The 72,089-nt window shown below is 36.1% G+C and overlaps 1 protein-coding gene across 1 annotated transcript; it reads right to left on the bottom strand.

The window, feature by feature from the left end:
• Window positions 1–26,948: 26,948 nt before the first annotated feature.
• On the bottom strand, window positions 26,949–27,359 carry LOC117026373 (cytochrome c-like). Its single transcript, XM_033113132.1, has one exon. It carries the CDS (start codon window positions 27,343–27,345, stop codon window positions 27,028–27,030), a length of 318 nt encoding a protein of 105 aa, XP_032969023.1. The 5' UTR covers window positions 27,346–27,359; the 3' UTR covers window positions 26,949–27,027.
• Window positions 27,360–72,089: the final 44,730 nt, after the last annotated feature.

Here is a 72,089-nt window from a genome sequence, read left to right on the forward strand (position 1 = left end):
GCTGCCATTCTAAGAACTGCAAATACTCTGTCCTTTTGATCTGACACTGCAACCATTCTGTTTCTAGCACTGGGTAGGTGGTGGGGGGCAAGCTCTGGGAGGATGGGAGGGATCGCCTAGGCTTCATGCCTAAGTCTTCTGTCCTCTGCTTGGCAGTGAGGGCTTAAATTGCCATTTTCACCTGTCTTCCCTCAGTCTGTGCTCCGATATCTCTGCCGTGAGCGTTGGGTTCAGCTGTGTCATATGCAGATCGCTCAGGTGGGACTATGGGGCATAAGAGAAATAGTAGTCTGAGTTCTTCCCTCTCCTGTGACTGCCATAGATCTGCAATGCAGGGAGCTTGGAGCTCCAAGCTCCGTTCTGTGTCCTGCACCCGAGAGGCCCTCGTCTCCCGCACTTCCTTCTTCCCTCCTCCCCCACTCGCCCAATTTGCCCACCTTCAGATGATTTCAGTGGTGTGTCTCTTAGTGTTGCATGTCTGCTGTGCAGGGAGTCCTTTGTGGAATTATAGTTGTTCAATTTGTTGTAAATTCCAGGGAAGATTTCAAGAGGCTCACCTCACGCCACCATTTCTATGACATCGTGTGACCACTTCTTTAAAAAGCATGTTTCACAAGACTAAGTACTTCCATAGCAGGAAACAGTGGAAGAAGCTAGTGTGACACAGGACAGAAAATGCCAGTTCTGAGGAGATAGTGAAGAAGCGTGTCACCGGGCTGAGACCACCTTCAGAGTAACATTGGATTACTAGAAGTGTTGGACCAAAGCAAAAATCGAAATTAAGAAGTCTGATATCTATAAAAGAAAATGGTAGTGGGACTGTCACCATTTCAAATAAATAAACTTTTCCAGTAGTCGCAAATGTCTTAAATGATATTCTCTGAGAGCATAAACAATGTACTGAGATAGATGTTCTCTCCCATATAAAGTCAATGCATAATTCCAAAATTAATCTCTGTGGCAAATTTCTCCTCATTGTTTTGAGCTTCATTGGTCATGAACTCTTATAAACTGGCATCCTGGCATCCTGGCTTGCTGGCATGATGTAAAGTTTAAACCAAATTATATGTGTAGCCATTTGTCTCTTGCATCAGATACCAGTCTCAGCTATTGTGAATCTTTATTCTTCATAAAAGGCAGTACATTAGAGTTGGCAATACAAGTTCTGAGGCCCTGGAGGACCTACATTCATTTAATTTAGGGAATTCCAAAGTCCCATTCTGTTTTTACCTCCTTGTGAAGCAAGTATGCTTCCAAAAAACAAGCTTTCTATCCCACTACACTATGCCCTAAAAGTAAAGAGGCCTTCCCCAGCAGGGAAACTAAATTTATATAAACCATATTCTGCAGCTTATTCAGTAAAAGGGACTGTATTTTCATTTCTTTCTTTTTTACTCCTTGCCTATCTGTTAATTGAGTTTAAAATTTGGGCAGAGAGATAGTTGTTACATTTAGAAACTCTCTTAAAACACAATAGGGAAATTCGGTTGGAATTTGATAGTTAAAATATGAAATAGTTAATAACTCAAGGAACATAAAACATTCCCTCATATTATTAATTCATAAAGGGCACATAAATACTCTTTTTTAATGTTACATTCATAATGTTTCTAAAGAGATTTTGAGGTACTAAGCAATATTAAGATGTTTATTTGAAATGGCACTGAATTAGAAGTAAAAAATTCTGGCTTTTATTTCCACAGCTGTCACTAATTGGCTTGGGTAAGTCAGCTAACTTCCACAGGCTTGGATTTCTATAACTTTGAAATGAGGGTTTTAGATTAAATGATTCCCATGACTTCTCCATAACAGTAACTCATAACAGCCTAAAATTAGAACTTACACAAATGTCCATTAACAGTAGAAAAGATAAATAAGTATCTGTGCATGTCTTTTCGTGAACATAGGATGTATTTCTGTTGGGTGTATATTTTGGAGTTAAATTTCTAAATCATAGTGTGTGTGTGTATACATATATCCATCTTAGTAGATGTTGTCAAAAGTGTTTTAAGGTGCTTGACTATAACAATGCATTCTCTTACCAGAAGTAGTAGATTAGGATATCAGTTATTCATATCCTTGACAACACTTGGTGTCGTCTGTGTTTTTCATTTTTAAATATTCAGGTGGCATTTAGTGGCATGTCATTGTGGTATAGACTTGCATTTCTCTGATGAATAGTAAAGTTGAGTACTTTTTAAATATGTTCATTGGCCATGAACCCTTGTTTTCAAAACTTCATTTTTTGACTTATGATTCTAGCATAGCAAACTCAGCTAATGAAAAACATTCTCAAGTACAAATACTTAGGTATTCTCAATAGAACAAAATAGGTTGTTTTTTTTTTTTAAAATCCACTGAAATATGTAGCTGAGGCCAAAAGGAGGTAAGGGAAATCATCAGGTGCTAGAAACAAAGAGAAAAATTAGAACCTGAAGGGTAATCTTATAAACTTGCAATAGTGGAATGGAGCTAGGCATTGACCTGAGCAATCAAACTCAGAGATTCTAAAATTAAAGCCTTGGGTTTTACATCATGCATGGACAGAAAATTAAGTCTTAACTCATGAGGTGAGAGATTGGATCTGATACCACAGAATAAAACTAAATCTTGAAGACTTGAACTCTCAGTGAAAGGGGGACGAGAAAAATTATTTTCACTGGCTCAGGGAGAATTCAAAAATGTGTGCATTACCTAATATTCTGAGTGGGAAAATGTACTATGATCTGAGAAACTAAAAGAACAAATACAAGCTACCCACAGGGTTAGAGACTGAATTTACCTTATCTCAGGGTTAGGGAATCATCAACATTATAAAATTATATATATATATATATATATATATATATATATATATATATATATATATATATATATATATATATATATATATATCTCCCAGGCCAAAGGTACTCTTAGTACATGTCGAAGAAGCAACACTCAATTCCTAAATTCCTATAAGATTTCTACAAGAAAATAATTCCTCCTGAAGATGAGCTCAAAACAAACAAATAAGAAATTACAAACCATGACTCCTCTGGGAGAGTCAACAGTCCCCAAAAAAGGAGGATAAACACAAAAACACAAGGTATAAATAAATCTGAAAGAAACTATAGAAGTCTATTTTTAATAATTAAATATTTCTAAATAATAGAAACCACAGGGAAAAAGGAAACATCATAGAAGAAGAACAGATTTGAAAAAAAAAAAAGTACTAAATAGAACTTTTAACAATGAAACTCAGTGGGCAGGCTAAAGAGCAGACTAGACAAAGTTGAATAGTGAATTATTGAACAAGCAGGTAGATAATGAACCTATGCAGAATGTGTCATGGAGAGATAAAAATATGGAAAATATGAAAGAGGTTTTCGAAATATGGAGCGTGGATTGGGAAACTATGACATATCTGCTAGCTCCAGGAGAAATGGATGGAAGATAAGAAGGGGTTTATCTCAGTTAAGTAGTTCTGAAATTTATATATTATTTTGGAGAAACTTAAAGGCATGACTTAACTTTAAATATTTTTAGGTAAAATATGAACATTAAAATTTTATAATTAATCACAAAAATATTCAGAATTTTATTAATCACTATACGAACATAGAAGGGGAAAGAGCCTGAATGAAGCTTTATCAATTCAACACCAATCATGGAGGAGAAAAAAATACAATAAATATAATAGCTTAAAAAATAGAAAGGACAAAATCATATAGTAAAGATAAATAAAAATGTATTAATGAATACATATAAATGGATTTCTATAGGCAGATAGAAGGTAGAGATCATCAGATGGGTAAAGAAATGATATCCAGCTCTAATCTTTTTATAAAAGACATGCTTAAACCTTATGGACATGGAAAAATTGAACATACAGGGACTGGAAAAGACATATCAGGTATAAACCATAAATTGAATCTGACATAGCTATCTTAATATCAAATAAAACAGACCTTATAGAAAAATCATTATTAGTGATAAAGAGGATTATTATATAATGATAAATTGATACAAAGATATAATAGTTCTGAACTTATATGCATCCAATGTCATAGCTTCAAAATACACATATCTGAGAAAGCTGTCAGGAGAAATGAACAAATCTGCTACCATAATGAAATATTCTAGCACTCTTCGTTCAGTAATTGACTGATCAAGTAGTTAAAAATATATTGTATCTACCAAATTTTATCCTCACCTTTAAAGAATTTGATCTAATGAATATACATAGACTCTTGTATCCAAATTTAAGGGAATATGTGTTATTTTTAAACATATTTGGAGCTTTTATAAATATTGACCACATATTTGGCCACAAACTAAGTCTCAATAAATAATGAGTATCTTGTATTTTGTGATCATAATGCATGAACATTCAAAAGCAAACAAAAAATACTATCAAATTACTGCTACCAATTTAAAAAAAAAAGTACTTCTAAATAATTAATGGATCAAAGAAGATACCATGAGAGATTAGGAAAAAAAATGTAGTTTTAGAAAACTAAAAATAATACATATAAAAATTTGTAGGAACTATAATTTTACTTAGAAGGGAATGGATAACCTTAAATGCATGCAATAGAAAGTAAATTTTAAAATTATTGAGTTAATCACTCACTTGGAGAATTTAGATAATAGCAGCAAGATAAACTGAAAGAAAAAGGAACTAAGGAAGTATGTGATAAAAAAGAACAGACATACATAAGTGAATAATGAAATTTAAAAAGCAAAGAAATAATAGAGAGAATAAAGCAAAACTCTATACATTTGAAAGTAGTAATAAAGGAGACAAACCTTTAAAAATATTTATCAATAAAGAAAAAAAGAGAAGTCACTAATGACCAATGTAAAAATAAATAAGGGACACAGATATAGGTGAACGGTACATGTTTAAAAATAATAAGAGAATACTCTGAGAACTGTTTGCCATATGTTTGAAAATACACATGAAATGTACAAATTTATAAAATAATATACATACACATATATGTACACAGTGTGATCAAACAATATGGTGAATGTTTAAGTAAAAAATTGTTACAGTACAAGACACAATGCTATTAATTCCCCTCAAAATACTCCCCCTTACTTCGAACACACTTATCCCGTCATTCTTGCCACTTTCTGAAGCAATTCTAGAAGTCCTCTTTCTTTAGTGTCTTTAGTTGTGCTTTCCTGGCTGCCTCGATGTCCTGAATAATTTTGACTTAGCAGAAGAGCCATAAGTTGCACTGTTCCAGATCCACTGAATATCGTGGATAAGGACACTCTGTAATGTTTTTATTTGGCAGAAATTGCCATATACCAGAAGTGATGTGTGACACCCAGCATTGTCATGATGGAGGATGATTTAAGGCATACTTGAAAACACACCTTCTATTTGTGGGAATGCAGATTGGTGCAGCTGCTGTGGAAGGCGGTGTGGAGGTCCCTAAAAAAAATTAAGAATAGAATTACCATATGACCCAGCAATCCCTCTCCTGGGGATCTACCCAAAAAATCTGAAAACATTTATCCATAAAGATATATGTGCTCTAATGTTCATTGCAGCTTTATTTATGGTGGCGAAGACATGGAAACAACCACAGTGTCCTTCTATAGATGATTGGATGAAGAAGTTGTGGTACACACACAATGTAATACTATTCTGCCATAAGAAAAGATGAAATAGTACCATTTGCAACAACATGGATGAATCTTGAGATTATAATTCTAAGCAGAATAAGTCAGACACAAAAAGTAGAGAAGTGTATGATTTCACTGACATGTGGCATATAAAACTGAAAACAACAAAAGAACAAGAGAAACAAATGAAGAAATGAAAACTCATAGACACAGACAATAGTTTAGTGGTTACCAGAAGGTAATGGGGGAGGGTGGTGGTAGATGAGAGTAAATGGGATCGAATATATGGTGATGGAAAGAGAACTGTGTCTGGGGAGTGAACACACAATGTGAGATATATATATATATATATATATATATATATATATATATATATAACAGAATTGTACACCTGAAATCTATGTGACTTTACTAACAATTGTCATCCCAATAAACTTTAATTAAAAAAAAGAAAGAAAACACACCTCTCAACCATAGCTCACACCTGACTGACTGCACCGAACAAATTGAAATTTGTCACACATTGTTACTAAGGATCGACACACTTCTTATATTAAAGATCCCTGCCTTTCCATTGGATGACACTCAGCAGCAGCACTCATCTTATTGTTTGATCACAATGGAAAGGCTTTGTGTCACACATTGCTTCTGGTACGGCAGTTTCTGTCAAATAAAAAACATTAAGTGATGTCCTCATCCACCTTATTCAGATCTGGCACCATGCCACTTCTGGCTCTTCCTCAAAATCAAAATGGCAATGAAAGGTAAACATTTTGAATTGATTCAGGACATTGAAGCACCCATGACAGTGCAACTAAAGACACTCACGAAAGAGGAATTCCAGTACTGCTTCAGAAAGTGACAAGAGTGATGGGATAAGTGTGTTCGAAGTGAGGGGGAGTATTTTGAGGGGAATTAATGACCGTGTCTTTAAGTATAATAAATTTTTATTTATTCAATCATTCGATGTGTTTTTTTAATCACACCTCGTGTGTGTTTGTGTGTGTGTGTGTGTGTGTATTTGAAAATAATCAAGAAACAAATAGCAACTAGATGAACCCATGAAGGGATCATCAGAAACTACCCAAACAAAATCCTCAAGGTGCACCAAATTTTCAAAGAACATATAATTCTAACTTCTATACATAGTTCTAAAGAATATAAAAGAGAAGGAATACTTTGCAACTCATTTAGGAAACTATTATAACCTAGAAATAAATACCAAAAGGAAGATGAAAAAAAAATTGGTAGACCAATCTAATTCATGAAAATAGATGCAAAAATCCTAATATAATATTACAAATCCAGTTCTATTAATATATTTAAAAATGCATCCCGGCCAAGTTGGGTTTAACCTCAGAATATAGAAATTGTTAAATATTAAAATAAATGTTATCGCATGTCATCTATCAATATGATACATGAAGAGATATAAAATTATTTTGTGAGTACGTGGCTAGCTTGGTAGGAAAGAAAAACAAATCTTTGGAAACTAGAAAAAAAGAGAAAATGTGAATTTGGAGTGGAAAGGAAGCACTGGAGCAAGTATTTGTCTTTGGAGCCTCTGATTTCTGGAAACAGAATGTAGGTTAAAAAGAATTCCATACAGATTCACAAAAACTTTTATCTGTTGAAATTAACACATATAGAATACATAATACACATTACTATTTTTAAAGAAATAAAAGAAGGTATTAAAAGTATAACTAAGGAGTGAGTATAAAAATGACCAGGCACATTCAAAGAACAAAATAGAACTCCAGAAATATGTCCACATATACATGTATACATGAAATGATATATTCAATGAATAAGATAAATACCTGGTTAGGCACAGAAAGAATAAGACAGCTACAAAATAAATATGAACATGAAAAGATAATATAGTGGATAAAAAGTGATAGAAATTAAGAAAGAGAGATTAAAGGACAAAAAGTTAGAGAAAAATAAAAAATAAATCTAATTTGAGAAGCAAATGAAGATACTGGAGAAACTGAAAAATGACAGTCTTTGGAAGATAATTGACAGTTTCTCAGAATTGATGAGAGATATGAATCTTCAGTTTAAAGTTTCAAGAAGACTAATGGATTTCAAGAAGGATAAAAAGAAATCCATGGTTTACCATTTTAGAGTGAAAAATTTTAGAACACCAAATACAACAATAAAGCAGACAAGAAAAAAAGAAAGATTAGCTTTAAAAGAGGGCAATTAGGTTGTCAGCTGACATCTCAACAGCAGCAATGGAAGCCAGAGATAAGTGAAATAATATTTCAGAAGTAAAGGAAGATTACGTCATAAAAATGGCTGCATGAGGTGAGCCTCTTGAAATCTTCCCTGGAATTTAGAACAAATTGAACAACTATAATTCCACAAAGGACTCCCTGCACCACAGACATGCAACACTAAGAGATGTGCAACTGAAATCATCTAAATGTGGACAAACTGGGCGAATAGGGGAGGAGAGAAGCAGGAAATGCTGAGACATGGACCACATGGGTGCAGGAGTAGACCTAAGCTCAGAGCTCCCAGTTGCCTGCATTCCAGACCTACCACAGTTTTGGGAGAGGGACGACCTCAGACTGCTAGTGTTCCATTTATGACCCACAGTCCCGCCTGAGGGATCGGCATATAACACAGCTGAAACCAAGGCTCACGGCAAAGACCTTGGAGCAAAGACTAGGGGAAGAAGGGTGAAAATAGCAGTTTAAGCCTTCACTGACAAGCGAAGGACGGAAGGTTTATGCACGAATGAACCTAGCCAGCCCCTCCCACCCACCCAGAGCTCGTCCCACTCCCACCTGCCTAGTGCTAGAAGAGGAACAGTAGCAGTGTCAGAACAGAAGAACAGAATATTTTCAGTTCTGAGAACTGAGGTCCACAACCATGGACTCACAGCCCAACTAGGTCCTGTGAAGGGGAGGGAGCCTTGGGTGCAGTACTGGCTACGGTGGTGGTTGCAACCATTGCTCATAGCCACCTCTCACAACGCACCATGCCCCTGACCCTACCTATCTGGGCAGATCCCTGCAGGAGTAAACAGAGCCTCTGAAACACACAGGCTCTGAAACTGGTGCAGGAAGAACTTTGGAACTTCAGAAGCTTTCCACACAGCCCCCAGGGAGATAGTGCCCTGTGACTCAAGCACTTATTCAAAGAGGAGAAGACTGCCATCCAGGGAATGCCCCACTGAATGAGAAGCCAGAACAGTGAAGATAAACTATAACACTATAGTGTGAGAGAGAATAAAAGGCTGCAGTCAGATAGAAAATAAAACATTCTACCAACACCTACTGGAAAACAAAAGAAAAACCTCTTCCTATCAACATGTTACAAAACCACTCCTATAAATGCTGAGGAAGAGAACTAATCATTCATTAATTGCCATGAATAACCAAGGTAACAGACATCTCAAAAAGAAAATGAAACTCTCCAGAAAATGAACGTAAAGACATGGAAAAATGACTTAAATGAAAGAAAATTAAAGATTGCAGTTCTTAAAAAATTCAACAAGATGTAAGAAAACACAGACAGAAAGTTTAATGAACTCAGAAACACAATCAAACAACAAAATGAACATTTTACCGAACAGATTGAAAATTTAAAAAAGAACCAAATAGAATTTCTGGAGATTAGGAATTCAATAAACAAAACAAAGAATGAAATAGACAGCTTTGATAATAGAGTTGACCAGATGGAGGAGAGAATCAGGGACATCGAAGATAGAAATCTGGAAATGACACAGATGGAAGAAGAGAGAGACTTGAGACTTAAAAGAAATAGAGAACTCTACAAGAACTTTCTGATTCCATCAGAAAGAACAATATAAGAATAATGGGCATACCAGAAGGACAAGAATGAAGAAGGGAACACAGAGTATATTCAAACAAATAGTAGACAAGAACTTCCCAAACTTGTGGAAAAAACTGGATCATACAATCCAAGAAGCAAATAGAACACCTAATTGCCTCAACCAAACAGGCCTTCTCCAAGGCACATTGTACTGAAGCTGTCAAAAATTAACAACAAAGATAGAATCCTAAACGCAGCCAGGTAAAAGGGAATGGTAACCTACTAGGGAAAGCCCATTAGATTATCATCAGATGTTTCAGCAGATACTCTACAAACCAGGAGGGAGTGGAAACAAATATTCAAATTATTGAAAGAGAGCAATTATGAGCCAAGAATAATATATCCAGCAAAGATATCCTTTAGATATGAAGGAGCAATAAAGACCTTTCCAGACATACAGTAGCTAAGGGAATTTTCTAACATACGTCTTGCACTACAAGAAATACTGAAGGAGGCTATTCGACCTGAAACAGAAAAGCAAAAGAATACAAAACCATGAATAGTATCATGAACAGACAGAAGCAGAAATTGGCAACAACTACAACAAATAACAGACTATACACTTAACCATAACATACAGGGTAAAGAAGGAAAAAAAAAAAAACTTAAAAAAAGAGGAAATAACAACTTGCAACTGAAGTGCAGAAATAAACTCACAGTGTAAATTGGGATAAATTGTGACAACAAAAACATAAAACGGGACAGAGTAAAGGTCTGAACTGGAACAAGGGAATGGAGAAAGTAAGCATGCTGAAGAAAGTGGGATACTCGAAATATCAAACTTCATTTCACATAAATTAAATTGTAACCACTCAAAAAAAAAATCCAGAATTGAAATATGTAACATAGAAAATGAAGAAATATTGGGGAAAATCATAGAATACTACCACACAGAAATAATAGACAACAAATAGGCAAAGAAACAATAGAGACACCATCCTACCAGAAAACCAGAGATAAAATGATAGGAAATTCTCATCTATCAATAATCACCCTAAATGTAAATAGACTAAACTCACCAGAAAAAAGGCAGAGTAGCAGATTGGATTAAAAAACTAAAGCCAACTACATGCTGCCTCCAAGAGACAGATCTCAGCTACAAGGACAAATATAGACTCAAAGTGAAAGGGTGGAAATTGACACTCAAGCAAATGGTATCCAGAGAAATGCATGTGTAATCAAACTGATATCAGATGAAAGAGACTTCAGGATAAAAAAGGTAACAAGAGACAAAGATGGAAATTTCATAATGATAAGGGGACTATCCCACAAGAAGACATAAAAGTCATCAATATTTATGCCCCCAATCATGGATTACCAAAATATGCAAAGCAACTACTAACAGAACTAAAGGGAGAAATTCACCAAACACAATTATAGTAGGGGAACTAAACACATCATTGACAGCTATGGATAGATCATCCAAACAGAAAATTAATAAAGGAATAGCAGACCTAAATGACACATTGACACAATTGACATTTACAGAGCACTTCATCGTAGAACATCAGACTATACATTCTTTATTAGTGTACATGGAACATAATCAAGGATAGACCATATATTGGGACATAACACTAGCCTCAGCAAAGTTAAGAAGATTGATATCATCCCAAGCATATTTTCTGATCACAAGGCTTTGAAATTGGATATCAACTGAAAAACGAAAGCAGGAAAAACCACATATATGTGGAGATTAAACAACATAATTTTAACAAACGACTGGGTTAAAAAAGAAATAAGAGAAGGGATCAAAAGATATATAGGAAAAATGAGAATGAAAATTCATCCTACCAAAAACTTTGGAATGCAGCGAATGCAGTTTTAAGAGGGAAATTTATATCTTTACAGGCCTATCTCATGAAAGCAGAAAACTCCCAGATAAATAACCTCACGTTACACTTTAAAGAACTAGAAAAAGAAGAACAAATGAAACCCAAAGTCAGCAGAAGGAAGGAAATAATAAAAATCAGAGCAGAACTAAATGAAATAGAGAACAAAAAAAACAATAGAAAAAATTAATGCAACAAAGAGCATGCTCTTTGAAATGATTAATAAAATTGAAAAACCCTTGTCTAGACTCACTAACAAAGAAGAAGACTCAAGTAAACAAAATCCAAAATGAAAGAGGGGAAGTTACCACGATGCCACAGCAATACAAAGGATCATCCAAGAATACTATGAAGGACTATGTGCCACCAAATTCAGTAACCTGGAAAACATGGACAACTTCTTAGAAACATATAGCCTTTCTAGACTCAATCACAAAGAATTGTAAAATCTAAATAGACCGATCACAAGTAAGGAAATTGAATCAGTCTACGGAAACCTTCCTAAACTTTTCCTAAAAGCAAAAGTCCCAGACCAGATGGCTTCAAGTGAATTCTACCAAACATTCAAAGAGGATCTAATACCTGTCTTACTCAAAGTCTTCCCCAAAAATTGAAGAGACAATACTCCCTAACTCATTTTGTGAGGCCAACATTATCCTTCTACCAAAACCTGGTATGGGTAACATACAAAATAGAAAAGTACAGAACAATCTCTCTGATGAATACACGTGGAAAAATCCTAAACAAAATTCTAGTAAAACCAAATGCAACAAAGCATCAAAAAGATTATACATCACGACCGTGTGGGTTTCATCCCAGGGGAATAAGGATGTTCAACATACACAAATCGATCAATGTGATACACCACATAAACAAAATAAAGGACACAAATTATATGGTTATATCAATAGATGTAGAAAAAGCATTGGAGTAGATACAACATCCAGTTATGACTAAAACACTTAATAAAATGGGTATAGAAGGAAATTACCTCAACATAACAAAGGTCATATATGACAAACCCTCAGCTACTATCATAATTTACATTGAAAAACTGAAGCCCTTTGCTCTACATTCAGGAACACAACAAGGTTGTCCCATATCACCTCTGTTTTCAACTTAGTATTGGAAGTCCTTGCCAGAGCAATCAGGCAAGAGAAAGAGAAAAAGGCATCCAAATTGGGAATAAAGAAGTTAAAATGTCATTCTTTGCGGATGACATGATGCTATTTATGGAAAACCCTAAAGAATCAACCAAAACGCTATTAGAAACAATAAACGAATACAGTAAAATTGCCCACTACAAAATCAATGTACAAAAGTCCACTGCATTCCTGTATACTAACAATGAAATCTCGGAAATAGAAATTAAAAAAAAAAAAGTGTACTTTTGTGATTGCAACAAAAAGAATAAAATACCTAGGAATAAACTTATCTAAGGATGTGAATGCTTACATACTGAAAACTATAAGACATTTTTAAAAGAAATTGAGGAAGTCACAAAGAAATGGAAAGACAATCTGTGTACATGATTTGGAAGAATAAACATAGTTAAAATAGCCCTATTACCCAAAGCATTATAGAGATTTAATGCAATCCCCATCAACATCCCAATTACATGTTTTGCAGAAATAGAACCAAAAAAATGAAATATGTATGGAACCAAAAAAGACGTTGACTAGCCAAGGCAATATTAAGAAAAAAGAAAAATGCTGGAAGTATCACACTCCCTGACTTCAATTTCTACTAAAGGGCTACAATAATCAAATCAGTATGGTATTTGCAGAAAAACAGACACATACCTAGCAGTGGAATAGAATTGAGAACCCAGAAATAAACCCACATAAATGTGGACAGATAATTTTTGACAAAGAATCCAAAAGCATACAATGGAGAAAAGACAGCCTCTTCAATAAATGGTGCTGGGATAATTCGAAAACCATGTTCAAAAGAATGAAACTAGACTGCTATCTGTCACCATGTACCAAAATTAACTCAAAATGGACTAAAGACCTAAACATAAGATCTGAAACAATAAAATGCATAAAGAAAATGTAGGTACTAAACTTATGGACCTTGCGTCCAAAGAGAGTTTTCTGAATTTGTCCCCAAAGGCAAGGGAAATAAAGCTAAAATAAATGAATGGGATTATATCAAACTGAAAATCTTTTGCACAGCAAAAGAAACAATCTACAAAATAAAGAGGCAACCAACCAAATGGGAGAAGATTTTTGCAAACAACACCTCAGATAAGTGGCTAATATCCAAAATATATAAGGAACTCATACAACTGAACAACTACAACAACAACAACAACAAAAATCCACTTAAAAAATGGGCAGTGGACCTGAATAGGCATTTCTCCAAAGAAGACATACAAATGGCCAATAGACATATGAAAAAATGCTCAACATCACTACTCATCAGAGAAATGCATTAAAAAACACAATGAAATATTACTTCATACCAGTTAGAATGATTATCATTAACAAGACAAATAACAACAAATGTTGGAGAAGCTGTGGAGAAAAAGGAACCCTCATACAATGTTTGTGGGAATGGAGATTGGTGCAGCGTTATGGAAGACAGTGTGGTGTTTCCTCCAATAACTAAGAATAGAATTACCATATTACCCAGCAATCCCTCTCCTGGATATCTACCCAAAAATCTGAAAACATTTATTCAGACAGATATATGTGCTCAAATGTTCGTTGTAGCTTTATTTATGATGGTGAAGACATGGAAACAACCACAGTGTCTTTCTACAGATGAATGGATAAAGAAGTTGTGGTATATATACACAATGGTATACTATTCTGGCATAAGAGAAGATGAAATAGTACCATGTGCAACAACACGGATGGATCTTGAGATTATTAAGATGAGTGAAATAGGTCAGACTGAAAAAGTTGAGAACCATATGATTTCACTGACATGTGGTATATTAAACTGAAAACAACAAAAGAACAAGACAAACAAATGAAGAAAGAAAATCTCATAGACACAGACAATAGTTTAGTGGTTACCAGAGGGTAAGCGGGGAGAGGGGTGGTAGATGAGGGTAAAGAGGATCCAATATATGGTGATGGATAGCGAACTGACTGTGGGTGGTGAACTCACAATGTGATACATAGAATTGTATTAACGAATTGTTCACCTGAAATCTATGTAACTTTTCATCTGATAAACTTTAATTAAAAAAAAAAGAAGTAAAGAAAATACTTAGAGTCGTATACCTAAGCAAAGCACTCTTTCAAAAATTACAGACAAGGGGCGGCCAGATGGCTCAGTTGGTTAGAGCGTGAGCTCTCAACAAAATTACTGGTTCAATTCCTGCATGGGATGGTTGGCTGCACCCCCTGCAACTAAAGATTGAAAACAACAACTGGACTTGGAGCTGAGCTGTGCCCTCCACAACTATATTTAAGGACAAGGACTTGGAGTTGATGGGCCCTGGAGAAGTACACTGTTCCCCAATATTCCCCAATAAAATTAAAATAATAAAATAAAATAAATAAAATAAAATCTATTCTCACCCCGCCCCCCAAAAATTACAGCAGAATAATGATTTATTCAGACAAACAAACTGAAGTTTATTACCAACCATTTCTCACTAAAGGAACTTCTAAAGGTAGTTCTTCAGGAAATAAGAAAAGTAATCTCCGAGGAAGGTTGGGGATATAAGAAATGATTGTAAGAGATTATTAACATAGGGGTAAAACTAAACACAGTATGACCAATTAAACAATAGTAAGCAAGTGTATTCATGAGCATTTTCTGGGGTTAAATACAACTCTAAAATCACAGTGGCTTACAGCACAAAATATGTATTTCTCTTTTACCAGGTCTTTGAGTTGTTTGCAGCTATATTCCATGTGTCTTTTTGTTCTAGAATTCCAGCTGAAACAATGTCTCCCATCTTGAACATGCTAGTTTCGTGTTGAAGGTTTAGAGGAATGAGGAAAAACAATGCGATAGAAAAGATCTGCTTGCTATTGGCACACAGTCACTCCTGCTTAAATCCTCTTGGCCACAGAAAGTGACAAGGTGAAGCCTGAAAATAAGACAGACAAGAATATATATATGCTATTGTAGGTACTTTTACACGTTTTAATCAATATATATATATATATATTTGTTGTTGTTGTTTGTTTGTTTGTTTGTTTTGTTTTGTTTATGGATTTTGCTGCGTGCTAAGATTGCCAGAATGGAGTCATGAATTGAGAATGGAGGTCAGGAAGGCTGACTTATTTTCTCAGCATTATTATGTAATTATAGTTAAGTGTTTTAATCTTTCTGTATCTGAAAACAGTTGCTCTTCTTGACATCACTCAAGTAAGATGCTTGTCATCAAAGAAAAATAGGGGGGTCTTCTATGGTCTCCAGATTTATCAAACAAATGAACAAACAGTTCAAACAGTCAAATAAACAAGTAAAGAAAGATTACCAGCCATTATAAATATTACTTGACCAAATGCTCAGAATGTAACCAGAAACATTTACTAGAGGGTCAACAAGGATTACTAGTAGAATACACAGGAGATAAACAATTTCTTAATAAATCTCTTCTTGTAAGATATTTTACACGTTGTTGACATGTTAACAGAAATTTTACACTTCATTGAAAAGTCATTAAGACAATTACCAGGTCATTAGTGTACACTTTCAGTCTCAGCTTTGAAACCCTATTCTCTAAAGAATTCTTTTTGACAGATACTTTAGCTCTTAGCATATGCTGAGTCAAGATGAAATCTGCTCTATATTTTCTACTCACCTAGCAGCCAGCCTTCTGGGACTGCTGAGGGTGTATTTCTAGGGATTGTTCAGGAAATCCAAGGAAATTTGTTTAACTATTTAAGGCCTTCAGGTTCATTCAAATTGCTTAAAGTGAAATCCACATAATCTGGTACACCAGATTTAGGGACCAGTGGGACTATTGAATGACATTAATGCCTTTGAAAATATAAATTATTAATATTTCATAAATGTGTAGAATTATAACGAAAACTTGTTTATAATTTAATTGCCCATATAACTCATGTTAATATTTTTAAAACAATACAAACAAATGGTTACAAAATTTAATCAGGTGTGTGTGTATAATGTTTTTAATCTTTTTAAAAAACTATATATCATTTTACAGACTGTTTTGCACATTGCTCAGATGTCATAAATATCTTGGAAATTGTTCCATACTAATCTATACAGATCCTTGTTTTTATTATTATTATTATTATTATTATTATTATTATTATTAGTTTCAGGTGTACAAAACAATTCACTAGTTAGACATTTACACCCCTCACAAAGTGACAATGCCCCTCCCCCAATCCACCACCCTTCCGACACTGCACATAGCCACCAAAGTTCCACTGACCCAATTCCCTGCACTGCACTCCACAACCCATGGCACATTAAACCATAGTCGACACCCATCACTATTCAGCTTTAGCTTCAGGTGCACACTGCAGCAGTCAGGCACCTACACTGTCCATGAAGTGGTCTCCCCCATAAGAAAAGTGTCCATCAGATACCCTACAAAATTTTTACAACATTACTGATTATAATCTCCAAAATGTCCTTCGTATCCCCATGGCAATTTTGTGGTTACAGATAATGCCTTCTAAACCCCTCACCCTCTCCCCCATCCTCACACCCCTCACATCTAGCAACCCTCAGTTTTTTCTCTATATCTCTGAGACTGTTTTTGATTAGTCTGTTCATTTATTCTATTCTTTAGATTCCACATATAAATGATCATATGGTATTTGTCTTTCTTCGTGTGACTTATTTCACTTAGCATAGTGTTCTCTTGGCCCATCCATATTGTTGCAAATGGTTAAGATTTCATTCTTCTTTATGGCTGAGTAATACTCCATAAATGTACCACGGTTTCTTAATCCAGTCATCTACTAATAGGCATTTCAGTTGTTTCCATGTCTTGGCTATTGTTACTAGTGCTGCAATAAACATAGGGGTGCAAAAATTTTTTCGAATTAGTATTTTGCTTTTCTCTGGATAGACACCTAAGCGTGGAATTGCTGGGTCATAAGGTAGTTCCATTTCCAGTTTTTTGAGATACCTCCATACTGATCTCCATAGTGGCTGCACCAATCTGCAATCCCACCAGCAGTGCATGTGGGATTCCTTTTCTCCACATGCTCTCCAGCACTTACTGTTTGTTGATTTATTGATGATAGCCATTCTGAATGGGGTGAGGTGGTATCTTATTGTGGTTTCTATTTGCATTTCTCTAATGATTAGTGAGGTTGAGCATGTAAAAAGACCTGTACTCAGAAAATTATAAGACACTGAAGAGAGAAATTAAAGAAGGTACAAATAGATGGAAACATATACTGTGCTCCTGGATAGAAAGAATTAATATAGTTAAAATGTCCATGCTGCCTAAGACAATGTACAGATTCAACACAATTCGTATCAAACTACCAAGGGCATTTTCCACACAAATAGAACATATAATACCTAAAATTTATATGGAACCATAAAAGACCACAGTGATGGCAATCTTAAGAAATAAGAACAAAGTGGAAGGTATCACGATACCTGACATCAAATTATACTACAAGGCTATAGTAATCAAAACTGGCATAAAAATAGACACATAGATCAACGGAACAGAATAGAAAGCCCAGAAATAAATCCATGCCTATATGGTCATTTAATCTATGACAATGGAAGCTAGAATTTACATTAGGGTAAAGACAGTCTATTCAATAAATGGTGCTGGGGAACCTAGACAGACATATGCAAAAAAATGAAGCTGGACCACCTCCTTACACCATATACAAGAATACATTCAGAATGGATTAAAGACTTAAATGTAAGATCTGAAACCATAAAACTCCTAGAAGAAAATGCAGGAAGAAAATTTGTAGACATTACCCTTAGTAATATTTTAATTGATATATTCCCTCAGGCAAGAGAAGTAAGAGAAAAAATAAACATGGGATTACGTAAAACTAAAAAGTTTTTTCACAGCAAAGGAAACCATCAATAAAACAAAAAGGCATCCCACTGAATAGGTAAAGATATTTGTCAATGATACATCTAATAAGGGGTTAATATCCAAAATTTATTAAAAAAATTCATTCAACTCAACACCCAAAAAACAAACACCCAATTCTAAACAGATACTTGTTTTTAATAGCTGCTTATTATTGTACTTTATGACTGAATAATACCATAATTTACTTAATGATTTTACTGCTCATGAATCTTTGTATTACTTCTGTTCTTTGTAAAATATTTTTATTAAAATATAGCTAACATACAAATATTAGTTTCAAGTGTACACCATAGTAATCCAACATTCATATTCCTAAAGAAGTGATCACCATGATAAGTCCAGCAACCATCTTACACTGTACTACGCTATCACAATATTATAGGCTATATTCCACATGCTGTACATTACATCCCCATGAGTTATTTGTTCTATACCTGGAAAATTTTAACCTCTTATTCCCCTTCACATTTACCCCTTTTTTAATTTTTCAATTACACTTGATATTTAATATTATTTTATATTAATTCCAGGTATACAGCATAGTGGTTCGACATTTATATAACTTAAGAAGTCATCCCGCTGACTAGACTAGTTAGTACCCATCTGACACTATACAGTTATTACAATATTATTGACTGTATTCCCATTGCTTTACTTTACAACCCCATGACTGTTTTGTAACTATGAACTTGTACTTCTTAATCCCTTCACCTTTTTCACAATGCCCCCAAACGCCCCTCCCATCTTTCACCCCAATAAATCTAGTACCCATGTGATACCACACATAATTATTACAATGTTATTGACTATACTTGTATTCCTTATGCTATACAAAACATCCCCATTACTACTTTGTAACAACCAATGTGTACTTTTTAATTTCTTCCCCTTTTCCACTCACTCCCCCAACCCCCTCGCTTCTGACAGCCAACAAAGTGTTCTCTGTTGCATCTGAGTTTGTTTCTGTTTTGTTTGTTTATTCTGTTCTTTAGATTCCACATATAAGTGAAATTACATTGCATCTCTTTTTCTATGTCTGACATACTGCATGAAGCACAATACCCTCTACGTCGAACAATGTTGTTGCAGATGGCAAGATTTCATTCTTTTTTATGGCTGAGTAATATTCCATTGTGTATATGAACCACCTCTTCTTTATCCATTCATCTATTGATGGAAACCCAGGTTTCTTCTATTTCTTGGCTATTGTAAATAATGCTGCAATGAACGTATGGATGCACATGTCCCTTTGAAGTATTATTTTGGATTTCTTAATCTTTTTTGAGAGTCTTTGTATTCCTGGTCTTGTATGTCTATTTCCTTCAACAGTTTAGGGAAGTCTTCCATCATTTTTCCTTCAAATCGGTTTTCAATTCCCTGCTCTATCTCTTCTTCTTCTGGTATCCCTACGATGTGAATGTTTGTACGTTTGACATTGTCCCAGAGGCCCCTTAAACTACCCTCATTTTTGTTTTGGATTATTTTTTTTTTTCTTTTTGCTGTTCTGATTGGGTGTTTTCTGCTACCTTGTCTTCCAAATTGCTGATTTGATCCTCTGCTTCATCTAATCTACTATTGATTCTTTCTAATTTATTCTTCATTTCAGTAATTGTATTCTATATTTCTGACTTGTTCATTTTTTATGTTTTCTACCTCCACTTTTATGTTTCTTATTTCTGTGTTGAAGTTCTTCCTGAGATCATTGTTCATCATTATAACCAGTGTTATGAACTCTGCATCTGGTAGATTGTTTTTCTCCACTTTGTTTAGCTCTTTTTCTGGAGCTTGGTTTTGTACTTTAATCTGAGACTTGTTTTGTTGTCTCCCCATTTTGGCTGCCTCCCTCTGTTTGTTTCTATGTATTTGGTAGGGCTTCTATGTCTCCCATCTTAGTAAACTAGCCTTATACAGTAGGTGTACTGTGGTGCTCAGTGGTGCAGTCTCCCCAGTTACCTGAGTCAGGTGATCCAGATGTGTCCCTCATGTAGGTTGTGTGTGTTCTCTTGCTGTAGTTGAGCCTTGGTTGCTGTTTGCACATCAATAGGAGTGATTGACCCTCAGGATGATTGGTTGTGAGAACTGGCTGTGACTACAGTGGAGGAGCTGTTGTGCCAGGGCTGACCTTACAGGGTAGGATTCACTTTAGCAGATCTCTGGTGCCTGCCCAGTCTTTGAGTGTGTCATTCTTGGAGGCTGGGTGTGAAGCTGGCCACCAGGTGTCAGTCCCCAGGCCTCCTGTGAGGGGCCCCACAGCAGGCCAAGTTTGCAGCAGCCTGTGCCCTGCCCAGAACCACCAGGCATAAGCCACAAAGCAATCTGCAGATGGCCACCACCCGTGCAGAACTTGGAGGTGTCTGGAGAGGCCAAATCATAAAGCTTGGAACTGCTTGGTAAGTGGTATAGGATATGCCAAAGCCAGATGTTGGTTGTTTGGGTTTTGTAAACCTTAGAGAGATTTTAGGAAAGTCCACAGCATGAGTCAAGACATACCATGTGTATGGAAAAACCACTGGAAAAGGCTGGGGTGTGCCCACAATGTGGGTGGGGTGTGGTCTGAGGGAATCACCAGAGAGAGGCAGAAGGATAGTGTTAGCTAGGTTGATGGAGACTCAGATATGGCAGCCACCTGTATCTGCATGCTGGGACGTGGGGAGGGTTCAACAAAGAAACATAGATTCTGCCAGCACTTCTATCTGGAAGACAGCTGCCCCTCCAGCCCTCACCCTTCAGCCAGACAGCTCAGTTCCTCCCTGTATTTTCCTGGTGCTTTTCACGCTGCTGCCCCAGCCTGAAGCTCAGAGTAAGTGAGTCTGTGAGCAAGTAAATCTGTGTGTGAGCCCTTTAAGAGGAGCGCCTGGGAGTGCAGCCACCCTCCATCTCACTCAGCCACAATCTCTGCTGGTTTTCCCAGCCAGAAATTATGGGGACTTCCCTACCCTGCTGGAACCCTGGGCTGGGGAGTCTGGTGTGGGGCTGGAGAATTTCTCTCATCTGGAGGGTACCTCTGCAGCTTAAATATCCCTTCTGATTTTTAACAGTCAAATGCGGGTGTGGGACCAGCTCATTCAGTGCCTTTGTACCTTCTACCATTCTCCAGGTGTCTTCTTCTGTATGTCCTTAGTGGTAAGATTTTGGTTCAAGTAGGCTTTAGGCATTTCTCAGTGATAGTTGTTCAGTAGTTTGGTTTTAATTTTGATATGGTTATGAGAGGAGGCAAGCACAGTGTTTCTCTACTCTGCCATTTGACCAGAAATTTCAGGTGACTTCCATTATGAACAATGCTCCAACAAATGTAATTATACATAATGTAATTTTATGAGTACACCCATAAATTCCTAGTTTTGCAAGTGTCTTTGAGGCCAAATAGATGGCAAGAAGTTTAGTAATATGTATGAGGGAGCTATAAAAACATACTTGGGACACTGCGTACGTAAGGCTGACGTTTTTTTATAGAGAAAAGAAGATGCACACATAGTCAGGTCAAAAAGCTTTAAAAGATTTTCTGTACTACTTAAGTGTCATTTTTTTGGTGTTGTGAGAGATGAAATTACCTGTTATGGCCTGTTTCTACTGAAATTCAAAACCTAAAATCTTGTACAACCAAAACTATAGTACATGCTGATCTACATGAGGGGTTAGTTTTGTATTTTCAAAAAGTTGTATTTTCAAAGACTGTATCCAACAGTGGCATAGTGAGAGTAAATAGTGCCTATGGGAAATGAAATACATTTACACCATCTTTCCCTTATGGAATATTTCCTAAGTATCAGGATTTCCAGAGATTAAAAAATGTGTTTAGGTGTCCCTATAGACATATGTTGACTGAACAATGCCCCTGTCTATCTCCTTATTAATTCTTATCATTATTTCCAAAGATTTCTATTTGGAAAATTAGGAAATGGATGAGGCTTGGATTTTGTGATAATAGGATCCTAGCCAACTGTGACAATATAATCAAAAATAGTAGCCAGAACTTCTTTGTTGAATATTTCAAAATTACATCATTTGAATAATCTGAAGGGATATTGTGAGCAGGTAGTCTATTTTTGGACGGATTATGTTTGTGGGGACAGAGCCCCAGAAAGCAGTTTCCAGGCTCTCGGCCTCATGTGGAAAGGTGCTGGCTCAGGTAGTAAATGGCCATCAGCTGTGGCTGGTTGGCCGTCAGCTGTAGCCATTGAGCCATTGGCCACTAATATAACTGCTGCGGCTATGGAGGGAAGTTGAGGAGAGAGGAGGAAAGAGGAGGAGACAGGAGGAGACTGAAGGAGAGTAGAGGAGAGTGGAGGAGAGTCGGTCGGTTGGCAGCAAAGCGGACAGCAGGTCGCACGTTGTGTAAACCCAGCGAGACCACAGTGGTATGACTTCCCTACCTATGGCTCCGTGGGTGTTCCTTTTTGGCCTAGCCATGTCCTGCGTTCTTGTGTGGGGAGCGGGACCAGAGACCCCGCCTGACCCCCCGCACGACACTTGGCGTAGTCGGCAGGATACCCCACCTGACACCCCGCAGGCCGCCCCGCACGACCCCCCCGCATGACAATGTTCTTTCAAGTAAAGTCTTTTGGGAGAGAAGTGGTTTTTGAAAATTTTTAAAATACACATCACAAATTCTCTCAGCCTCCCAAGTACACCCTCAGGATCCAAAATATCCACTTTTCATTTTCCAATTTAAAAGTCAGGTTATTTTAGTAATAAGAAAAGAGTTTGAGGAAGACTGCCAGCCACTACAGAAATGAGATTAGAAATGAGAGACCATTTTTAAAAGTCCCCTGATATTTTGGGGATCTGCAACTTGTCTTAGTTTAGTCTGTATCTGAATGGGAATAGACCTTATGTTAGAAGAGATCATATTAGCTCTGGCTGAAGGCCCCAGGACTCCTGATTTATGACACTCGTATCCAGCCACTCACTGAGCTGAACATGACCTTGCTTATTGACCTAGAACAGAGACAGCCCAGTTACAACCTGGATAGTTATAAGAAGCTGCTCACATTTTAGCATCCAGTGGTTCATGAGAACTCCTGATGCTGTTAGGAAAAACTGTCTCAGCCTTGCAAAAAAAAAAAAAAAAAAAAAAAAACACACACACAAAAAAAACACACACACACACAAAAAAACACAGAGAAGCTTGAGGATACAGAACTACTGAATGTCTTTGTGAGTAGAGAGAATTATGTCCTTTTTTCCTTCATGACTGTAGTACAACTCCTGATATTTTTTTCTGACATAGCTATAGATGTGTGTAATAGGTTATTGTAAGTGAGCTAAAGAGACCAAAACCATGAATGTATATCATCTTATTACTTTCCTTTTTATTGGTCTATATTAAGAAACAATTTTGTCTTTCTGCCTTTTCCACCAGCAGTTTCCAGTTGGTCTCTCTGGGTGTTGATCATATGGATTGGTAGCACTCTGTGGCACTAACATAAAGTTTATCACAAAACAGTTGTTCCTGATGGTTCCCTGTAAGTATTATCACCAACTTCCTTTAACATGAATCAGATCAGCATCCTGTGCTGTATTGTTGGAAGGAACCTGCACTCCAGACCTCCTAGGTGTTTTCTTTCATTTAAAGTCACACAAAGCAAACTTTTTTGTTAATGGAAAATGTACCAGGAGACTATTACTGAAATGTGGTTGGCTGACCACTTCTGACCCCAGAAACAGATTATTTTCCTATAAGATTATAAAATTAAATGACTTGAAGATGAAGCTGAACAAAGAGAAATTCTGCATCTTTTGAGAGTGCAATAACAAAAATGAGCTTTTTTCCCAAGTATCTGAAATGCTAAATTAATTTTTACATGGGGACAATGCACTAATAATTTAGTAATAGGTGTTTCTTCTGTACTAGAACAGCTAGCTATCGACAGAAGAAGTTACTCATACTTGCAGAACTCAAGAATATAGTCTAAATATTAATCACATGAAAGAAGCAAGAAAGGCTTTTCATTTTGGGGTAAATAACATGCCCATATATTTTAATTTAAATTCTCTATTGATTTATTAATGTACTTATTTGATTTTTATAATTGTGCCCATTTACTTATTACTTAAGTAATTTTAAAATCAATTAGGCACTTGTGCTTCAGGGTATAAATAGAGGAGTTAACATAAACACAAGCAACCCAGTAAAAATCTACTACAATCTGTAAGTATTTATTGTAATTTCATATACAGCCCATGTTGTTCTCAGAAGTGAGGTAGAGAAAATAATTGCTTAAGACATGTTCCTTGAATAAACATTTTTTTTCCAAAGAAGACATACGAATGGCCAATGAGTACATGAAATGCTGCTCAAATTCGCTATCTATCAGAGAAATGAAAATCCAAAGCATACTGAAATATCCCCTCACTCCTGTTAGAATGGCTATAATAAAAAAGACACAAAATAAGTTTTGGAAAGCATGTGAAGATTAGGGAACCTTTGTGCATTGTTGGTGAAATGTAAATTGCTCAAGCCACTATGTAAAACAATATGGATGTCCGTAAAAAATTAAAAATAAAGCTACCATATGATCCAGCAATTCCACTTCTGGGTATTTATCTAAAGAAAATGAAATCACTATTATGAAAAGATATCTGCACCCCCAAATGCATTAAAACATTATTTACAGTAGTGATGCCATGGAACATGGAAAAAACTAAGTGTCTGTTGAAAAATAAATGGATGAAGAAAATGGATGAAGACAATTAAGTTTGTGAACTCATTCTAGAAAAAGTGCTACATACCTCATTGCTGAATATCACTATGGTCACCTTCGAAGTACTCCCCTTGGGAAGCTATGCACTGATGCTGGCACCTAGTGTACCTTTCAAATCAATTTTGTAACTCTTTTTCTGGAATGGTCATCAGAGCTGTCATTGTATTACCCTTGATGTTCTGAATGTCATCAAACTGTCTTCCTTTCAATATTTCCTGTATCTTCAGGTAAAGAAAGAAGTCATTGGGGGCCAGATCAGGTGAGTAGGGAGGGTGTTCCGATATAGTTATTACTGACTAAAAACTCCCTCATGTGACTTGGTGCATTGTCCTGATGCAAGCATCATGAATTGTTGGCGAAAAGCCTTTTCATGAAGCCCTTTCAGCACTTCCAAATAGTAAACTTGGTTAACTTTGTCCAATTGGTTCAAATTCATAATGAATAATCCCTCTGATATCAAAAACATTTAGCAACATCGGTGCAACAAGTTCACCAACATAATTATCCGACCTCGTATATCATATATATATATATATATATATATATATATATATATATATATATATAATTCAGCCATAAAGAAGGAAATTCTGTTGTTTGCAACAACAACATGGATAGACCTTGAGGGCATTATGCTAAGTGAAATAAGTCAAATAGAGAAAGACAAATGCTTTATTATCTCACTTATATGTGGAATGTAAAACAAACTCCAAACTTATAGATACAGAGAATAGGTTGGTGGTTGCCAAAAGTGGGGGTAGGGAGTTGGTGAAATGGGTGATGATGGTCAAAGATACAAAGTTCTAGTTATAAGATAAGTAAGTCCTGGGGATGTAATGTACAACATGTTGACTATAGTTAACGATACTGTATTATGATTTGAAAGTTTCTGAAGGAGTAGATCTTAAAAGTTCTCATTACAAGAAAAAGTTCTCATCACCACATGTGTGGTGATAGATGTTAACTAAACTTATTGTGGTAATCATTTCATATCTATATATCATGATATATACATACATATTTTATATATGTCTACATCTATATCTATATCAATATCTATATCTGTATCATCATCTATATAATCTATATCTATATATCTATCACTTAAAACTAATACAATGTTATATGTTAATTATGTCTCTGTTAAAAAATATACGTGGTCCTTAGCCAGTACACATGTCAAAAATATCAACAGTGACTATAACTCTTTTACAGCCTATGAAGTGTTTTATTCTATTTTTACCTCTTTTTTCAAATGTAAAACATGTTAAAACATATGTTGAACAATGTTACAAAGATTAGCAAAATGTCACATTAGCCCAGGATGCCTAATGTAACTATTCTGGAAAATTATAAACTGCTCCTTTCTTTCTTTTTTTTTTTTAAGTGTTAATTTTTTTTTTTTTGTATTATACATAAACCAAACTAAAATGCCTTTCGTTACATAAAAGGCAACGGTTTAGATACACGGGATTTTAATTAAATTGGCATAGTTAGGACCAAAAAGATAAAGTGGGCACTGCCACCTTATCTTCAGCCCTTGCCTTTTAACAGGCTAATGAACACTTGAAACAGAATTGAGTCTGGCTGTTTTATAAGACAGTGAAGGGACTTCTTCAGTATTTAACATATTAATATAACCAGTTATACAAATCTAAATATAAAACTCCATTTCAAAACTCCTATAGATTTGAAGATGGCATTTACCATCTCTGTGAAAAGTTGAACATGACACATCTCATCATAGTTTTAGAAGGGGGAAAACAGTAATAGGACTTGCTGACCCGAAATTACCATCACGTTCAAAAAGCTGATCATATCCATTTAACCACAAGCCAATCTTTTTTGAATTAGGACTGCCCAAAAGAAATGTAATATCCGCCATTCATGATCTGAATTCTGGTGAGATGAGATCAATTTAAATATGGTACACATAAAAAAAAAATGTCACGAGACATTTCTGTGTTGTAATAAATAAGGCAGTGGCCAACTATTATTCCTTAGTAGCCTTTTTGAGATACGCTATCAAGTCTGCCCTTTCTGCAGTCTTCTTAATGCCAGCGAAGATCATTTTTGTTCCAGGGATGTACTTCTTGGGATTCTCCAAATACTCCATCAAGGTTTCTTCTCCCCAGGTGATACCTTTGTTCTTGTTGGCATCCGTGTAAGAAAATCCAGGGGCCTGACCAGTCTTTCGCCCAAACAGACCATGGAGATTTGGCCCAGTCTTGTGCTTGCCTGCCTTTTCCACAGTATGGCACTGGGCACACTTCTGCACAAAAATCTTCTTGCCCTTCTCAACATCACCCATTTTTAAATCGCTCTTTCGTTTGACACGAAACGCAGTCTCACACTCGCAAGCCGGACGTGCCACTCCAAACTGCTCCTTTCTTGAGGTGTAAACCTAGGACACCTTAAACAAATTATAATAATACATGAGGAAAAAATGCTGTCTTATTTTTCCAATGAACATTATTGTAAACTAGTTTTAGATCTAATTCCAGATAAACCTAGTCAGATTTAGAATTTCCTGGGACATAAGTATATTAAGCATACCTGTATCTCCATAAACATTCAGAATGCTTCAACTAGGTCCACTGGGTCTCAGCGATCTGATATGTTGTGCAAAATTGGCTGCGTTTTATAACTATGGTTTCAATTACTGTTTTTCATTTTCCAGCCATAGAACTTCTTTTATTTTTGTAAACTCAATAAATTCATGTTTTCAAAAGAGGACTTAATGTTAGATTTTGGCTGAAAGTGAATAGGTGCTCCTTGGATATATATTTTAATCAAAATATTGCCTATAAATTTGACAAGACATCAATATGCTAACTAAAATCAAGCTGCTAACAATTAAGTTGCCTTTCATAGATATGGGTTCTAATTAAAAGTTAAGTTAGTAACCATTTCATTGTTGTAAAGATCTTGCTCAGAAACATAGAAACATGCACTAACAACCCAATTAGTTTCCCTAGGGTTTATTCATTGGGGTCGGAAAAGAGAAAGTTAAAAGGTACCATTGGTTTGACATAGGATATGGTACTAGTACAGTTTACATGGGAGGCTAAGGTGGAATTTGCTATTCAAGAAATTTAAAAAGTAGCTGGGCACGTGTTGCTCTTGAGAAGCCACGTTTTGAGGGAGTGCCTATTTCTTTATGTTTAGGAATATTATCCAGGCAAATCTTCCTTGTGATATGGCTTTTCTTGGATGGCTATAGCTGATTGTGGTTAAGATCTGGTAGCTCTACCTCTGTATTTTTTTGTTCTCACTAGTCCCACTAACTATTAGCATGTTTTGATCATCCAAAAATTCTTCCCTCTCCCTGCATCATCTGTGAAACTGGAATAGGGAAGAAGTTAGAATAGCAGAGAAAGCAGGAAGACACTTGCCAATTCTCCCAACTTATTTTTAGTAAGATTCTGTTTTCAGATGACCATATTTTAATTTTCCACTTTTCTGGAGTCTTATTAAATGAGTACAAATGGTTAAACAAGTATGTTAATCTATTTCCCTAACATCCAATGACTGTGCAGCCAGGATTAGTTCATTTATGCAAGTTCAGTATTCCAAGGACTTTAACTTTTTGCTAATAACTATTTATGTAAGATTTTATTTCTGCTCAATTACCTAAGTTTATTTTATTCATTTTCCTTTCTACATACTTAATAAGGAAATTAATTTATTTATTTGCCAGTTTTATTAATAATTTATTTAAAAAATATCTTCATTTACTGGCCGAAATTTCTTATATATATCCTTAGTTTTCATTGTTGTAATAGTGCTGCTCTTCAATACTGATTAAGGATCTATGTTACATTGTGTACAATATAAACACATAAAGACAAGTCCCTTCTTGTCGCATCCAGCAAGACAAGAGCAGTGGGCAGCGAGAAGGGCAGCACAAGGTTAAGAAAGACAGTAGACAAGAATAGAGTGCAAGCAGGGGCCAAGGGACTGCAGCCTCAAGGACTGAGCCCCGAATTGGGCCAACACATGGCTTTTATTAGTTAGGTGTGGAAGTAAAAGAAGTAAAGTTTGTCAATCTCAAGATCTGTGAATCCCATACATTACAATAGGAAACTGATTTAAGCCAATCACACTTGCCTGCAGGCAGTGGAACCTTAGTCTCAGGATATGTACTTCCCCAAGGGACAAAACCTTTATGCATATGAATAGATGGAGAGCACATCATTGAGTCACTTCCCCTGCAGGTTTGTGGGAAGGAATGCAGCCACAGAGGCAGAGGCTCTCCTTAGCCGGAGGGAAGGTGGTGTGCTGTGCCCACCTCTATCAACCCCGCGAGTACCTCAGATGGTCCCCACACGGCTGTGTCTGGCTTGGGTTGCCCCCTCCGTGGGGAGTTGTACCCGTCTTTGACTAGCCAGCCATATTTTGGGGCCAAACAGGAAGACATAAGGTATAAGTACAAAGATGAAGCAAAGTCCCTGAAAGGATCTGTCTCACAGACTCTCCTTTTTTTAGCGGCAGGTATGAGGAGACAGACGGGTAGGCAACACCCGTCTGTTGCTTGGCAACACCTTCTTTTGTGGAGATTTCCTCTTATAACACAAATTGGTGGGATAGCAGAGGAAATTGTTATTATGTAAGTTGCTTTTGGACTTAACTGTGGCGGATAAAAGTGTTCAGAGGTGAACTTTCTGATAATATTATACAATTCACTTTATTACACCTTTTCTGGTTCCATTGTTTGACTCGATTCCCTTCTTTTTTCTTGTTTAACTAATAAAATATGTTTTATATTGTTCTTAATGTATACTTAGAGTGTGATAGCAAAATATGAAGAGCATGAGTTTTGGTAGACGACAAATCTGGGTTCAAATTCTGGCTTTATTACTTATGGACTGTGTGGCTTTGGGTAGTTCATCTCCATATGTCCTCCTTCCTTTACCTATAAAATAGGAATAAATATTATGTTTCTCCTGCAGGGCTATTGTGGAGATATAATAGAAGGCTATGTACAGAATACCTAGTGTTATGCCTAGAGTGGACTACGTGTTCAAAACTGTTAAGTATTATTAGACCACTCTTTTCATCTCAACTCATTTTTATCTTATTCTTTAAAATTCAACTTTATTCAGGTGTAATTTACATACAATGAAATTAACTAATTTTGTGCACAGTTTCATGAGATTTTATTGTATACGAGGTGTGATAAAAAATATGGTGAATGTTTAAATTAAAAAAATTTTTACAGTAAAATACATATTGCCATTAATTCCCCTCAAAATACTCCCCCTCACTTCAAACACACTTGTCCCATCATTCTGGCCACTTTCTGAAGCAGTTCTGGAAGTCCTCTTTTGTGAGTGTCTTTACGAACATTTAAGAAATGATGTGTGTAGAAAATGGCCTGAGAAATGGGCAAATGGTTTCATCCTCCCTCATGACAGTGCTCCATGTCACACATCTCTTCTGGTATGGCAATTTTTGTGAAGTAAGAACTTAACGGTGTGTCCTCATCCACTTTATTCACCGGATCTGGCACCGTACAACTTCTGGCTCTTCCCCAAGGTCAAAATGACCATGAAAAGTAAAACGTTTTGAATTGATTCAGGACATTGAGGCAGCCATGATAGTGCAACTAAAACCACTCATGAGAAGACTTCCAGAAGTGCTTCAGAAAGTGGCAAGAACAATGGGATAAGTGTGTTTGAAGTGTGTGTGGGGGGGTATTTTGAGGGTGATTAAGGGCAATGTGTCTTTACTATAATAAATTTTTATTTATTTAAAAATTCACCATGTTTTTTTTTTAATCACACCTTGTACAATTGTATAACAAGTCATGTAACATCACATTTCCATCATGCCAAAAAGTTCTCTTATTCTCCTTTCTGTCAGTATCTTCCCTTGAATCCCATACCTTGACAGCTATAGACTTACTTTTCGTTACCATGTGTGCTTTTTCTAGAATTTCATTTAAGGTAATTTATATTGTATATAGACTTTTGTGACTGAATTCTTTCACACACCATAATGCTATTGGGATGAATCCATGTCATTACACGTGTCAATAGTCAAACCCTTTTAATTGCTGAAGAGTATTGCATTGTTGAGATATACCACAATTCATTTATCCATTGATGGTCATTTTGGTTGCCTTTGCCTGCTCTGACTAAAACTGTTATAAACATTAGTCTACAAGTTCTTTGGGGGACATACATTTTCATTTATCTTGAGTAAATAGTTAAGGAAGTAGGATCATTGATAATTGTATGTTCAACTATATAGCAAATTGCAAAACTGTAAATATATCTCTATAATTTCACCAGTGTGTGAGAGTTCCAGTTCCTCCACATCTTCCCCAAACTTGTTATGATTAGTCTTTTAAATTTTTGGCTTTTCGAGTGTGCTCATAAAGGTATCTCCTAGTGATTATGTTTTCCCTTTTCCTAAGAATTAATGATGATGGGCATATTTATTGTGCTTAATAGCCATTCGTATATCTTTTTCATTAATCTCTTCAAATATGCCTACTTCATTATTGGATTGCTTAACTTCTTATAATTGATTCATTAGGACTCCCATTGTAATGGTAAATAGAAGTAATGAGAGTAGGCATCCTTGTCTTGTTCCCAATCTTAGGGGACAAGCATGTATTCTTCCACAATTAGTATATTAGCTATAAGCTTTTCATCAATACTCTTTATTAGGATAAGGAAGTTCACTCTATTTTCAGTTTGTTGAGAATTCATTCTTTTATTATTAATAGGGATAAATATTGTCAAATGCTCTTTTACATTAATTAAGATCATAATGTTTTTCTATATTATGTTCAATATGATAAACTGCATTAATTGATTTTTGTTTGTTGAAACAAATTTGCATTCTTATGAACATTTGTTCATGATGTAGTATCTTTGTTAAATGTATCTTGACTCAATTTGCTATGTCTTTGTTATGAATCATTTGTCTTTTCATGAGAGACATTCATCTGTAGTTTTCTTTATGCATAATATCTTTTTTCTGGCTTTGGTAACAGTATAATAAGTTCAGAAGTGTTCCTAACATTCTATATTTGGGAATATTTGTGTAACATTGGTATTATTCCTTCCTTAAATGTTAGGTACAATTTATCACAGAAGCCATCTGGGCCTGAAGTTTTCTTTGTGTAAACAGTTTTAGCTATTCAATTACTTTTTAATAAATTGAAGGATCTTTTGGTTTATTAATGTTATTTCTCTTCTTGAATGATATTCCATAATGTGTGCCTTCCAAAAAAAATTGTCTATTTTTGCAGTGATTGCTATAAACTTTTTATAACATTCCCTTAATCTCCTTTGAATGGTCTGTAAGCTCTGTAATGATGTCCCTTCTTTCTTTGCCAAAAATCGTTTATTAATTTTATTATTTGCAAATAAGTAGCTTTGTTTCTGTGATTTTGTCTAGTATTGTCTCTATTTTATATTTTATTGGTGTATACTCTTTCTTTATTATTGACTTTTTTCTTTTTAATTTGAGTTTGATTTCCTCTTAGTTTTTACTTTCTTAAGGTGCCAGATGCTAATATTTCTATTTCAATTGTGCATTATGGAATTGGGTTAGGAGGCCCACAAGACCCACTGTGAGATGTACCTGAGCTAAAAATCCATCTATTAAATGATCTTCATAAGCTCCTACTCTGAAGGAAGGACCACAGTTACATTTTGGGTCTCCTGGAATCAATGTCAGTTCAGAGTCAGTGACCAATAGTCTTCAAAAGGTCTGATTATGTCCTTTTCCCCAGTACACAGTCACCCTGGTAGGAGGCCACAGGTCCATTTTGGAAAGTCTAGGAGAAAGATCAATGGTCTAAGTTTTCCATAGTGTACCAAGGTTCTTCCTCAAGGGGACTCATCCTCCCCTTCATTCAAGGGGTTCTGAATCTATAAAATGGTTCAGTCTGGGAATTTATTGAGGGGCTGTGACTCTCTGTTTTATAATTCAAATTAGACATTTTATCACTTGACCTAGAACTTTTATGCTCATACAGATCAAGTAAGAATTTGGTAGGCAGGCAGAGGCCCAGAATAGACATTACTCCAAAGACGATATACAGATGGCCAATAGACATATCAAAAGATGCTCAACATCACTAATCATCAGAGAAATGCAAATAAAATCCACAATGAGATATCACCTCACACGTTAGAATGGCTATCATCAACAAGACAAATAGTAGGAAGTGTTGGAGAGACTTGGAGAAAAAGGAACTCTCATACACTGTTGTTGGGAATGCAGATTGGTGCAGCTGCTATGGAAGGCAGTGTGGAGGTTCCTCAAAAAAATAAGAATAGGATTACCATATGACCCAGCAATGCCTCTCCTGGGGATCTACACAAAAAATCTGAAAACATTTATCCGTAAAGATATATGTGCTCCGATGTTCATTGCAGCTTTATTTATGGTGTCCAAGACATGGAAACAACCAAAGGGCTCTTCAATAAATGATTGAGTAAAGAAGATGTGGTATATATACACAGTGGGATACTACTCTGCCATAAGAAAAGATGAAATAGTGCCATTTGCAACAATATGGATGGATCTTGAGATTATTATGCTAAGCAAAATTAATCAGACAGAAAAAGTGAAGAACCATATGACTTTACTCATATGTGGGATATAAAACTGAAAGCAACAAAGGAACAAGACAAACAAATAAAAAAAACAAAAATTCATAGACACAGATAATAGTTTAGTGGTTACCAGAGGGTAAAGGGGGAGGGAGGTGGTAGAAGAGGGTAAAGGGGACCCAATACGTGGTGATGGAAAGAGAACTGACTCTGGGTGGTGAACACACAATGGGATATATAGATGATGTAATACAGAATTGTACACCTGAAATCTATGTAACTTTACTAACAATTGTCACTTCAATAAACTTTAATTAAAAAAGAAATTGTACACTTGAAACCTATGTAATTTTATTAACCATTGTCACCCCAATAAATGTTATTTAAATAAATAAATGAATTAGTTAATTAAAAAAAATATTTTAGTAGGCTACACATCTATTTGACTTCCAGGAACACCATGATTAACTAGCCAGTGCCATAGGTCTGCAAAATTCAGATTATTCTGATTGCATTTTTGGCTCTGCTGTCCATTACAGTAACCACATCCATCTTTGCTTTTGGAGGTTGAGTACTTTATTTGGTCACTGCCTTCATTGGATCCAATTACTTCCATTGAATTTAGCTTTTCCAATTGAGTGGCTAAGATTCCTTCTGTATGGTCTGGACTACAGAGAAGAGCAATCACCGACCTTTTCAGAAATGTTGGGGATTCTCTCCCAAATTTATTTCTCAATGTACGTACTGGTGAAAGATAGGTCTTCTGAACTCTCAGTGTGGGTGAGTTGGTCTTAGACGATAAATTCACTCTAACATTCTGTGGATGAAAAGGGGTTCTGTGGAATGTTTCCTCACAGAGTAATCTGATAATAAATTTTCAACTGGGCAGATCATGATTGGTAGTCACACCCCAGGCATATAACTTCTTTAGTAAAAGGTTTATCTTTGCCTTAAACAAGCTCTGTCCATTGTTTCTGTGCATTTAGGTTAATGTGCCTTTAAATGCCCCACATCAGAACCCTCCTTCTAGTATCTAATCATCCTTTCAGACCCCTCCTTTTAAAGCATGAACTCCCTTAGGAGAGTACCTGTAATTCCATCCCCACATGACCACCCTGAAAAGGTTAACTATCCTGTAATCAATCCCCACCTTGCTTTCTCCCGCCTTCATGTAATGTTCCTTATGTTCTCTTCTTAATCTCAATGTGTAAAAGAAATTGCAAACTTTTTCCTGGAAGACTTTTTCTCAGTCTGTTGAGGTCTCACTTCCAGGTATATCTTCTGTATAGCTCAAATAAAATAAATTATTATAAACATTTTCTACAGGTTTGGACATTCTTACATTGACAATTCCAATCTCCCTAAGCCTCTGAACCTTCTCCTCTACATTAAACCCAGAGGGGTGATGCATTTCCAATTAGCTCACAGTGGGCCATCTTTTGGTCCATGTTTCAAACAACCAAAGAAACTGTTAGAGCCCTTTCTAACTCCTAGATCTCTCAAACATTAAATGCAGAATCTCTGTTTAGTGAATCAGTGAATTTGTCCTGATTTGACTTTATGTTCGTTCTACCACTATCCCACATCTTTAGAATCCAATCCCACATATATTCTCCAGATTTCTGCTTGTATAAATTAGAAGACTCAAGTAGTTCTTTTCAAGCGTTGCACACCTTCTTATGAATCACATTTTGTAGGTCACCTTCAGTGGCCTAATATGACTATAAGTTTTATTATAGGTCTAGAAACGAGGAGGGGTGCTGGCGATGGGTCCTGAGAAGAATCAGCATTGTCTTGCATGGCAATTGCCTCAGGGAGGCAAAACCATTTCCTCAGGCAATGCAGAGTTAATCTCCTCATATCAAGGTGGAAAACCTAATACCACTGTGGGTGGAAAGGTGGATACCACTATGGTCTCCTGCTAGTAAAGAAGATACCAGAATTTAAGTGCTCATTATACCCAACTTCAGCAGGGTTTTCCCATATGTTCCCATCTCATCTTACAGGATCCTATTATTTTCCAATGAATGCCCTCATTTTAACAGTGAATACTCTGTGGGCTGAAGTTCAATTTGTGTTCCAATTCAGCTAATTGTAAGATGACGTTCTGTGTTTGATTTTCAGCAATTTCAACCCTATGTCTATGGAGATAAGGCTCTCTACATGGCAGGTCTTAGCTTGAGTTAATAATTTGAATCCTCTATCTATCTATCTATCTATCTATCTATCTATCTATCTATCTATCTATCTATCTATATCAACCATTTTTTACTGCTTTGTCCATGACATTAGGAGCAACCAATCAATGTTATTATTTTCCTTAGTTTCAAGAAAAATGTTCAAAAGTACCATATTCAGAGTCACTTACCTTCTCACTTCTTATAAGTGGTTGATTAGGAGTAGGCAATGCCGATATTTTTGTATATCTTTGTAAACAATTCACACAATGGACTATCAGTATTATTTTTACTTCTGAAAATAGAATTATTGACATAATTAAATTTAATTTGAGACAATTCTAGAAACCTCAGAACCATTTCAGAAAAATGTCCTTATTATTCTGTTCCTCCAAAACCACTCTTGTTACCAAAATCTATGCTAATCAGGGTTTTCCAGAGAAACAGAAACAATAGGATAAAATAGTAATTAGCTCACATAATTATGGATATCAAGAAGTTCTACAATTTGCTGTTTGCAAGCTGAAGAATGAGGAAAGCTGGTAGCGTAATTCAATCTGACTCCAAAGTCTTGAAAATCTGAAGAGCTAATGGGATAAGTTTCAGTCAGTGTCAAAAGTACCCTCAAATCAGGTGTTAATGGTGTGAGTTTAGTCTGAGTCCAACAGTCTGAGAACTAAGAGTGATAATGTATGAGGGCAGAAGAAGATGGGTCTCTCAGCCAAGAAAAAAGCAAATTTTCATTCCCTCTGCCTTTTTGTCTTCAACTAATTAGATGATGCCCACTCACATTGGTGAGGACAATTATTTTTACTCAGTGTACTGATTGAAATGTTAATCTCTTCCTGAAACACCTCACAGAAACACCAAGAAATAATATATTACCAGGCATCTGAACATCACTTAACCCATTCATGTTGATACATAAAATTAACCATCATACTGGATTATATGGTAGTATAATTACATAATTTTTGTTAACAGCATACTGTTATATTGACTGCATCATTTTATGTTCCCACCAACAGTGCACAAGGGTGCCAATTTCTCTGCATTCATGCCAACATATTTAATTTTTTGTTATTTTGTATTAGCCATTCTTTTTGCGTGTGTATATTTATTTTATTTTATTAAATTTATTGGGGTGACATCGATTAATAAAATCATATAGGTTTCAAGTATATAATTCTATAATACATCATCTATATATTATTAGGTTGGTGCAAAAGTAATTGTGGTTTAAAGATTAAGAATAATCGTAAAAACCTCAATTACTTTTGCACCAACCTAATACATTGAGTGTTCACCACTCAGAGTCAGTTCTTCTTCCATCACCATATATTTGACCCCCTTTACCCTCTTCTAACTCCCCACCATCCCACTTTTCCTCTGGTAACCACTGTGCTATTGTCTGTGTCTGAGTTTTTGTTTGTCTTGTTCCTTTTTTGTTTTCAGTTTTATATCCTACATCTGAGTGAAATCATATGGCTCTAGACTTTTTCTAACGGGTGTGAAATGGTATCTCGTGATTTTGAGTTTTAATTTCCTAATGATTATCGATGCTGAGTGTGTTTACATGTACTTATTGCCCATTTGTATATCTTCTTTGGAGAGATGTCTATTCAAGTTCTTTTCCCACTATTGAACTTACGTGTTTGTTTGTTTTTTATTGTTGAGCTTTAGGAGTTTTTTCATATTGTGAATATGAATCCATTATTATATATATGATTTGCAAATATTATCTCACATTCTGAGGGTTGCCTTTACTTTATTGTTGGTATCCTTTAGTGCACTAAAGTTTCTAATTTTGACGAAGTCTAATGTATCATTTTTTTCTTTTGTTGCCTGTGCTTTTGATGTTATATCCAAGAAATCATTGCCAAATCCAATGTCATGAAGTTTTCCTCCAAAAGTTAATACATTTAGCTTTTACAGTTAGGTCTTTGATCCATGTTTAGTTAATTTTTGTATACATTGTAAGGTAAGGGTCCAAATTAATTGTTTTGCATATGAGCATCCAGTTTTCACAGTACCATTTGTTTAAAAAAAATGTCCTTTCCCCAATGAATAGTCTTGGCACTCCTGTCGAAAACAATTTGACCATATATTTGAGGAATTTTTCTGGTCTCTCCATTCTACTCTATTAGTCTATACATCTGTCATTATGCTACTGTCACACTCTTTTTTTAAAAAATTAATTTCAGGTATACAAAACAACGTAGTGATTAGATATCTACATAACCCACAAAACGATAACCCCAATAAGTATTACATATTTGACACTGTACATAGTTATTACAATATTATTGACTACATTCCTTATGCTCTACTTTACATCCTGTGATGATTCTTTTTACTGTCACACTCTTTTGATTACTGTCGTTTGTAGTAAGATTTGAAATCATGAAGAGTGAGTCCTTAAACTTTGTTCTTTTTCTTTTTAAATTAAAGTTTATTGGGGTGACAATTGTTAGATAATTTGCATCGATTTCAGGTGTACAATTGTATAATACTTCATCTATATCTCACATTATGTGTTCACCACACAGAGTCAGTTCTCCTTCCATCACCATATATATTTTTACCGTTTTTTCTGCCTCTCCACCCCCACTCTGTTTCAAGCCGGGGTTTCTTGGTCTAGTTGTGTAGGACACAGCTCCCTGACCCATGCTGGTATTATGTGCTTTGTGCACCCCCCAGATGAGGCAGTCAGTCACTGGTCGATGGTCGGCTGCTCACAGCAGCTCATGGCAGCTCTCAACAGGTGTCTGCTGCTCATGATGGCTGCCGGCCACTCACGATGGCTGCAGGTCACTCTCATTGTCCACCCACACGGTAGCCCACAGCAGCACACAGCAGCCCATGGCAGCTCATGCTGGCTGAGGGCCACTCATGCTGGCTGCCAGCCACTGGCCACTCCTGGCAGCACACAGCAGCCCACAGCAGCCCATGTCAACCTCTGGCTGCTCAAGGCAGCCCAGCACCAGGGAGAGACATTGTTCACAATGTTAATTGTAGAGGGCGCAGCTCACTGGCCCATGTGGGAATCCATCAGCAACCTCGGCATTAGGAGCACAACGCTCCAAACGCCTGAGCCAACGGGACGACCCCAACATCACCATATATTTGACTCCATTTACTCCCTTTTGGGGTCCCCCTCCTACCTTACGCATGGTAACTGCTAAATTATTATCTGTGTCTATGAGTTTTGTATCTTCATTTTTTTGTCTGGTTCTTTTGTTGTTTTCAGGTTTATATACCATATATTAGTGAAATCATGATTCTCAACTTTTTCTGTCTGACTTATTTCGCTTAGCATTAAAACCTCAAGATGCATCCAAGTCACAAATAGTATTATTTCATCTTTTCTAATGGCAGAATAGTATTTCATTATGTATATACACCACAATTTCCCATTCCATTCATCTATTGAAGAACACTTTGGTTGTTTCTATGTCTTAGCCACCGTAAATAAAGCTGCAAAGAACATTGGAGCACATATGTCTTTAAGGATAAATGTTTTCAGATTTTCTGGGAAGATACCCAGGACAGGGACTGCTGGGTGATATGGCAATTTTATTCTTAATTTTTTGAGGAACCTCCACACTGCCTTCCATAGCAGTTGCACCAATCTGCATTCCCACCAACAGTGTACGATGATTCCATTTCTCCACAGCCTCTCCAACACTTGTTACTATTTGTCTTGTTGATGATACCCATTCTAACTGGTGTGAGGTAATATCTCATTGTGGTCTATATTTATCTTTCTCTGTTGATTGGTGATGTTGAGCATTTATTCATATGTCTATTGGCCATTTGTATGTCTTCTTTGGAGAACTGTCTACTCAAGTCCTCTGCCCAGTTTTTAATTTAATTGTTTGTTTTTTTGTTGTTGAGTTGTATGTGTTCCTCATGTATTTTGGATATTAGCCCCTTATCAGAGGCATTGTTTGCAAAAATCATCTCCGATTAAGTTGTTTGTCCCTTTATTTTGTCAATGGTTTCTTTTGCTGTGCAGAAGCTTTTTAGTTTGATATATTCCCATTCATTTATTTCAGCTTTTAATTCCCTTGCCTTTGGACTCAAATTCATGAAATCCTCTTTGAACCCAAGACCCGTAAGTTTAGTACCTATGTTTTCGTCTATGCAGTTTATTGTTTCAAGTCTTATGTTTACATCTTTGATCCATTTTGAATTAATTTTGGTACATGGTGACAGATAGCAGTCTACTCTCATTATTTTTCATGTGGCTTTCCAATTCTCACAGCACCATTTATTGAAGAGGCTGTCCTTTCTCAATGTCAAAAATTATCTATCCATATTTATTTGGGTTTATTTCCGGGTTCTCAGTGCTATTCCACTGGGCTATGTGTCTGTTTTTCTGCCAATACCACACCATTTTGATTATTGTTGCCCATTAGTACAACCTGAAGTCAGGGAGCATGATACCTCCAGCATTGTTTTTTTTCTTAGAATTGCTTTGGCTATTCAGGGTCTTTGTCGTTCCATACAAACCTAATGTGTCTTGTTCTATTTCTTTAAAAAATGCCATTGGGATTTTGATGGGAATTGCATTAAATCTGTATATTGCTGTGGGTAATATGGCCATTTTAACTATGTTGATTCTTCCAATCCATGAACATGGAATATCTTCCAATTTTTTGTGTCTTGTTCAATATCTTGTAAAATGTCTTATAATTTTCAGTATATAGTCTTTCACATCCATGGTTAAGTTTATTCCTAGGTATTTTATTCTTTTTGTTGCTATTGCAAAGGAATTGTTGTTGCTGTTGTTGTTTTCTTTCTTTTTCTGAGATTTCATTGTTAGGATATAGGAATGCAATTGACTTTAGTACGTTGATTTTGTAGCTGGAAATGTTACTTTTATTTATTGATTCTAATAGCTTTTTGGTGGATTCTTTAGGATTTTCTATATATAGCATCTTGTCATCTGCAAAATGGGACATTTTAACTGTTTCATTCCCAATTTGGATGCCTTTATTTCTTTCTCTTGCCTGATTGCTCTGGCTAGGGCTTCCAATACTATGTTGAAAAGCAGAGGTGATAGAGGACAGCCCTATCGTGTTGCTAAACATAGAGCAAAGGGCCTCAGTTTTTCACCGTTAATTATGATATTACCTGAGAGTTTGTTATATATGGCCTTTTTTATGTTAAGATATTTTCCTTCTATACCAATTCTATTAAGCATTTTAATCATAAATGGATGTTGTATCTTGTCAAATGCTTTTTGTGCATCTATTGATATAACCAGATGATTTTTGTCCTTTATTTTCTTTATGTGGTGTATCACATTGATCGATTTGTGTATATTGAACCATCCTTGTGCCCCTGGAATGAACCCCACTGGGTCATGATGTATAATCATTTTAATGCATTGTTCCATTTGATCTGCTAGAATTTTTTTTTTCAGGATTTTTGCATCTGTATTCATCAGAGATATTGGTCTGTAATTGTCTTTTTTGTGTGTTATCTTTACCAGGTTTTGGTATCAAAGTAATGCTGGCATCATAAAATGAGTTAGGAGTGACGTCATAGGAATGGCGGCAGCAGGGCGCACTTTCTGAGTTCTCCTCCGGATCTTGTTGCAAACAAGACCTATAACCCATCAAAGAACTTTTTGCTCATCACACAGAATAGCGGGGAGATTCGTGGATTACTTGAAGCTAAGGAGTACTTGAAGGTGTGCTAATTGGGCGAGCAGGGGAAGTAAAAAGAGGAGCGGAGTGAAAACGCCCGGCCGGCAGCGGCGGGAGATCCCAGCCCGCAACGGAGCCTCAGCTGGCGGGGGCGAAAACCGAAAACCGCGGTGGAACCCACTGTGCCAGGCACGCATGGGATCCCAGGGCGGAGCGGAGAGCACAGAGACCAGGAGGTGGGCTCTTTCCCTGCGTCCCACGGCTGATTTCTCCCGCCGGGAGGGCAGCGAGAGGGCCCTAGCGCAGACAAAGAACACAGTCTCCATACCTGGGCCCCTCCCCCGCCCCGCTCTTTCAATCCTACTCCACCCTTCCAGAGACTTAAACCCGCCCCTGAACTGAGGAGTGGCATCAGATTACAGAGGAGCCGTAGTGCTCAGGCTCTGGGAAGCCTGACGGGCAGCCCTGACCCAGGGAGACTGGGAAGTGTGTGTGATTTTGGCTGTGCTAGGAGAGAAGAGACTCCTCCACCCCCAGCCACCACCTTTTCTGGCCTGCGGGAAGAGGGTGACGTGCGGCTGGGCTGGGAGAGTGAAGACCCCTCCAACCCCAGCCCCCACCCTTCTTGGCTTGCCTAGGGCGGGGCGGGTGCAGCTGCAGAGACGCACCCGGAGATCAGCAGTCAGGCAGGCGCAGCTCTGGGCTTTCAGCAGATCAGAAATCTCCCGCCCGCACTCATACACACTGAAGAAGTGCCTTAAGACTCAAGAGTACTGGACACGGAACTGGTGGTGCCACTCTCAGTGTGCATATGTGCAGGCAAGGGCAGAAACTGCACTGACTTTGTAAAAACTATCATCCAGACCTCTCAGGCCCACGCATTTAAGTCTGCAGTCCCAAAGTCTCTCTGGGCACCAGGTGACCAGCTCTGCCTGCGCAATAAGCAGGGGGCTCTTTGGTACAGCAGAGGACAACCTGGACATTGCTTGGTGGGCTTAGGCCGAGACTGTCGCTGCTTTTTGTTTTGCTTTGTTTTGTTTTGTTTTGCTTTGTCTTTATATCTTTGATATCTTTGCCTGTGTCGAGATGGGGTTATCAGGTGGTTTTGATTGTGAATGTATTTGATTTTTTTCTTTGTTGTTGTTGTTGTTGCTGTTGTGCTTGGTGATTTGCTTTGTTCTGAAACTGCCCTGCCGGGGCCCAGCTTGTGAGGCACGGTCAGCAGATCAGAAATCTCCCACCAGCACCCATACACACACACACTGAAGAAGTGCCCTAGGACTCAGGAGTTCTGGACAAGGGGCTGGTGGTGCTACTCTCAGTGTGCATAAGTGCAGACAAGGGCAGAAACTGCACTGACTTTGTAAAAACTATCATCCAGTCCCCTCGGGCCCACGCATTTAAGTCTGTAGTCCCAAAGTCACTCTGGGCACCAGGTGACCGGCTCTGCCTGCACAATAAGCAGGGGGCTCTTTGGTACAGCAGAGGACAACCTGGACATTGCTTGGTGGGCTCAGGCCGAGACGGTCGCTGCTTTTTGTTTTGCTTTGCTTTGTTTTGTTTTGCTTTGTCTTTATATCTTTGATATCTTTGCCTGTGTCGAGTGGGGGTTATCGGCTGTTTTTTGCATGTGAATGTACTTGATTTTTTTCTTTGCTGTTGTCCTTGCTGTTGTGCTTGGTGATTTGCTTTGTTCTGAGGCTGCCCTGCCGGGGCCCAGCTTGAGAGGCACGGGACTCAGCATATCCAGGGGCCAACTCCAGACCAAACCGGAGTGCTGCCGGGTTTGACCTGCAGGTCACACACCCAGAGGGGGTTCTCTGCAGGCACTGGAGCCCATAGAGGCCAAACCACATTAGGGTGGTCAACCCTCACGCAGCAGAGCGCCCTGCGGGGGGCAGAGCCAAGTCTCACAACGGGTCAGCCCAGGAGTTAACCCCACCTACTTACAAGCAAAAAGCAATTAAAGATCTTCTTGAACGGGACAGTGTACACAACACAAGAGTCACCTTTGGAGCACACGCAGAGGACGACGACGTGGTGCGAGTCAAATATAAAGGACACATACTACATAAGATAACCTAGCAAGAACTAAGAACTCTAGGGGATCTACCTAATATATCAAAATAAACAGTCAGCCAGAATGGGGAAACAAAGATACACGTCCCAAATGAAAGAACAGAAGAAGCCTCCACAACTGGAACCAAATGAAGCAGACGTAACCAACCTCTCAGAGACAGAGTTCAGAACACTGGTGATAAGAATGTTTAAGGAGGTTAGAGAAGACATAAAGAAGGATGTACAAATCATAACGAACGAGCTTAGAGAAAACATAAAATGAGTTAGGAAGTATTGTCTCTTCTTCAGATTTTTTGAAGTGTTTGAGTAGGACAGGTATTAGATCCTCTTTGAATGTTGGGTAGAATTCACTAGTGAAACCATCTGGTCCCAACTTTTGCTTTTGGGAAGGTTTTGCATGACAGATTCAATTTCCTTACTGGTGTTCGGTGTATTCAGATTTTTCAATTCTTCGTAATTCAGCCTAGTAAAGTTATGTGTTTCTAAGAGCTTGCCCTTGTCTTCTAGATTATTGAATTTTGTGGCATATGTTCCTTCATAGTATTCTTGGATGATCCTTTGTATTTCTGTGGCATCCATGATAACTTACCCTCTGTCTTTTCTGCTTTTGTTTCTATGTGTCTGTTCTCTTTTTATCTTAGTGAGTCTAGACAAGGGTTTGTCAATTTTATTAATGTTTTCAAAGAACCAGCTCTTTGTTGCGTTAATTTTTTCTATTGTTTTTTTCTGTTTATTTTATTTAGTTCTGCTCTGATATTTATTATTTCCTTCCTTCTGCTGACTTTGGGTTTCATATGTTCTTTTGTTTCTAGTTCTTTAGGTGCAACGTGAGGTTATTTATCTGGGATTTTCTTGTTTCTTGAGATAGGCCTATAATTATATAAATTTCCTTCTTAAAACTATTTTCACTGCATCCCAAAATTTTGGTAGTATGTTTTTTCATTGCCATTTTTTCTATGTATCTTTTAAAATCTCCCCTTATTTCGTGTTGACCCAGTCTTTCTTTAAAAGTATGTTGTTTAATCTCCACACATTTGTGATATTTCCTGCTTTCTTTTTGCAGTTGATATCCACTTTGAAAGTCTTGTGATCAGAGAATATGCTTGAGATGATGATTTCAATCTTCTTAAATTTGTTGAGGCTGGTTTTATGTCTCAATATATGGTCTATACTTGAGAATGTTCCACATACACTAGAAAAGCATGTAGTCTGATGTTCAAGGATAAAGTGTTCTATAAATGTCAATTATGTCCATTTTATCTAATGTGTCATTTAGGGCTGATATTTCTTTATTTATTTTCTGTTTGGATGATCTATCCACAGTTGTCAATGATGTATTTAGTTCCCCTACTATAATTGTGTTTTGGTCAATTTCTCCCTTTAGTTCTGTTAGTAGTTGCTTGGTATATTTCGGTGCTCCCTGATTGGAGGCATAAACATTGATGACTGTGATATCTTCTTGTTGTATAATCCTCTTTATCAATATGAAATGTCCACATTTGTCTCTTATTACCTTTTTTATCCTGAAGTCTGTTTCATCTTATATAACTATGGCTATACCTGATTTTCCCTGAATACCATTTGATTGGAAAGTCAATTTCCACCCTTTGGTGTTGAGTCTATATTTGTCCTTGTAGCTGAGATGTGTCTCTTAGAGGTAGCATATGGTTAGGTTTAGTTTTTTCGTCCAATGTGCTACTCTGTGCCTTTTTATTGGTGAGTCCAGTCCATTTATATTTAGGGTGATTATTGATACATGAGGATTTCCTATTATTCTATCTTTAGTTTTCTGGTAAGACTGTGTCTCCATTGTTTCTTTGCCTTTTTCTTGTTGCCTATTATTTCAGTGTGGTGGTAGTCTATGATATTTCCCTCTGTTTCTTCTTTTATTATGTTATATATTTCAGTTCTGGAATTTTTTTTGAGTGGTTACCAATATGTTTATGTAAAATAAAGTTTCATGTTTAGTGTATTCCTTTTTCTTCAGCATGCTTTCTTTCTCTATTCCAGTATTCCAGTTCAGGACTTTACTCTCCCCCATTTTATGTTTTTGTTGCCAGAAATTATTCTTATTTGTGCTGTTCAAATAATCCCCTTCATTATTTCTTGTAGTGCAGGTCGTGCATTAGAAAATTCCCTCAGCTTCCATATGTCTGGACAGGTCTTTATTCCTGCTTCATATCAAAAAGATATCTTTGCTGGATATATTATTCTTGGCTCACAATTTCTCTCTTTCAATAGTTTGAATATTTGATTCCTCTCCCTCCTGTCTTATAAGGTTTTGCTGAAAAATCTGATGATAATCTAATAGGCTTTCCTTTGTAGGTTACTGACTTCTTTTCCCTGGCTGCACTGAGGATTCTTTCTTTGTCGTTAATTTTTGACAGCTTCAATACAATGTGCCTTGGAGAAGGCCTGTTGGGATTGAGGTAATCAGGTGTTCTATTTGATTCTTGGAATCCAGTATCCAGTTTCTTCCACTAGTTTGGGAAGTTCTTGTTGACTATTTGTTTGAATATACTCTATTTTCTTCTCCCTTTCTTCTCCTTCTGGTATGCCCATTATTCTTATATTCCTCTTTCTGATGGAGTCAGAAAGTTCTGGTAGAGTTCTTTCACTTCTTTTAGATCTCAAGTCTCTCTCTTCCATCTGTGCCATTTCCATATTTCTGTCTTTGATGTTACTGATTTTTGCCTCCATCTGGCCAGCTCTATTACCTAAGTGGCTATTTTATTCTTCATTTCTTTTATTGATGTTTCATATCCAGAAATTTTATTTGGTACTTTTTAAAAAATCAATCTCTTTGGTAAAATATTCATTTTGTTCTTTGATTGTGTTTGTGAATTCATTAATCTGCCTTTCTGTGTTTTCTTGCATCTTGTTGAGATTTTTTAGAACTGCAATCTTGAATTCTCTGTCATTTAAGACACATATTTCCATGTCTTTAAGTTCATTTTCTGAAGACTTTTCATTTTCTTTCTGATCTGCCTTGTTACCTTGGTTATTCATGGTAATTAATGAATGATTATTTCTCTTCCTAGGCATCTACAGGTGTGGGTTCTGCAACAGGTTGATAGGAAGAAATCTTTCTTTTGTCTTCCAGTAGGTGTTAGTTGAATGCTTTATTTTCTCTCTGACTATAGTCTTCTATTCTCTTTCATGTTGTTGTATTATATTTTCTCTGTTTGGTTCTGTCTTCTCACACAAGGGGGGATTCCCAGGAAGGTGGGCTTCTCCTTTGTTAACAGGTCACCTGGATCACAGGGCACTACCTTGTGGCAGGATATGGAGAGCTACTGAAGTTCCAAACTTCTTCCTCCACCAGTTTCAGAGCCTGTGTGTTTCAGGGGTTCTGTTTACTCCTGCAGGTATCCACCCAGACAGCTGGGAACAGAGGCAGGGTCGGTTGTGAGACGTGGCCCACAGCAATGGTGGTGACCACCACCACAGCCAGTCCTGCACCCAAGGCTGTCTCTCTTTCACTAGAACTAGTTGGGCTGCGAGTCCATGGCTGCAGGCCACCATTCTCAGATTGGCAAATATTCTGTTCTTTAGATCTGGCACTGCTACCTTTCCGCTTCTACCACTGGGCTGGAGGGGGTGGGGCGAGCTCTGGGAGGATGGGGAGGGTCTCGCCAGGCTCTTCACCTAAGTCTTACATCCTCTGCTTGACAGTGAGAGTTAAACCACCATTTCACTCTTTTTCCCTCAGTCTTTCCTCTGAGGTATCTGCTGTGAGTGTTGGGTTCAACTGTGTTCTATGGTGATCCCTCAGGCAGGACCGTGGGCCATAAGGGGAGTACTAGCAGTCTGAATTATTTCTCCTCCCATGATAGCAGTAGTTCAGGAATGCAGGGAGCTCTGAGCTCTGGTCTGCTCCTGTGCATGTGAGGCCCGCATCTCCACACTTTCCTTTTCCCTTTGCTCTGTTCTCCCAATTTGCCCACATTTAGATTATTTCAACAGTGCACCTCTTAGTCTTGCCTTTCTACTGCATAGGGACACATTTTTGGAATTATAGGTATTCAATTTGTTGTAAATTCCAAGGGAAATTTCAAGGGGCTCACCTCATGCCAGCATTTTTATCTCGAGTGTCAAACAACATATTTTTAAAGAATGACTGGGTCAAAGAAGAAATTAGAGGAGAAAACAAAAGACACATAGAAACAAATGAGAATGAAAATATATCCTACCAAAATTTTTGGGATGCAGTGAAAGCAGTTTTAAGAGGGAAATTTATATCATTACAGGCCTGTCTCAAGAAAGAAGAAAAATCCCAGATAAATAATCTCACATTACACCTTAAAGAACTATAAAAAGAAGAACAAAGGAAACCAAAGTCAGGAGAAAGAAGGAAATAATAAAAATCAGAACAGAACTAAATGAAATAAAGAACAAAAGGACAATACAAAAAATTTATGCAACAAAGAGGTGTTTTTTTGAAAAGATTACTAAAATTGACTAACCCTTGGAGAGACTCACTAAAATAAAAAGAGAAAAGACACAAATAAACAAAAGCAGAAATGAAAGAGGGGAAGTTTCCACGGATGCCACAGAAATACAAAGGATCATCCAAGAATACTATGTAGGATTATATGCCACCAAATTCAATACCTGACAGAAATGAACATGTTTTTAGAAACATATCGCCTTCCTAGGCTGAATCATGAAGAATTGGAAAATCTAAATAGACCTATAAACAATAAGGAAATTGAATCAGTCATTCAAAACTTTCACAAAAGCAAAAGTCCGGGACCAGATGGCTTCACTAGTGAATTCTACCCAACATTCAAATAGGATCTAATACCTGTACTACTCAAACTCTTCCAAAAAATCAAAGAAGAGACACTATTCCCTACCTCACTTTATGAGGCCAACATTACCCTGATACCAAATCCTGGTAAGGATAACACAATTAAAGAAAACTAAAGACCAATATCTCTGATGAATACAGATGCAAAAATCCTAAACAAAATTCTAGCAAATCGAATACAACAATGCATTAAAAAGATTATTCATTACGACCAAGTGAGGTCCATCCCTGGGGCACAAGGATGGTTCAACATCCACAAAGCCATCAATGTGATACATCACATAAACAAAATAAAGGACAAAAATCATATGATTATATCAACAGATGCAGAAACAACATTTGACAAGATACAACATCCATTTATGATTAAAACACTTAATAAAATGGGTATAGAAGGAACATACCTTAACATAGTAAAGGCCATTTATGGAAAACCCTCAGCTACTATCATAATTAACAGTAAAATCTGAAGCCCTTTGATCCAGGTTGAGGAACACGACAGGGCTGTCCCTTATCACCTCTGCTTTTCATCATAGCATTGGTAAACCTAGTCAGAGCACTCGGGCAAGACAAATGAATAAAATGCATCCTAATAAGGAACGAAGAAGTTAAATTGTCATTTTTTGCAGATGACATGACGCTATATATAGAAAACCCTGAGGACTCCACCACAAAGCTATTAGAAACAATCAACGAATAGAGTAAAGTTGCCGGCTACAAAATCAATGTACAAAAGTCATTGCCTTCCCATATGCTAACAGTGAAACCTCAGAAAAAGAAATAAGAAAAACTCCTTTTGCAATTCCAAAAAGAAGAATAAAATACCTAGGAATAAACATAACCAAGGACGTGAAAGACCTATGCACTATAAACTCTAAGACATTTTTAAAAGAAATTGAAGAAGACACGTAGAAATGGAAAGACATTCCGTGTTCATGGATTGAAAGAATGAACAGAGTTAAAATGGCCATATTACCCAAAGCAATATACAGATTTAATGCAATCACAATCAAAATCCCAATGGCATTTCTTAAGAAATAAAACAAAAAAAAATCATCAGATTTTTTTTGGAACCACAAAAGACCTTTTACAGCCAAAGCAATCTTAAGAAAAAAGAACAATGCTGGAGGTATCACACTCCCTGACTTCAGCTTGTACTAAAGGGCAACAATAATCAAAACAATATGGTATTGGCAGAAAAACAGACACACAGACCAATGGAATAGAATTGAGAACAAAGAAATAAACCCACATAAATATGGACAGATAATTTTTGACAAAGAAGGCAAAACATGCAATGGAGAAAAGACAGACTCTTCAATAAATGGTGCTGGGAGAATTGGAAAGCCATGTGCAAAATAATCAAACTATACTTCTATCTGTCACTGTGTTCCTAAATTAACTCAAAATGGATCAAAGACCTAAACTTAAGACCTGAAACAAAAAACTGCATAGAAGCAAACATAGGTACTAAACATATGGACCTTGGGTTCAAAGAGCATTTTATGAATTTGACTCCAAAGGGAAGGCAAGTAAAAGCTGCAATAAATGAATGAGACTATATCAAACTAAAAGTCTTCTGCACAGCAAAAGAAACCTTCAACAAAATAGACATCCAACGAATGGGAAAAGATTGTTGCAAACAACGCCTCTGATAAGGGGCTAATATCCTATATATATATATATATATATATATATATATATATATATATATATATATATATATATATATATATGGAACTCATACAACTCAACAACAAAAAAACAAACAATCCAATTAAAATGTGGGCAGAGGATCTGAAGAGACATTTTCCCAACGATGACATACAAAGTGCAAGGAGACATATGAATAAATGTTCAAAATCTGTTGCCATCAGAGAAATGCAAAAGAAAAAAAACACACAATGAGATATTACCTCATACCATTTAAAATCTGTATCATCAACAAAACAAATAATAACAAGTGTTGGAGAGGCTGTGGAGAGAAAGGAACCCTCATACATTGTTGGTGGGGTGCAGCCGCTATGGAAGGCAGTGTGGAGATTCCTAAAAAATATATTAAAAAAATAGCATTACCATATGCCCCAGCAATCCCTCTCCTAGGTATCTACCCAAAAAATCTGAAAACATTTATTCGTAAAGATATATGTGCTCTGATGTTCATTGTAGCTTTATTTATGGTGCCCAAGTCATGGAAACAACCAAAGTGTCCTTCAATAGATATTGGATAAAGAAGATGTGGTATATATATCCAATGGAATACTACTCTGCCATAAGAATAGATTATATAGTGCCATTTATGACAACATATGATGGATCTTGAGATTATTATGCTAAGCTAAATAAGTCAGACAGGAAAAGTAGAGAACCATATGATTTCACTGATATGCGGTATATAAAACTGAAAACAAAAGAACAAGAAAAACAAATCAAGAAACAAAACTCATAGACACAGACAATAGTTTAGTGGTTACCAGAGGGTTAGGGGTTAGAGGTGTTAGATGAGAGTAAAGGGGATCAACTATATGGTGATTGAAAGAGAACTGACTCTGTGTGGTGAACACACAATGTGATATATAGATGATGTATTGTAGAATTATACACCTGAAATCTATGTAACTTAGCTAACGATTGTCATCCCAATAAGCTCAATTTTAAAAAAAGTCACTTTTGACTTCTGCAATTACAAGAGGTACTCAAACTGCTTACCATCAGCATCCAAACACTTCTGGTTATGGTCAAACTACTGCTTGAACAACGTTGACCAAAGTGTCCACTTGTATACAGTTTTTTGGCACACTGTGTATGTATGTATGTATGTATGTATGTATGTATGTATGTATGTGTCTATATATGTGCCTGCCATATGTATGCAAATATGTGTCTATATAGACATAGTTATAGACATAGATGTAGACATAGATATACAGAGGGTGCCGAAAATTGTATACACATTTTAAGAAAGGGAAGAACTGTATTAAAATTGCAATGCTCAATATATACCAATAATAAAGGATGAATACAATTCATATATATGCATTTTTTGGCACTCCTGTTATGTATGAGGTATGACAATTAAGTTTGCAAACTTCTTGCAATAATGTTGCAAAGCTTTTTGATATTAGAGAGATTATTCATCATGAATTTGTAACAACTGGACAAACAGTTAACTAAGTTTACTATTTGGAAGTGCTGAAAAGGCTGCATGTAAAGGTTAGATGCCCTGAACTTTCCGCCAACAATTCATGTCTCTTGAATCACGACAATGAACCAGCTCACATGGCACTGTCTATAAGGTACTTTTTAGCCAGGAAACAAATAACTGTTTTTGAACACCCTCCCTACTCACCTGACCTGGCCCCCAGTGACTTCTTTCTTTACCCAAAAATAAAGGAAATATTGAAAGGAAGACATTTTGATGACACTCAAGGCATCAAGTGTAATATGATGACATCTTTGATGGTCATCCAGAAAAAGAGTTTCAAAATTGCTTTGAAGGGTGGACTAGGCACTGGCGTTGGTGCATTACTTTCTAAGGGGAATATTTTGAAGCTGACCATAGTTTATTCAGTATGAGGTATGTTCGTCTGACGATTAAGTTTGCGAACTTACCACCATGCACTTACATTGGCAGCGCTGTACAAACAACTTGGTAAGGTTTCATAACCTTGGTATATCAGTGTTTCACAGCTGTGTTCCTGTCAATGTGTGGCAGTGTTTTGCTGAGTGGTGTTCATTATTGTTGCGTGTTTTTGTGTGCCATCGCGAGAATTTCTGAGCTTCAATTAGAGCAACGAAGAAACATTAAACTTCTTGTTAATCTTGGCAAGAGTGAAAGTGAAATCAGGGACATATTAATCCATGTTTATGGGCATAAGGCCATGAAGAAAATGTTAGTGTACAAACAGATTAAAAATTTTTTCTGAGGGGAGAGAATATGTCAGTGACGAAAAGAGCTCAGGGTGATCAGTAACAAGAAGGACAGATGAAAATATCAAAAATTCACCAAAGTGTGCATCAAAATCATCAGCTGACTGTGAGAAGCATAGCAGACCAAATACACATCTATAGAGAAACAGTTAGGAAAATCTTAACTGAAAATCTTGGCCTGAGAAAGGTATGTGCAAAAATGGTCCTGAAGGAACTCATGCATGATGACATTGCACCAGTTCACATGACATTGTCTGTGACAGAGTTTTTAGCAAATAAAAAAAATAACTATATTGGAACACCCTCCCTACTCACCTGATCTGTCGTCCAGTGATTTATTTCTTTTCCCAAAGATAAATAAAATAGTGAAAGGATGACATTTGAATGACACTCAGGATATCAAGTGTAATACAATGAGAACTCTAATGGCCATTCCAGAGAAAGAGTTCCAAAATTGCTTTGAAGTGTGGACTAGATTCTGGCATTGTGTGTTGCTTCCTAAGGGGAGTACTTTGAAGGTGACTGTAGTGATATTCAGCAATGGGGTATACAGCACTTTTTCTGGGATGAGTTCTCGAACTTAATTGTCTGACATTTAATATCAATACTCACCTTAAATGTAAATGGACTTAACTCACCTATAAAAATGCAAAGAGTAGCCAGCCAATTGGATCAAAAAACAAAACCCAACCATATGCTGCCCCCAAGAGACACATCAGAGCTACAAGGACAAACATAGACTCAAAGTGAAAAGGTGGGAAAGATACTCCAAGCACAGGACATCCAGAGAAAGCAGGTATAGCCATACTTCAATCTGATGAAACAGACCTCAGGATATAAAAGGTAAGAGAAAAAGATGGACATTTCATAGTGATAAAGGGGACAACACAAAAAGAGCATTAACACATCAATATATGTGAACCCAATAAGGGAACACCAAAATATATAAACCAACTACTAACAGAACTAAAAAGAGAAAGTGATGTTGAGATTATTATGCAAAATGAAATGTCAGACAGAAAAGCCAAGAATCGTCTGACTTCACTGATATATGATATATAAAACTGAAAGCAACAAAGGAATAAGACAAACAAAGAATCAAAAACTAATAGGCACAGACAATAGTTTAGTAGTTACTAGATGGTAAAGGGGAAGGAGGAATAGTGGAAGAGGTTAAAGGGGGTCACACGTATAGTAATGGAAGGAGAACTGATCCTTGGTGGTGAACACACAATATGATATATAGATGATCTATTACAGAATTGTACAGTTGAAGCCTATGTAATTTTACTAACCATTGTCACCCCAATAAATTTTAATTTAAAAAACCCCACAACTATAGTAGGGGAACAAAATACACCATTGGCAGCTATACATAGATTGTTCAAATGGAAAATCAATAAAGAAATATCAGCCTTAAATGACACATTAGACCAAATGGACATATGTGAAATTTACAGAGCATTTCATCCTTAGAACATCAGACTATGCATTCTTTTCTAGTACATATGGAACATTCTCAAGGATAAACCATATGTCGAGACACAAAAGTAGCCTCAACAAATTTAAAAAGATTGAAATTATGGAAACATATTCTCCAAATACAATGCTTTGAAATTGGAGATCGACTGCTAAAAGAAAGCAGAAAACCCCCAAATACATGGAGACTAAACAACATGCTATTAAAAAAAATGAAAGGGTCAAAGAAAAAATAAAAGGAGAGGTCAAAAGATACATAGAAACTAATGAGAATGGAAATACATCATATCAAAATAATTGGGGAGCAGCAAAAACAGTATTAAGAGGGAAATTTTTATCATTGCAGGCCTATTCCAAGAAACAAAAAAATACCAACTAAGCAACCTAATATTACATCTTAAAGAACTAGAAAAAGAAGAACAAATGAAACCCAAAGTCAGCAGAAGGAAGGCAATAATAAAAATAACAGCAGAATTAAATGAAACAGAGAACAAAAAGACTGTAGAAAAAAATTAATGCAGCAAAGAGCTGGTTATGTGAAAAGATTAATAAAGATTAACCCCTGGCTAGACTCATTAAGAAGAAAGAGAAAATAAACAAAATCAGAAGTGAAATAGAAGTTATGACGGATACCACAAAAACACAAAAGATTATATGAGAATACTATGAAGGACTATACGCTACCAAATTCAATAAGCTAGAAAAAAATGGACAAGTTCACACACACAGACAACAGTATAGTGGTTACCAGAAGGTAAAGGGGAGGGGAGTGGTAGAAGAGGGTAAAGGGGATCAAATATATGTGATGGAAGGAGAACTGACTCTGGGTGGTGAACACACAATGGGATTTATAGATGATGTAATACAGAATTGTACACCTGAAATCTACGTAACTTTGCTAACAATTGTCACCCCAATAAACTTTAATTAAAAAAAAAAGAAAAAAAGAATGGACAAGTTCTTAGAAATATATAACCTTCCTTAACCAAATCACAAAGACCTGTAAAATCTATGTGGACCGATCAACAGTAAGGAAATTGAAACAATCACTCAGTACCTCCACAAAAGCAAAAGTCCAAAACTAGATGACTTCACTAATGAATTCTACAAAACATTCAAAGATGATTTAATACCTGTCCTTCTCAAACTCTTCCAAAATATTGAAGAAGAGGTGATATTTCCTAACTCATTTTATGAGGCCAACATTACTTTGATACCCAAATCTAGTAAGGATAGCACAAAAAAGAAAACTACAGATCAATATCTCTGATGAATATAGACACAAAAATCTTAAACAAAATACTACAAAATCGAAGACAAGAATACTTTCAAAAGATTAAACATCACACTCAAGTGGGTTTCATTCCAGGGGCACAAGGATGATTCAACATATGCAAATCAATCAGTGTGATGTACCACATAAACAAAATAAAGGATAAAACTAATATAATGATATCAATAGATGCAGAAAAAGCATTTGACAAGACATCCATTTCTGATTAAAACACTTAATAAAGTAGGTAAATACCTACGAATAAAGAAGGAAAGTACCTCAACATAATAAAGACCATATACAAGAAACACTCAGCTAATATCATACTTAATGGTGAAAAATTGGAAGATTTTCTTCTGTGTTCAGGACCAAGACATGATACCCATTATCACCACCGCTATTCAACATAGTACTGGAAGCCCTATCCAGAGCAATCAGGCAAGAGAAAGAAATAAAATGCATTCACATTGGGAATAAACAAATCAAATTGTCACTTATGAAGATGACATGATTCTTTATATAGAAAACCCTAAAGACTACATCAAAAAACTATTAGAAGCAATAAAATAAATACAGTAAAGTTGCAAGATAAAAAACTGAGGTACAAAAATCCATTCATTGCTTTCCTATATACTAACATTGAAATTTCAGAAAAAAAATGAAAAAAAATTTATTTTTGCAATGCAACAAAAAATTAAAATACCTAGGACTAAACTTAACAAAGGATGCGAAGGAACTATACTTTGAAAACTGTAAGACTCTATTGCAAGAAATTAAAGACACAAAAAAGTGGAAAGTTATCTTGTGTTCATGAATTGGAAGAATCAACATAGTTAAAATGGTCATATAACCCAAAGTGATATAAAGATTTAATGCAATTCCCATCAAAATCCCAATGGCATTTTTAAAAGAAATAGAACAAAAAGTCATCAGAGTTTTATGAAATCACAAAAGACCCCGAATAGCCAAAGCAATACCAAGAAAAAAGAAAAAGTCCAGAGGCATCACACTCCCTGATTTCAATCTATACTGCAAAGCAACAATGATCAAAACAGCATGCTATTGGCAGAAAAACAGACAAAAAGACCAATAGAATAGAATTGAGAAGCCAGAAATGAACCCATATATATAGGGGCAGATAATTTTTGAGAAAGGAGCCAAAAACATACAGTGGAGAAAATACAGCCTCTTCAATAAATGGTGCTGGGATAATTGGGAAGCTACAGATTAAAAAATGAAACCAGACTGCTGTCTGTCACTATATACCAAAAATAACTCATAATGGATCAAAGACATAAACATAAGTCCTGAAAAAATAAATTGCATAAAGTTGAGAACTGTATGACTTCACTGATATGTGGGATATAAAAGTGAAAGCAAAAAAAGGACAAGACAAATAAAGAAACAAAAATGCGTAGATATAGACAACAGTTTAGTGGTTACCATAGGATAAGGGGAGAAAGGGATGGTAGATGAGGGTAAACGGGGTCAAACGTGGTAATGGAAAGAGAACTGACTCTGGATGGTGAACACACAATGTGATATATAGATGATGTATTGTGTAACTGTACACTTGAAACCTATGTTACTTTATTAACCATTGTGATGCCAATAAATTTTAATTAAAAAAAAAGAAAGAAAGCCTAGGTACTAAATTATGGACTTTGAGTTCAGAGAGGATTTTATGAATTTTACCTCAAAGGCAAGGGAAGTAAAAGCAAAAATAAATGAATGGGACTATGTCAAACTAAAAATCTCCTCCATAGGCAAACAAACCATCAACAAAACAAAGCGGCAATCAACCGAATGGTAAAAGATATTTGCAAACAACACCACTGATAAGGTGCCAATATCCAAAATATAAAAAATGTGTAGAACTCAACAACAAAAAACAGACTATGTAAAAAACAAATGGTCAGAGGATCCGAACAGACATTTCTCACTGGAAGACATACAACCGGCCAAGAGATATATGAAAAAATGCTCCACTTCACTAGTTATTAGGGAAATGCAAATCAAAACCACAATGAAATACCACCTCACACATGTTAGAATGGCTATCAAAAACAAAACAAGTAATGACAAATGTTGGAGAGGCTAGGAAGAAAAAGGAAATCTCATACTCTGTTGGCGGGAATGTAAATTGATACATCCATTATGAAAACAGTATGGAGTTTCCTCAAAAAAATAAGAATTGAATTACCACACGACCCAGCCATCCCTCTTCTAAGTATCTACCCCCCAAATAGGGAAACATTCATCCATAAAGATATATCCCTATGTTCATTGTAGCATTCTTCTCGGTGGCCAAGACATGGAAGCAATCAGTGTCCTTCGATAGATGATTGGATAAAGAAAATGTGGTATATAGGTATATAGATATATAGATATAGATATAGATATAGATATCTATAGATATATAATGGAATATCACTCGGCCATAAGAAAAAATGAAATACTGCCATTTGCGACAACATGCTAAATCTTGAGATTATCATGCTAAGCAAAATAAGTCAGACAGAAAATCCAAGAACCATTTGACTTCACTCATATGTGGGACATAAAACCGAAGACTACAAATGAAAAAGACGAAGAAAGAAAGAAACAAAAACTCATAGACACAGACAACTGTTTAGTGGTTACCAGAGGAGGAGGAGGGGGGAGGATGGTAGAAGAGGGGAAAATGGGTCAAATATATGGTGATTGGAGGAGAACTGACTCTGGGTGGTGAGTACACAATGCAATGTATACATGATGTATTATAGAAATGTATACATGAAACCTATACAATTTTAGTAAGCAATAAATTTAATTAAAAAACACAGTGGTATTATCTTTAAAAAATGCCAATATGATACCTAGTACATTTATTTTTACTTTTGTCTGTTATATAAAAATTTTAATTTATTTGTAAGTGTATTTTCTATAATTATAATATTTGAGAACAATACATTTGATTTCTCTAATGTAAGTTGAAATATTTTGCATCTTTTGTTATATTCTTTTAGCACATCCCAATGTATGCCAAAATAATTTAGGACTATAGACCTGTAATATTACTATTATTAAGTAATTATTTCATTATCGTAATGTTGTTTTACATATCACTTTACCTGTTGCAATTTATTTTCTTTAAAATAATTGTATAAATATGTCTCCATATGTTTAATTGCTATAAAGTACCATCACAAATATTTTTTTTTGATTTCTTACTTTAGCTTTGGAGTATTTTTAAAAAATGATATGTATTGTGATCTCTAACCCATTAGAGATTTAAAAAAAAATGGTTACTGATCATTCCGTGTCATGTGTTTCAATGATGCATCACTGAGCTATAATTTCCTTAAGGAATTTAACAGTAAATACTGAAATGAGCCAATTGAGGGCAGCAGATAGGTTCCCAAATGGTGGGTGAGTGACCAATACATTTTTAGTTTATATCCCCATCCTTGAGTCACTAATATGGAGATACAAAATGAGAGCAATCCAATCTTCTCTTATTTATATTTTGCTTACCCATGCCACTTTTACAGATGCTACCGTAAGAACAAGTTGGTCTTAGCCTCATAGAGCTGCCCATCTAATGAAAGTGTTCCTCCCATAGTGGTTTAGCTTACACACCTTGCTCTGTTCTGTGTTTTCGTAGATATTTAAATGGGAAGGTGGAGTAATGTGAATTAAATATAATCCATCTCAATTTAAATGTGCCATTTATATTTGTTTGGACTATAGATTTTAATCGAGTTGAAAGTCTTTCTTACAGCTTTATAAGGCTTACTATATGTGATGTGTTTTGAGTGTATGTATTGTGCTTGTGCTTGTGTTTGTGTGTGTGTGTGTGTGTGAATATTTTATATCTACAGCATGAAACCACATATATTCTCATGAACTTTATTAAATAATCATTTGCAACTTATTTATTATTTTAACAAGTGATGGGAACCAGTTTCAAATCTTGAATAATTTTGTTCAAAAGTTCAGTGGAGTATCACATTACATAGTGAGAAATTTGGTGATATAAACATTATGCAGGGTTTTGCTTCTGCTGGATGCATATCTAATATAGCCCTTATCTTTTGACTGAATACAGTGTGTACATGAATATATGCTGCACATCTGTCTTTAAATCAATGCTGACCCTGCAAAACATATTTTTTGTCTGAAAACTGTGTTTTGACAAATGACATAATAAAATTGCTCCTCAATTTATGTCTCAAGGTATTACATAAGATGAATGGATTTACATCTGTAAATCACTTCTGATGAAATTACGAAGCTCAAGTGATTTCAGACACAACATAGATGACATGAATGAGTAAAATAATATAAAGTATTTTTCCTTCACTATACATGCAACATAACATGCAATGTTATTGATAAGCAAATGGAAATAATAGAAAAGGAAGAGCAGTAGGGTGCCAATACTTACTGAATTTCTACAGTGTATTAGGACCATTGTATACTATCAATTCATTTAAGATATAAGGAAGAAAAATAGTATCACCTTATCTGATATTATGTTATAGAAAATAAAGATTATCTTTGGCCTAGTTTCCATCTGCAGTTGCAGAGTAATGTACTATTACTTTTGTAAGATTCATAACTAGTGTGTTTTGCACAACAAATAAACTATTGAGTGATTATTTATATTCCAGCCGTGATTAAAACAGATTATTTGCCATATAAATTTTATTTCTCATTTTTGGAAATAAGACATTTAATATTTTCAAGTAACAAAAAAGAAACAGGTTCTAATTGTTTTGCTAGGCTTGATAATAACTATATATTTTAAAAACTAGGTGCCCTCCCATTATTGTTTCTTTAATTGATACAGACACAAATCTCTTTATTATTTATAACGGCATATCAATTTTCAAGGGCTAAATAAACTTAAAAATTAAGTAAAAAACAAAGCAAACTGTTTCTGTCAGTGATATATGGCCAACTTCTCCAAGTTTGGAAATGTTGTTTGTTAGGTATCATTATAAAATTTGTTTTATATGAAATACTGTAATTTACAGAAAGTAAGTTAAAATAAAATAAAAGTTGGAGATTAGTATAAAATTTTCTGGATTGTAATCACTCATTTACCTCTACTTTTTCCTCATTTGACAATGAAAAATGGCTAAATGGGACATAAACCCCTAAGGAAAAGAGAACAAGGAAAGAGTACGGTAACAGCAGTTTTTTGAAACTGGGTCATATGACTTAGCAAACAAGGGAAAGCTGTAACCTATGCCAGGAACTGATGGAGCAGTATGAAAGCAACCCAGAAGAAAACCAAAGTATGACCCAGATCTTCAGAAGTGCTCAGGCACTAGAACAAGAAACTCTAAGTGTGGGAGAAGAATTGGCTATGAGATCCCCAGATTCCCTCCCTACACCACATATTTGAGGGACTGCCTCTCCTACACTCTAAGAAGACTAAAGTTTTGTTCTTAAGATGTTGAACCCAGAGAGGCTCAGGACTTCAAGATTTCAAATAGAGTAGAATGCCAGGGTACTGACTACAAAGGGATTAGGTAAAATTGTGAGAACCCAAGTCCCCTTCCCTCATTGAGACTCTAGAATTCTGGCAACCAGCCTTATGCCTCTCAAGCAAAATAATAAAAGATTCTGCTTTGGGAAACTCAGTAACCCAGAAGAGATCTATGATTGCCTCTTGGATTTCTGCAAAGAAACAGCCCAACCATATTTCACACTTGAAGCCCATCATTTATTGGTTCATCAAGCCTCATCCATGCTCAGAGTTTTCAATTAGTGTTTTATGAGCTTTCCTCTTAAATATAAGTTTACAATCATAATCACCAACTATTTGAGGAAGTCTTATAACAAGAAAAACAGTAAGCAAAATATGTCTAAAGTAAAAGAAACTTTATAGAAAACAAACACATGTAGGTATCATTTTGAAAAATTAAAGCATGATTACTATCCTCAGAGAAATAATAATTTAAAAAACAACAAAACAGGAGGCCATGAAAAAGAAGCAATCATATAACTCAAAGAAGTTTTTGAAATACAAAAAATGAAATACCACAAATTGAAAATTTAATAGAGTCTTTCGAAGGTAAAGTTGAGACTTTTCTACAGAAACACCACGAGATAGGATATAGATGATGCAATGCATTCAAAATTCTGAGCAATTAAAAAAATAACCTGAGAGGGCGGCTGGTTAGCTCAGTTGGTTAGAGCATGGTGCTCTTAACAACAAGGTTGGAGGTTTGATCCCCACATGGGCCACTGTGAGCTGTGCCCTCCACAAATAGATTGAAAAAACTACTTGACTTGAAACTGATGGGTCCTGGAAAAACACACTTAAAATAAATAAAAGTTTAAAAAAATAACTTGAATTTTTAAAAATTAGTTTTATTATTAGTTTCAGGTAATAACTTGAATTTTATAGCTAGTCAATGTATTAATCAAATGTTAGGATATAATAAAAGTATGTTCAGGTATGCAAGGTCTCAAATTTTTACTATCCATGGGCTCCTTTTAGGAATCTACTGGAGGTCGTGCTGCTCCTCCACAATGAGAAAATAATCTAAGAAATAGTAAATCATGGGATACAGGAAAGAAGAAAGCCAACATAGAATATGGGGATGAGAATTCCTGGGATGCTCTTCAAAGAAGAGAAAAAAAGAGCAAAGCTACACAAGAGACTCAGTGAGCCATGAGCCCAAAATGAATGAGAAGGATGAAGCGTTCTTGAAAATCTACCTTCAAGAATATTACTTAAATGTATCGATTATTTGATAAACTGAGAAAATTGGCAGAATATTTACATCTCTAGTGGAGAGTTTGGGGATAAAGTAGAAAAAATATGTAGAAAAACTGTAAATAAATAAATGCAAGTATTAACTCTGGAGATAACAATAGCTATACATGAAACGAAATGTGATATATTTTGTTACTATCTATTTGTTTATAATAGTATCAAAAGTTAATGTTTATTTTTATCAAGAAGTATGATATAGCTCTATTGGGAGAATAGGGAAGGGCAAGAGTACACATGTGAGTGTCTGTTTACATATGTGTGCACATGTGTATGTGTGTGCATGCATGTTGAGAGAATGTAAAGGACGTAAATCTTTTCTTCCATAGCAGAAAGTCAATATATAGTTTTAAAATAAAAGGCCTGTAAATAACAGGTAAGCATGTCATTTAGAAGTATACTAATCAATTCCAGAATACACAGCTAAAAGAATGAACAGTTAACACCTCTTGCAGCAAAAATACAGGGTGGAGAGGGATGAGGTAGAGAATGTTGTTTTTATTATAAGCCTTGTATAAATATTTAATTTAAAAATATATACTTGGTTAATACTGATAAATTAATGGAATTTAAAAAAGTACACATTGGATGGTACACTGGTGGGTCCCTGACAATCTTGGGTGACCTGGCCTGACTCATATAATATCACTGTGCTCAGCTTTATGAGATATCACCTCACACCTGTTAAAATAGCTATTATCAATAAGACAAGTCATAACAAGTGTTTGAGAGGCCATGGAGAAATAGGAATTCTAATACACTTCTGGTGGGAATCTAAATTGGTGCAGCGACTATGGAAAACAGCGTGGAGATTCCTCAAAATTTAAGAATAGAATTACCATATCACCCAGTAATCCCTGTTCTGGATATCTACCCCAAAAAGTTTCAAAACATTTATCCATATAAATATATGTACCCCAAGCCCCAATGTTCATTGCAGCATCATTCACAGTGGCCAAGATACGGAAAAAACCGAAATGTTTTTCGACAGATGATTGGATAAAGAAGATTATATATATATATACATATATATATATACACACACACACACACACCCACACACACATATATTATATATACATATGTATATATGTATATACATATATAAATACATATATATATAATCTTTATCCAATCATCTATACATATATATGTATGTATATAGGTGTATATATAATATACATACATATATATGTATAATATATATATATATATATATATATATATATATATATATATATATCTCAGAATATTACTTGGCCATAAGAAAAGATGAAATACTGTGACGACATGGATGGATATTGAGATTATCATGCTAAGTGAGATAAGTCAGACAGGAAAAGTCAAGAACCATATGACTTCACTCGTGTGTGGCATATAAAACTGAAAGCAACAAAAGAACAATACAAACAGAAACCAACATGCAAAAACTCATAGACACAGAAAACAGTTTAGTGGTTACCAGAGGGGAAGGAGAGAGGGGATTAGTAGAAGTGGGTAATGGGGGAAGGGGGCCAAATATGTGGTGATGGAAGGAAAACTATCTCTGGGTGGTGAACACAAAATCTGGTATATATAGGATGTATTATAGAATTGTTCACTTGAAACCTATATAATTTTACTAACCAATGTCACCGCAAGAATGTAATAAAAATTTTTAAAAAAGAAACAGTCTGCACTCTGGAGAATTTCACGAGAAATTTTGGGACCCTGTGAAGCAATTTGGATTTTAGAGCTGAATGGTGATTTGAGGAGCTTTAAACAGGAGTTGATAAAAATCAAATTTCTGTTTTAGGAATGTAACTCTGGAGAAAATGTGAAAGGTGAATTAAAGGGGGCAAAAGACCAATTAAAATGCAGTTGTAACTGTCCAAGTTAGGGATAAATTAGACACAGTGTCAGTGACATTGGAGATGGAGAATGACTAAACACCAGTCAGACATATTTCTGATGAAAAATTAAAAAGCATTGTAATCTATTATACAGGAAATGTATGCAAAAGGGTATCGGGAGGAATGAGGGAAGGTTAAAGACTAGGTGGAAAATGAGTCAATCAACTGAATTAGGAAAAGGAGGGACAGTTTTGGGTAGGAAATTTGGGATGTTTCTATAAATCAAATTTTAAATTATAAAGAGATCTGTGTTGGAAATAGAATATGGGATTATCAGAATATAAGTTTTGTTGAAGTCTATGCTCTTGGATGAATTTACCGAGAGAGAGAGTAAAAAACTAAGCAGACTAAAAACAAAGTCATATAGAATGTGAGGATTTCAGAGATTGAGAGAGAGAGAGAGAGAGAGAGAGAGAGAGAGAGAGAGAGAGAGAGAGAGAGAGAGAGAGATAGGTCTAGAAGTCTAACTGAGAAAAAAAAATGATCTGAGAAGAAAGAGGAAGAACGACAGAAATGTGAAATACCAGTGACTCTGATGGTGAAGAACACAGAAGACTTGTTATTGAGGATAGATAAGGGGTTAAGACAGGAGAAATCCAAGATGACTTATATTTCATGAAAATAGTAAACTGAAATAATTGTGGCGCCACTGACTATCATGAACATATTAGAAAGGAGAAAAGGTCTTGAGAGAAAGTTTTGGTATAGTTTTTGATATTTTACACAAAGAGAATTGAAGTGACATTCATACAATGTAGCATGATTGGCACTGATAGATGCACACCACACAAAAAGAGGTTCTTACGGTATTACTCAGAGAGCTCCAGGGATGGGTGCTAGTGCTAATCAAATTTCAAAATGAGTGTTACATCTGATGTAGGCTTAGGGATATAGTCAGAGATAATAATTAGAGTGCTTGAGAATACCTTCTATTACTATGCTTTGACACGTCTGATTCAGCTCATGGATATATGTCTGAAGTGTAGAAATATTAAAATGAAAATAACAAGTATGGGTAGGAGTATGTGTTATAGATAAACCTGGATTTATAGCTGAATACATAATCATTGCAATGCACATACCAAGTGCTGTAGTATAAATATATGCATGGTTCTCTCCTTTTTCTGTCTGACTTATTTCGCTTAGCATTGTAATCTCACGATCCATCCATGTTGTCACATATGGTACTAATTCATCTTTTCTTACCGCCAAATAGTATTCCATTGTGTATATATACCACAACTTCTAACAACAAAAGAACAAGACAAACAAATGAGAAACAAAAACTCATAGACACAGACAACAGTTTAGTGGATACCAGAGGGTAAGGGGTAACGGGGGTGGGAGATGAGGGTAAAGGGTATCAAATATATGGTGATGAAAGGAGAATTGACTCTGAGTGGTGAACACACAATGGAATTTATAGATGATGTAATACAGAATTGTACACCTGAAATCTATGTAACTTTGCTAACAATTATCACACCAATAAACTTTAATTAAAAATAAATAAATAAGAGACGTCATCCAAATGGCAGCGTGAGGTGATCCTCTGGAAATCTCCCCTGGAATTTACAACTAATCAAACTATAACTCCACAAAGGACTCCCTGCACAGCAGACAGGCAAGACAAAGAGTCTCACTGCTGAATTCACCTAAAGGTGGGGAAATTGCACGAGCAAGGGAGGAGGGAAGGGAGAAGTGCAGAGACAGAGACGCGTGGGCTCAGGGTGCAGACCTAGCTCAGTGCACTGAGCTCCCTGCATCCCGGAACTACTGCAGCTGTGGGAGAGGGAAGAACTCGGACTGCTAGGGCTACATTTATGGCCCACAGAGCTGAGGGGAGAGCACATAACACAGCTGAACCCAACACCCATGGCAGAGACCTTGTAGCAAAGACTAAGGGAAGAAGGCTGAAAACAGTGGTTTAAGCCCTCATTGCCGAGCAGAGAACTGAAACCTTAGGCACTGAGACTAGCTGGCCCCTCCCTACCCTCCCAGAGCACGCCCCACCCCCACCTTCCCAGTGCTAGAGCGGAACAGTAGCAGTGTCAGATCAGAAGAACAGAATATTTGCAGTTCTGAGAACTGTGTTCTGCAGACACAGATTCACAGCTCAACTAGGTCCGGCAAAGGGGAGGGAGCTGTGGAAGCAGGACTGGCTGTGGTGGTGGTCGGCGCCATTATCCTGGGCTATCTCTCACAACTCACCTGCCCATGCACTCACCTATGTGGGTGGATCCTTGCAGGAGTAAACAGAATGGATGAAACACACGGACTCTGAATCTGGTGCAGGAAGAGCTTTGGAACTTCAAAAGCTCTCCCCATACCCACAGGGACACGGCACCCTATGACCCAGGCGAACTGTTAACACAGGAGAAGCCCACCTTACAGGGAATCCCCCCATTGTGTGAGAAGCTGGAATAGTGCAGAGAAAACATAAAACTACAGTATGAGAGAGACAAAACATAAAACTACAGTATGAGAGAGAAAAAGGACTGCAGTTGGAGAGAAAATAAAACATTCTACCAACACGTACTGGAAAACAAAAGAAAGACATCTTCCTATCAACCTGTTGCAAAACCCACTCCTGCAGACGTCTAGGAAGAGAAATAATTAATCATTAATTGCCATGAATAACCAAGGCAACAAGACAGCTCAGAAAGAAAGTGAAAAGTCTCCAGAAAAGGAACTTCAAGATATAGAAATATGTGACTTAAATGACAGAGAATTCAAGATTGCAATTCTGAAAAAACTCAACGAGATGCAAGAAAATACAGAAAGGCAGTTTAATGAACTCAGAAACATAATCAAAGAACAACATGAGCATTTTACCAAAGAGACTGAAATTTAAAAAAAGAACCAAATAGAATTTCTGGAGATTAAGAACTCAATAGAAGAAATCAAGAATGAAATAGCCAGCATAGGAAGTAGAGTTGACCAGATGGAGGAAAGAGTCAGTGAACTCGAAGACAGAAACCGGGAAATGACATGGATGGAAGAACAAAGAGACTTGAGACTTAAAAGAAATGAAAGAACTCTACAAGAAATCTCTGACTCCATCAGAAAGAGCAATATAAGAACAATGGGCATACCAGAAGCAGAAGAAAGAGAGAAGGGAACAGAGAGTGTATTCAAATAGTCGATGAGAACTTCCCGAACCTGTGGAAAGAACTGGATCCTCGAATCCAAGAAGCAAATAGAACACCTAATTACCTCAAACCCAACAGGCCTTCTCCAAGGCACATTGTACTGAAGCTGTCAAAAATCAACGACAAAGAAAGAATCCTCAAGGAAGCCAGGGAAAAGAAGACAGTAAATTATAAAGGAAAGCCCATTAGATTATAATCAGATTTTTCAGCAGAAACTCTACAAACCAGGAAGGAGTGGAACCAAATATTCAAACTATTGAAAGAGAAAAATAATGAGCCAAGATTAATATACCCAGCAAAGATGTCTTTTATATATGAAGGAGGAATAAAGACCTTTCCAGACATACAGAAGCTGAGGAAATTTTCTAATACACAACCTGCACTAAAGAAATACTAAAGGAGGCTAATCGACCACCATCAACAGGGACAATTTGTGGCAACCAAAACATAAAAAGGGGGAGAGTAAAGACCTGAACCTGAATATGGGAAAGGAGAAAGTAAACATGCTGAAGAAAATGGAATACTCTAAATATCAAACTTTCTTTTACCTAAACTTAAGGGTAACCACTCAAAAAAAAATCCAGAGCTAAAATATATACTTGAATAAAAGAAGAAACAAAGGGAAACATCATAGAATACCACCACACAGAAATAATACACAACACCCAAAAGGCAAAGAAACCATGGAGGCCCAATCATACCAGAAAACTAAAGATAGAATGATAGGAAATCCTCACGTATCAATAATTACCCTCAATGTAAATGAACTGAACTCACCAATAAAAAGGCACAGAGTAACAGATTGCATCATAAAACTAAACCCAACCATATGTTGTCTCCAAGAGACATATCTCAGCTACAAGGACAAGGATAGACTCAAAGTGAAAGGGTGGAAATTGACACTCCATGCAAATGGTATCCAGAGAAAATCATGTGTATCCATACTGATATCAGATGAAACAAACTTCAGGGTGAAAAAGATGACAAGAGACAAAGATGGACAGTTCATAATGGTAAAGGGGAATGAACAACAAGAAGGCATAACAGTCATCAATATTTATGCCCCCAATCAGGGAGCACCAAAATATACCAAGCAAATACTAACAGAACTAAAGGGAGAAATTGACCAAAACACAATTATACTAGGGAACTTAAATAAATCATTGACAGCTAGGGATAGATCATCCAAACAGAAAATAAATAACGAAATAGCAGCCCTAAATGACACATTAGATGGAATGGACATAATTGAAATATATAGAGCAATTCATCCTAAAACAGCAGACTATACATTTTTTTCTAGTGTACATGGAACATTCTGAAAGGACACCATGTATTGGGACATAAAACTAACGTCAGCAAATTTAAGAAGATTGAAATCATACCAAGCATATTCTATGATCACAAGGCTTTGAAATTGAATATGAGCTTCAAAAAGAAAGCAGGAAACACCAGAAATACATGGAGATTAAAAAACATACATTTAAAGAACTACCTGGTCAAAGAAGAAACTAGAGGAGAGATCAAAAGATACATAGCAACAAATGGCAATGAAAATACATCCTACCAAAATTTGGGGGATGCAGCAAAAGCGGTTTTAAGAGGCAAATATATATCATTACAGGCCTATCTCAACAAACTAGAAAAATCCCAAATAAATAACCTCATGTTACACTTTAAAGAACTAGAGAAAGAAGAACAAATGAAGCCTAAGGTCAGCAGAAAAAAGGAAATAATAAAAATCAGAGCAGAACTAAATGAAGTAGAGAACAAAAAGACAATAGAAAAAATTAATGTGACCAAGAGCTGGTTCTTTGAAAAGACTAACAAAATTGACAAACCCTTGGCTAAGCTCACTAAGACAAAAAAGAGAGAAAACACTAGTAAACAAAATCAGAAATGAAAGAGGGAAGTTATCATGGATGCCACAGATATACAAATGATCATCCAAGAATACTATGAAGGACTATGTGCCACCAAATTCAATAACCTAGAAGAAATGGAAAAGTTCTTAGAAACATATAGCCTTCCTAGACTGAACCATGAAGAACTGGAAAATCTAAATAGACCGATCACCAGTAAGGAAATTGAATCAGTCATCCAAAACCTTCCCTAAAGCAAAAGTCCAGGACTAGATGGCTTCACTAGTGAATTCCACCAAACCTTCAAAGAGGATCTAATACCAATCTGCTCAAACTCATCCAAAAAATTGAAGAAGAGACAGTACTCCCTAACTCATTTTATGAGGCCAACATTACCTGATACCAAAACCTGGCAGGAACAACATAAAAAAAGAGAACTACAGACCAATATCTCTGATGAATACAGATGGAAAAATCCTAAACAAAATTCTAGCAAATTGAATGCAACAATGCATTAAAAAGATTATTCATCATGACAAGTGGGGTTCATCCCAGGGGCACAAGAACAGTTCAACATAGGCAAATCCATCATGTGATACATCCCATAAACAAAATGAAGGACAAAGATTGTATGATTATATCGATTGATGCACAAAAAGCATTTGACAAGATACAACATCCATTTATGATTAAAACACTTAATAAACTAGGTGTACAAGGAAAATACCTCAACATAATAAAGCCCAAATATGACAATCCGTCAGCTAATCTCATAATTAACGGTGAAAAACTGAAGCCCTTGGTCTATGTTCAGGAACACGACAGGGCTGTCCCCTATCACCTCTGCTGTTTATCATAGTGTTGGAAGTCCTTGCCATAGCAATCAGGCAAGATAAAGAAACAAAAGGCATCCACATTGGGAATCAATAAGTTAAATTGTCACTCATTGCAGATGACATGATGTTGTATATAGAAAACCCTAGAGACTCCACCAAAAAGCTATTAGAAACAATCAACGAATACAGTAATGTGGCTGGCTACAAGATCAACGTGCAAAAGTCCATTGCATTCCTATATTCTAACAATGAAATCTTAGAAAAAGAAATTTAAAAAATCAGTTCCTTTTGCAATTGCAGCAAAAAGAATACAATACCTAGGAGTAAACTTAACCAAGGATGTGAAAGACCTATATGCTGAAAACTACAAGACATTTTTAAAAGAAATTGAAGAAGACACAAAGAAATGGAAAGACATTCTGTGCTCATGGATTGGAAGAATCAACATAGTTAAAATGGCCATATTACCCAAAGCAATATACAGATTTAATGCAATCCCCATCAAATCCCAATGGCATTTTTTAAAGAAGTAGAACAAAAAATCATCAATTCTGTTTCGAATGACAAAGGACCCCGAATAGCCAAAGCGATATTAAGAAAAAAAGAACAATGCTGGAGGTATCACACTCCCTGACTTTGGCTTGTACTACAGGGCAACAATAATCAAAACAGCATGGTATTGGCAGAAAAACAGACACATAGACCAATGGAATAGAATTGAGAACCCAGATATAAACCCTCATAAATACGGACAGATAATTTTTGACAAAGATGCAAAATCATACAATAGAGAAAAGACAGCCTCTTCAATAAATGGTGCTGGGAGAATTGGAAAGCCACGTGCAAAAGAAAAAAAAAACTGGAGTGCTATCTGTCATCTTGTACCGAAATTAATTCAAAATGGATCAAAGACTTAAGCATAAGACCTGAAACAATAAACTGCATAGAAAAAAACATAGGTACTAAACATATGGATCTTGGGTTCAAAGAACATTTTATGAATTTGACCTCAAAGGCAAGGGAAGTAAAAGCTAAAATAAATGAATGGGACTATATCAAACTTAAAATCTTCTGCACAGCAAAAGAAATGATCAACAAAGTAAAGAGGCAACCAAATGAATGCGAGAAGATTTTTGCAAACAGTGCCTCCGATAAGGGGCTAATATCCAAAATATACAAAGAGCTCATGCACCTCAACAACAAAAAAACAAACGACCCAATTGAAAAATCGGCAGAGGACCTGAAGAGACATTTCTCCAAAGAGGATATATAAATGGCAAATAGACATATGAAAAAATGATCAACATCACAAATCATCAGAGAAATACAAATAAAAACCACAATGAGATATCACCTCACTCCAGTTAAAATGGCTATCATCAAGACAAATAGTAACAAGTGTTGGAGAGGCTGTGGAGAAAAAGGAACCCTCATATACTGTTGGTGGGAATGCAGACTGGTGCAGCCGTTATGGAAGGCAGTGTGGAGGTTCCTCAAAAAATTACAAATAGAATTACCGTATAACCCAACAATCCCACTCCTAGGTATCTACCCAAAAAATCTGAAAACATTTATCCATAAAGACACATGTGCGCCAACGTTCATTGCAGCTTTATTTACCGTGGCCAAGACACGGAAACAACCAAAATGTCCTTCGATAGATGAATGGATAAAGAAGTTGTGGTATATATACACAATGGAATACTATTCGGCTGTAAGAAAAGATGAAATAGAACCATTTGTGACAACATGGATGGATCTTGAGAGTATAATGCTAAGCGAAATAAGTCAGACAGAAAAAGCAGAGAACCATATCATTTCACTGATAAGTGGTATATGAACGAAACACAACAAAAGACCAAGAGAAATAAATGAGAAACAAAAACTCATAGACACAGGCAATAGTTTGGTGGTTACCAGAGGTAAGCGGGAGGGTAGCTGAGGGTAAAGGGGATCAAACATATGGTGATGGAAGGAGAACTGACTCTGTGTGGTGCACACACAATGGGATTTATAGATGATGTAATATAGAATTGTACACCTGAAATCTATGTAACTTTACGAAGAATTGTCACCCCAATAAACTTTAATTTAAAAAGATGAATAAATAAAAATAAATAAATAAATAAATAAATATATGCATGCCTAGTTACATATATGAATGAATTTTAGAAATATTTGAAATAATCATTTGCAACTATTTAAGATTTTGTGGATATTTTCTCCAACCTGTTTTATCCACCCACAGGTACCCTTGCTCCTAAAGGTAATTACAGAGCCCTGTGCTAAAGTGAGCCATAGTTCTTCATTTGGAAATGCAAGGATACTTGCAAGGAAGTAGTTTAATACATGGAATGTTCATGACCCAGTTTTTAAAGTTTTATTTTATGTTTTATGTTGCAAACCAACTAAACTTTACTAGTGTATCAATCACCATTTCCCCTCACATTTTCTGTTACCTAAAAGACTTAGAGGTCCTTAAAGCTATTTGGAAATCAGAAAATTCTCTTCTAAAATAATGTTTTATATATATGTTTTTTCATGTATCTCTCTGTTG

The sequence above is a fragment of the Rhinolophus ferrumequinum genome, chromosome X (assembly GCF_004115265.2).
Source record: "Rhinolophus ferrumequinum isolate MPI-CBG mRhiFer1 chromosome X, mRhiFer1_v1.p, whole genome shotgun sequence".
In the NCBI taxonomy this organism is placed as follows: domain Eukaryota; kingdom Metazoa; phylum Chordata; class Mammalia; order Chiroptera; family Rhinolophidae; genus Rhinolophus; species Rhinolophus ferrumequinum.

Excerpts from the sequence above, each read along its gene's own strand:
- LOC117026373 (XM_033113132.1), bottom strand. The coding sequence starts at position 27,345 with ATGGGTGATGTTGAGAAGGGCAAGAAGATTTTTGTGCAGAAGTGTGCC.